Below are 67,030 nucleotides of genomic sequence, written 5' to 3'. Positions count from 1 at the left end.
GCTAACCGGGAGGGCCTGAGGAGCGACACTGCACCGCAAGTCCGGAGGACTGCGGGTGTCTGGTGGGATTCAGTTTCGGGTTCCCATTAGGTCTGACCGATTCAAGGCTTCCATAGACTAACAGCCTTTGGGTCAGGCTCCCGGGGAAAGAGCCATGTGGAGAAAACTGAAGTTTTCCCAGCTCAGGTTTATCCCATGACATGATCTAGAGCCCCCTTTTCCTCCCAAGGCAGGGAGAACAGGTGGGAGAGGGCAGAGAGTTTTCCCGACACCCAAGGCTTCTCATGGAGCAGCGAGCGTGTGGCCTGGCTACACCTCCTGCCTGGGCAATGGGATTCTTCCACGGCCACGGGTAGAAGGAGGAGGTGTGTACAGACACGGCTGGCCAGGTCTCTCCACCCATTTGCACAAAGACACTTAAGCATCTAATTCCAGTCTGGATATGCCTCCATGCTAGCAAAGGAAGCGCTTTTTGATGGGTATATGATTTTTAGAGACACTAAGCAACACAGCTCCTTCTGAAATCAAGAAAGGCCATAAAAGAGCCAGCTTCTTTGGGGCGGGGGGTGCGGGGCAGTCCTTGAAAGAAAAGTAATGCTATTCAAGTAATTTAACAAACCTTCCTCTCCTCATCCTCCCAACAGCCTATTTCAGGATTTCTTCCCAAGAAGCCTCCCTTTTCCCTGAAGATCCTTTTTTGAGCACAGATGAATAAACTTCGGGCTTTGTTCTGAGGAAGAATCTTTTATCAGCTTCTTGCCCCGATAGCGACAATTTTCATTTCATCTGAAAATGGGGACGGGGAGCTGGATTTGATCAAACAAGAATCAGTCCAAACCCAAGCTCTAAACTCAGCTTGAACTTGTTGAGAAGGTCCAATAAGTTCACAGAAGTTCCTACATTTAATCCATTGCTACTGCTTCTGTATTTCCAGGATCCCACTGGGAAGAAAAAAGTGACTTTCATCAAACTCCAAGCTCAAATTTACAGATACAGGCATTTGCTCAAAGTGCTTTGCTAAGAAACACCAGTATTCTTGAAATGACAGATTCAATGGGCAAGTAAAGGTGACAGCAGTCCCTCTCTACCCCATTATTTTCACCCACTCTTGTAACAGTAAGCAGCTGCCTAACTTTGCAACTCTTCCAGTCAAGTCACTGATGGTTCTTAAGCTATTTCCCCCCACCCGATTTTAAAGATGGGGAAAAAACAAGCACAGAAAGGGAAGCGTCTTGTTATATACAAAGACCAACAGCAGAGCCAGAAGCAGGCCCTCTAAGGCTGGTGTTCTAGTCATTGCACCCCAGCAGCAGACAAAAGTTTGCAACACGTCACCCATCACCGTGGGAAGCATCTGCAAAAGCTGGTAAACCCCCTCAGTCCAACCTGGGAGAATTTTAGCAAGCCATGTCCATGCATAAGACCCAGCTGAGGCACACGGGCTCTACAGAATCAATCCAAACAGCTTCCCCGTCCTTTGGAAATAGGTAGAGCTCAAAAAAGGACCTCAAGCCCAGCTGGGATAAGCAACATCACACAACCACAGCTCAGAAGAATTTTCCAAACTTTCGTATGCTTCTGCTCTGAAGCAGAGCCAGTTCAGCCCACTCACAGCACGGCCCATGATCTGCTGCAGGAATTACTCATGCTGGCCCTGGATGCTCCCTGCCAGGGGAAACATGGGCAGCTTTGCCCTGCTCCGATAGAGGAGCTACCCACAGCCCATCCTGGGGAGCTGAGGTATCCCACCACCCCAGCCCAATCCCTGGGCCTGCGCATGGAGGGGCAGGATTCCTTCCCCCACCCCTGCCCTGAAAAGACAACACCCACCATGTGGTTTCCTGAAACGATAGCGATATTTGTCAAAGACAGCAGTAAGAAACCCAAATGTGGTAAGTGGCCTCTTCTGAGTTGAGAGCTGCTGATGCTCGTGCTCCAGGGTAAGGCTGTCACCCTGCGGGGCCAGCAGCAACACCTTACTCTTTGCAAAATATCAAAGGCACACGCAATGCAGCTCTGGCTCGGAGCAGAGATGGTTTCATCTGGCAAGCTGTTAGCCACAGGGGGAAGTGTGCAAAAAACATGCAGGAGACAGACCTTGTCCTGGCCTAGCTTTAATGCTGACATCTGCTTTACAAGAAAGATGGTGCCCACCTTGCTGTGCAGTGCTTCCTCTGACAGCCTGAAGGCCTGATCCTCTGAAGACAACATTTAAAAGTCAGGCAGATACCTGAGGTGGGGAATGGGCTCATGACCCAAGGCAAAATATGCCAAATGGGGATACAGGGGTCAGCAAATGGATAATTCTGGTTTTGCTGCAATTACACATTGCATTTGCCTCTTCTTGGTCAAGGATGAATGAGGAGGACTCAAGATTTGAGAAAGTTTGGGGTCAGACATACGGCTCTGACTCTGATCGATCCATGCTAGAGACAAGGCAGAGACAACGTGCCTCTTCTCCCAGAGTCCTTCTAGATGGTTTTAAGGGTCCCCAATAGCCAGACCATCATCATCCCTTGACAAGGCGGGAGAGAAGCTGGGCCAGGCAAGTACTGGCTCTCTGCCGAACACGCCATTGGCTCTCCCTGACACCGCTGGGGGTATTTTGATTTACAGCATCCCTGATACCAAAGGACCGCATCAGCAGCTGTTACATCCAGTGTCTGGTGCGTCCAAAGCAGCTGCAAACAGTTTGCCCAAAGCAAGGATGGGAAGCCAGAATGACAGCTTGCAGATAAGACTGGGCAGAGAACTTGTTATCCTCTCCAGTGCCGGAGGGAAGGTGAGGACCATTCGCACTGTCTGTAAGAATCTGCACCAGGAAGCGTCCCCTAAACCTGCAGTGTTCCTCCGCCTGTTCTGTCAGCAAACCCCAATGTCTGCCGTTCCTCAGAAAATAAAGTTCACTTCTAACTGGTGGCACAAAAGCAGACTTAATCCAACTCCTCATCACCTTTGGACCCTAAAGCTTCAGGCAAACAGAGGGAACAGAATGGAGAAGAACATCCACTGAGTCACCGATGAGGCAGAACGAGCTGACCAGAGATCTGCAATAGTTCTTGGCAGCAGAGGCTCTGGACAGCCTGGAGGTGTGGGTTTACATGCTTGGTGGATTAGACATGGCACTGACTCAGAAACATAGCTATGAGCTGGTGGAATGGGAAGGAACAGTTTTTACATCAGCTGAATAGTGTTGAAATAAAAGGCCCAGCAAATACCAATCATCCCAGGCCTGCTTTAGGCAGCGAAGATGCTCTGACATTCCAGTTTGGCCAAACAGAGCTCCTGGGACCTCCCTGATGTTGCAAGCTCGTCCTTAAGGAGCAAAACTTGCAAAAGGAGACATCGGGTGGGGAAAGCCTGCCTGAGTGACAGGGGAGGAGAGCCAGGGACCCTTCGGGGTCCAATTCCAGCATGGACACTGCCATATAGTGTAACCTCGGAAGGGATACTAGCTCTGACTGCCTGCTCAGGAGCTGGCTATAAACACCTCATTTCTGTGTCTAGCTCAGCAGCCTGCAGATGAACTACAGCATTATCGTCTGGAAAGACAGTTAGTCTCGATTTGGAGCCTTGACATGTCTGGGAGCGTACTGCACCCTTGAGGAGCCCAATTACCTCCCCTAAGAAGAGATGCATCTTATTTCCTGTTCCAGCTGTGCTGACCTGCGCTTCCAGCACCTGGATCTTGTTATGACTCTGTAGATCAAAGAGCCCTCTACCACCAGACACCTTCTCCCCTTGTGGTTATTTATAGGTTTGACTAAACAGCTTCAAGCTTTGCTCTGAAAAACTCCACAGCTGGAATGCCTAACTCGCATATCGAGACGCATTTTGCATTCTGGAAACTCTTCTCCACCCTCTGCGCACGTTACATCTTTTTGAAAGGTGAATGTAAATTCCAGATGTGACCCCTCATCACTCTCCAGAGAGCTCACCCGCATCCCCACACCTCGCTACGAGCCCAGGCAGGGCAGTCTTTCTGCCAAGGCACCAGCCTCCGCTACCAAATAACAAAACCAGCAAGAAATTGGCAAGGGTTGCACTTCAAGAGGCTTTAATTAACACACATGTATATTGCCAACAATAACACCACCGCTGTTTTAGAGAGGAGGATAACAGCACTAACAAACAAACAATATTTCTCAAAATAGTAAATAAAATAATAAAAAACAATAGCAGCAACATGGCTTTCAGCAGTCTGCATTTGAGTTTTCATTTCTGCAAGGCATAAGCCAATGTCATTAGAAAAAAACCCTGCATTCTCAGCTGTGCAGTTTATTCCCTCCAGCAGCAGCTTCCTCCGCATATCAAGCGTTTGTCACTGTTAAACTGCATGACAAAACCCCTCAGATCTGATCAGTCAGGAATTTGGGGGGTTCATAGGAGCTTTTCAGCAGCAAATGGGTGGAGGGAGGATTTTGGTGACATCCTGACACCTAAGGGGCGTAAGAGTCTGAATTAATTCACTGTTGGCTATTTTGGTTTCTGAATTAAGTTGCTCAGAAGTAAGGACGTGTTGGTCACGACATGCCCTCTGGTGGCAGCGGGGCCGGGGTGGCTTGGGGCAGACCCAGGGACAGCAGCACCATGCAGGTGGCAGCTGCCTCCTTTCGGGGCCGGGTGCTGCAAGGAACCCGCAGCAGCTCCATCCTTTGCTCTGGGCCTGTCCAAGGCACGTCTCTCCGGCAAGCCAGAGGCACAAGCACATTTAAGAGCACAAAGGGACATTAGATCACTTGGCCTGGCTTCTTAACACGTGCTGCAGAATTTCACCCCTACGTTGAGCTCAGTAATTTTCATCTGACTAATCACCTCTCTCAAAGTTATGATTTGAAAACATCAGGGTCAGCCAGCCAGCCTTCTGCAGGCTCTTCTGCTACACTGAGCACCTCCCAGGCTCAAAAAATTACAAAGCCTTGGGCTTTCCCTACCCAAAGAGTCCAGAGTCGTCAGTTCCCATTATTCTTCTCAAATACGAATTTCAACAAGCTTTACAGCTTCCCCTCTGGGATTGTACACATCACAGTAACTATTCAGCTGTATCTCAACAAGGTTAATATTCTTCTTGTCTGGGGTCACACAACTATTTAGCGTCAACAGACCTGGGAATCCTAACTCCTACCGCTTGTTTCAAATAATCTGCATGCAATTCAGAGTAAACACACATGAACCTTTTTCCTTTCTCAATTTGACACCAATGTGAAAGTGGTTTTTGTTGTTGCTAAAAATGGGAAACAAGAGGAAATGTTCCAATCTTTGGGAAAACACAACATGCCCAGGAAGGCACACAGACTATCACCATCCTGCATTTTTTCATTTTGCTGCCAGATGACCGATTTCACAGCACTCCAGAGGAAACTGGCACATTAAACTGGCAAATTCTTCCAGTGGCAGTGTCATTTCCCCACTTCACACGGGCTCCGAAATAAAGATGCCGCGCTCCACCTATGGACACAAACTGCCAGCATGGGTCTGCTTCCAAATGCCATCCCTTTCAAACTGGAACCCTGGCAACATCTTTTAGCATGGCAGTGAAGCGCTCCTTTTTTGCTAGTCCCCTCTTGTCTCGGCTGGCTAGTCTCCTCTAGTGGCTGCTAGCAGCTACTTCAGAGCAGCCGGTACTTCAGAGACACGCCAGGAACTCTTAAATCACTGAGTAACTGAGCCTTTATGGAAGTTTTTTATTCCCACCGCCCCAGTCAGAGGGGAGCTATGCCTAAGGGAAGAATTACGTACCCACACCACAAAGAGGGATGTTGTACCCATAGTTTTAGGACTGTCTGCAAATCTGTGGACTAGTGGATTTCTGCCAGGCTCTGGATACTCTGCTCGCAATGAGTCCAACGTGGACTGCACTGCTCTGGGAAGAGCTTTCCAAGGGTACTGCACCACCAACAAGAATATTTTAATGTCAGATGCTGCTTTTTATCAGCTCTGAAAGCATCTCGCAAGGAATGCCAGTACTTACAGATGGGAAAATGAAGTGCAGAGGAGCAGAGACTTGCCTATGGTTACTCAGCAGGCTGGCTGCAGAGTCAAGACCAAAGCCCAGAATAATACAATGCATTGCCCCACTAACCACAGCACCCAGCCTGCCCTAGCATCCCCCACTGCAGGACTTCCCCCACCACCCCCTTCCCAAACCAAAGCCCCTGGAGTGCTAAGAGCTAGAGACTTCAACAGCTTTATTTTCTGAAATTTGTCTATGAAGTTCTGGGAAGGAGGAAGAAAGAATATTCCCAAGAGAGTAAAGAACAGGCAGCACAGGGCTGTGAAGTACTCTTATTTACACAATAGCTCCCACACATGAATAAATCCGGTAATGCAGTACACACAAGGAAAGAATCAGCAAAAGGCATCAAATGCAGAGGGACATGCACAAGCCAGGCCAAACAGCTCAGCCAGAGCAGGAAATAAATGCTTATGCTGGAATTTCAGCAGCCTCATTTGCAGCAACCCATCTCTGCGGAGGGAGCTCACAGCAGGAGGCAGCGGGTGCCAGGGGAGCACTGAAGAGTTGTGGCTGCTGGCCTGGAGGAGCAGACACCCCAAGGAAGGAGGCAGCACACACACACAAGTGGTGGACCCTGCCTGGGTGCAGATGCTTGTGTGACACTGACGGAAGGCACTGCACTGGCCTTGCCTCTGTCCTGGCAGGCAGATTCTTCAGCTGCAGAAGGAGCTTGTGCCTGGGGGAAACTCCTTGAAGCCCGCCTGGGCTGGGAGAGCTGGTGCACAGCCCAGCTACCGGTGTCCTTTTGGTCTTGACCACTGTGGGGACACGTGACACAAGCAGGCACAGGAAGGTTTACATTTGGTAGCCTTGTCTGACCTCATGGCTGAGCCTGCTTCTAGCAGGAGACTGGACTAGAGACCTCCTGAGGTCCCTTCCAGCCTGAATTGTCCTGTTGGGCATCTGATCGCTGATGGGAATACAAGCTACCTTAGGCAAGGCTCCCTCAGCAATGCTCGGGTGGGAGCTGGGCATTTCAGAGACTCGAAATAACTAGCTCGGAATTGCTGACGGATGTGTGGGGTCTGAAATCTTGCCTCTGCAGGGCTCCTCCTTTCCTACAAAAACTGGAGGAAGAAAGACTGTGCTCATGTTCTCACTACCTGCTCAGCCTCTCCAATTTCCGACTCCCAGAAAGATGCTCCAGGTCTGCTCAGGAAGACACTGGATGCCCTCCATCCATATGGACAGAAACAAGCATTGCACAGAAAAAAATTTAAGTCAACTGGGGCAGAGAGAAGCTCTGTGGCTGTACAGATCAGCGGTTAATTCCCCAGAGCAGGAGAAGGGTGCTGGATCTCAGTCTGTATTCTTCAGGATTGTCTGTTGTACATGGAGCAGTTACATATATAAACACTCCTGAAGGCAAGTGCTGTAAATAACAGGCTGAAAAGTGACATTACAAAGTACCAGAGAGAAGAGACAAAGACAACTGCCCTCATGCAATAAACCAACCAGGAGTTATGGATCAATTATCATGTGCTGCTTTTGTATCGCAGCCCTCACAATCTCAGTAAGATAATTCAGCTAAATAACACCCTCATCCTCCTCACTCCACAGATGGGGGGGTGAAAGAGAGACTTAGTAGCAGAGATAAGAGCAGACTGAGTCCTGACCTGCACGCATCTCAAACACGTGCATGCTACGCCCTCACTCTGCACTGGGCCCCTGTCCGATCTCTCTTCTGCCTGAAAGATTTCAGGATCTAGCGCCACACCATTTATTTTTCTTTTTTCCCTTGCTGAGTGTGATAGCTGGCATATTATACTATGAAGAGGAAATGCTGCCTTACTTAGTACTCTGATGCACACAACATTCATCAGCAAAAGCACCTGTCCACACTTGCTTCCCCATTTACTCATCCCCTACGTTGGCTACAAGATCAACTTGTAAATTGGTTAAATTAACTTGATGGCAAGCTGAGACCGAGGGGCACAACACTTCCCGTGGTACCACGCGTAGTACCAACCAGTCTGAAACTCCCCTGGCGCTCCTACAGACATTTCTGGCTCAACTCACGCCTGTCTTTGCAGCACCAGCACTACACCGATGTTTTCAGTCCAGACCTGCCAGCAATCACTCCCCTTCTCGTCTGAACAATTGGGGTCTGACACTTCTCGAGAGTCACCCAGCAAATTGCAACTGATCAACGTTAAGCGCTCACATTTCCCCTCTTCTAGATTCATCTGCGACGTCAGCTTATTCACTAGCATGTAGACCTCCACAAGTTCCTCAGCTGAAACTACAAGGCTTCAGCATCTCTCTCTTTTCATAACATGCTATGGGGCTGAGAGCCTGCCCCACCTCCACTGCAAAGCCCTGGCAGAGACAGACGTCCCTGCCGAGGGACAGCAAAGCGGCTGCCTCACGGATTGGCAGAATGCTGACACCCTGGGAATTCACATAGACAAACTGCAGCAAGATCCCCAGCCAGCACCGACCCCCTCATTTACAGCCATTTCAAGGTACTTTTAATATCTTTGGCACAATTATACTCCACCAGCCCTCTGCCAACAGCTTTGCTTGTCCCTGACCACATAAGGCATAAGATTGCCCTCTCTATCACATTTTCAGTCTCTGAAACGATGTTGCCTCCTACCTTTGATGATCAAGGAACTTGCTTCTGCAGGCGTGTTTGCTTTGAACAATCCAGCCTCCACCTTCCTCTGCCTCCTCGCTTTCCCTATCTGTTAACAGATTTTGCTGCTGTTGTTGTTGAAAAGCCAGCAGCGTGTGGAAGCTGGGTTGCCATCCAAACCAAATGCGACCAGGACCTTTAATTTCCAGCGTGGCAGCTGTTGTTTACATCACTTTTTTTTCCCCTCTCACATGCAGTAATTGGTTCTCACAATGTTCTTGCTCTCCCACACATGTACTTCAACAGGAAGCGAGGGGTGGGAGTTGTAGTGTGGGGGTTTCCTGTTCTGTCTTTCTGAAACACTTAACCGACAGCAAAGCTTTGATCAAAAGATCTAGGCGCACACGCTGGTACACCGAGGTTCAGCTCAGAGTACGTATTTCTTACAACAGGAAAACCCTAAGGGCTCCCATGGTTACAGGGTTGCTGGCACAGCGCCGGTACTTTGCAAGCCGTTTCCTGAGGGGAAGGCGGGCCGTTCTGCGAGCGCCAGCCTCTCCGCGGGGCTTCGCCGTCCCGGTTGCCCTGCGGGGGCAGGGTGAGGGCTCTGCCCCAGGGGCCCGGACAAGACGTGGAAAGCCGCAAGCTTCAGCACTCCTCGGGAGGGGAAGGAGCCGCTCCTCGGGGCCTCGGAACCGGGCGGGGCGGGGCGGGCCGCGCCTCAGCACCCCGCCCCGCTGCCTCACGGCTGCAGCCGGCGCTCGGAGCCCGCGTACCAGACCGGCACCCGCCTCCCGCCGGCGGGCAGGGGAGCGCCCGGGGGACCCCCGCCCTGCCGCGGGCACGCCGCTGGGGGCGGGCAGCGGTGCGGTGCGGGCAGCGGTGCGGTGCGGGCAGCGGCAGCCCCCGCCCCCCCACAAATCCCAGAATGCCCCGCGCGCGCCGCAACGCGCGCACACGCCCCCCGCCGCCGCACCTGGCGCATGCGCACAGCTCCCTATGGCTCCAAGATGGCCGACACAGCGTCCGGCGGCTCCGGCACGGTAACGGCGGCTCTTCCCCGGGACGCGGGGCCGTTGTGGGGGGCGTCTCCCGCGGGGGCCGGGCGGAACGGCGGCGGCCTAGTCCTCCCATGGCGCTGAGGCGCCTGCGGCCTGCCCGTGGGGCTTGGAGGCGGAGGCTGAAAGGAGGGAGGCGCTGATTGGCCGAATGGCCGGAGGGAGGCGGGGCTCGGCAGCGGGGCTTAATTGGCTCAAGTCCTTCCGCTCGGATTGGCCGGCGGAGGGGGCAGGGAGGCGGGGCTGCGCGCGGGGCGGGTTTTTTAAAGGGGCCGCGCCCCAAAGGGCGCGTTGGGTGGTGCCTGCAGCACCGTGTCTATATGTATGTATGTATGTATGTATGTATGTGTGTGTGTGTGTGTGTGTGTGTGTATGTGGGTGTAGATGTATATGTATAGATCTGTGTGTGTATGTGTGTGCAGATGTATGTGTATAGATCTGTGTGCGTGTGTATGTATGAGTGTGTAGATGTATATAGATCTGTGTGTGTGCGTAGATGTATAGGTATAGATCTGTGCATGTGTATGTGTGTGTAGATGTATATAGATCTGTGTATGTATATGTGTGTGTGTAGATGTATATAGATCTGTGTGCATGTAGATGTATGTGTATAGATCTGTGTGTGTGTGTATGTGTGTAGATGTATATGTATAGATCTGTGTGCGTGTGTATATATGTGTGTGTGTGTAGATGTATATAGATCTGTGTGTGTGTAGATGTACGTGTATAGATCTGTGTGTGTGGCTTCATGCCGGTGGCTTCATGTCGGGACGGGGGTCTGCGTCCGCAGAGGTCGGGCAACAAGCACGCAAGCACGCCGGCGGATAACTACTACCTGGCTCGGAGGAGGACCCTGCAGGTGGTGGTCAGCTCCTTGCTCACCGAAGCCGGCTTCGAGAGCGCTGAAAAGGCGGCGGTGGAGACGCTGACGGAGATGTTACAGAGCTGTGAGTGTCCGGCTTTGTGAGCGTCCAGCAAAGGCACAGCGATCCCCTGAAGTTTCTCGTTTCTCTGTTTTCAGAGAAAACCTGCCTTCCCTCTTTCTTTTCTTTTTTCCCATTTTTATTGTGTTAATGATGTTAGCAAAAGCGGAAGGCTAGGCGGTGGCTAGAGCACAGCCCTGCAGTCGCTTCCTTCTGTGAGCGCGAGCTGTTTATCCAAACTCAGAAGTACTTATTTATCTCACTCAGTGAGTACTCATTAGATACTCGTTAGGTATCCTAATAAGCTCCACATATTGAGATGCTGCCAGGCTAAACAGAGAAATAACAAAGTTCCAGACATCGGGTTAGTTAAGGCTGTAGAAGCTCTTGTGTTTGGCAGCTCTGCTCCTGCTCTTCTGGGGGATGTGCCTAGGATCTCAGCTTACATATTTTTCTGAAATCAAGAGGTGATTAGGTTTTGTATTTTTTCGTGCCTGTGATGCGGATTTGCCTTTTGCATTTGTGGAAAACATCTGACTCTCTGATCTTTAGTGTCTCCATACTTTGCACATGCTTTAATTTTAACTATGCAGGCTGTAAGAGACTGGATTCCAGGAGCTATTTTTCATTCCTTGCTAAATTTGCTAAAAATTCAGGTCTCTGAAGCCAGGGTTGGGCTGATACACGTGTGGTCACTATCTGAATTGAATATGTGGTGCTGGGTTTTTTTCCCTCCAGATATTTCTGAAATTGGAAGGAGCGCAAAGTCCTACTGTGAACATACAGCCAGAACCCAGCCTACGCTCTCCGATATCATGGTTACTCTAGTAGAAATGGGTGAGTAGTTGACCGGTCCCACTAGTTCCAGCTGCCTGCATTGCAGAGGATTTGGGTGTGTGCGTTGGTAGGAAAATCTGTCCCCGATGTTTCTGGTGTTTGTGTGACGCCCACTGTTCTGGGCCTCGTGCAGGCACTCGGATATCACTGCTGTGGATGCAGTATGAATATGCACAGAGTGCGTGGTTTTCTTTCTCATGTAATTTGGAGCCCTTGGAAAAAATCTGAAGAAGCCTAAGAGAAGGGATTTTTGACAGGAAAAACTCTTGGTGTGATTTCTGTTTCCTCTTTTCTGTTTCAGGGTTCAATGTTGAAACGCTTCCTGCGTATGCCAAGCGGTCCCAGCGGATGGTCATCACTGCCCGTATGTGGGAAATCCTTTCTCTTCTTATGCAGGAATTCTTATTCGGCATTCCTCTCTGCTGGCATCCAGAGAGCTCCTGCTTTTCTGGTGGATGATGCAGTCCAGTGCTCCTGGAAGCGCAGTTTCTGTTAAGGATTCCTGTAATGACTGTGTAAGAGGTGAAGGAGGGCACCCTCTGCCCAAGTTGCCTTTGCTTCAGCATCCTCGTTACACATGAGAATCCTCAAGATGGTTTTGTTCTCCTTGTGTAGGAGAGAGGCGTTGAGCAATCCTTGTTCCCTTTTGGGATGCCAAACACTCGGAAATTATTGCTCGTGGGATGTGCTCTGTCCCTTTTATAGGACCTGGAGACATGGGTCACAGCTCCGTGTAAGCTAGCACCTTATCCCTAACGCTTGGCAGAATGTAGCTGGCTGATTTGTGTGTGTTTTTTTAACTGTAGCGCCTGTGACAAACCAGCCCGTGACTCCCAAGGCCCTGACAGCTGGACAGAACAAGCCACATCCATCCCACATTCCTGGCCATTTCCCTGAGTTTCCAGATCCTCACACTTACATCAAGACACCAGTGAGTGAAAAAAGACGTCTGCGCCATTTGGGGTCTGTCTGAAGTCAGTGACACCAGGAGTGGTGTATAAATATTTTTACTGCACTGCTGGTACTGTTTATCCAAAACATTGTTTCTCCTGGCTTAATATGTCGCTTGTTGTTTGCGGGCTGCCCTTGCTGTAGATTTTGGGCTGATTGACATCAGTAGCTGCCTGAAAATCTGTGCATGTTGAAGGTCCATGCCTGCTGTAGCCTCTGCATCCTAGTAGTGTTTTGCACTTCAGCTGTCTGCATTGCATCCACTAACGGTGTTCTTTTTTTTCCTCCTTGCTCCACAGACATACCGGGAGCCTGTATCTGATTATCAAGTCCTACGGGAAAAGGCAGCATCTCAACGGCGCGATGTAGAAAGAGCTCTCACACGTTTCATGGCTAAGACGGGAGAAACGCAGAGCCTCTTCAAAGATGACGTTAGCACATTCCCATGTGAGTTACCAAGGTCACTTCGTGCTGTAAATGACGGCTGTCTAACTAAGTATGCACTCCGTTAGAGTTCTTGCTACTGCAGGAGGTGAGCACTGAAGGATCACATTGTGTTTGCCCTTCCGAGGCACTGGAAGGCTGGGAAATGAGGGATTTTCTATTTAAAATGGGGATGAAAAACAGAATCAAAGCCAAATGGTAGGCTTCCACCCTCACCAAAGGCTCCCTTTCTTCTGCTGGTAGGGAAGGCCTTGGCTGATAGGCGCTAAATTCAAAGCTCATCCCAATCCTCCCCTCTGTAACTTTTGAACAAGTAATTTCTTCTCTCTTATATTTTTGTGGTAGGCAGTGGAGGTTTTCCTGTTTCTCTGTCTGCAAAGAAGTGATGAGAATTCCTCCCTTCCCAAGGCTCACTGACAGCACAGATGTCAGCGTTACCTTAAGGGGGACTAAGGGATGCTTCAGCCTGTGAGATAATTGAACTTTTATGGAGGTCAGGAAGGATTTTTTGTGTTAGTATAATGCTGTGTCCTTGGCTGGAAACATAAAGGGGCCTCAGAAAATAGGAAATTAGAGACTGCCATCTTTTAGGGACAGCAGATTTCATTCCTGATCCCTGGGAGCAGCAGGAAAAGAGTGCGTGTGTTTAAAACCAGGACCAGTGAAAGTGTTTGGTCTCTAAGTAGCTGGTTAGCTTGTGCTTCGTAATCTCTGAGTTGAGGAGTCTTTTCCCAGCTGGCTGACTGTGTCCTTCTCCTTGACCCTAGTGATTGCTGCCAGGCCTTTCACCGTACCCTACCTGACAGCTCTTCTCCCCTCTGAGCTGGAAATGCAGCAAATGGAAGAAACAGATTCATCGGAGCAAGACGACCAGACAGACACCGAGAACCTCCCCCTGCACATGAGCACGGTACGCCGAGCCGGAGAGATCAAGGTCTCTCGGGCCCAACTTTCTTAAACTTACGAAACCTGGTTCTTCGCCTGTCTTCCTTGCAGCTGGGCAGAGTGGGTGGGAAATGGCAGAGTGGGTTACGTTTTACCCAGTGTAAATGACTAAACATTGACATGGTTCTCTAACTTTCTGCAGGGTGCAATGCAAAATGAGGTTGGATCACGAGCTTTCAGTACAGCCTTCATTTCAGTGTTAGGGGAGAGAGGATTGTCCTAGAATCCCGCTGTTCCCGAAGGGGATCTTCTTGTGTTAGAAATCAGGAGTCCTCCCCTCCAATGCCGCCCCTTGTGTGCTCCTGTTTATCTTGGCTGTTGATTGTCTGTTTTGCCCATAGGTTATGTGGTTTGAACTTCTAAGCCTTGTTTAGCCTAACTTTGGTTGTTTATGCTTTTTTTTTTTTTTTAATGTGGCAGGATGATTCAGGACCTGAAAAGGAGAATGCTTCAGTGTTACAGCAGAACACCTCCCTGTCAGGCAGTCGGAACGGGGAGGAAAATGTGATAGACAATCCCTACCTCCGCCCAGTGAAAAAGCCCAAGATCCGTAGAAAGAAGTGAGATGTGGCCAGCTGGCTGCTCAGAGGAAGAGAAACCGGGGGGTTCACCTCCGCTGCTGTGGGTGAGAGGCATGGAGCATGATAGGAGAGGCAATCCGTCTGAGTGGCAGCAGCAGCAGAACGGTCTCTCTCTGCCTAGCAAACTACACTCTCATCCTGGTTTGCGATGCTCCCTCTTTGCCCTCTGCTCTCCTGCTGACTTGGAACGGTCAATGGTCAATTGCCTTAAAAGCGTTGAAGGCCACCGGGTTACAGATGGGAATTGTCTCCTTTACTTTGGTTTGTTCTCATGTCGGCAGGATTTAGTCTCTGAAGAGACAGGGGACACAAAGGTTCTTGCTGCTCGGTGCTTCCCAGCAGGGTCTACAGAATACAAAGGCATAATTCGTTTGTGGCTCTCTGGCAGGCTAGAAAAGGAACTTCTGCAATCAACCTTGCCTGGCCTTATAATCTAAGGAGCATGTATTAACAGAGACAGAAGAATCCCAGAGAGGTTTCTTTCTTTGTATTCTTGTCAGGTAAAAGCAAACAGACTTTTCTTTTATAAATTAAAGGCATCTGATGTGTTGGTAAGAGAGTGAAGTGTAAATACAGAGCTAAGATGGCATTTTATTCTCACTTTTCTGACTGCAGCTGCACTTCTAACTTAAAAGCGCTAAGTGTGGTGTTTACCCTGTTCTGCTTTGAGATTACTTTTTAGCAGTATGAGTGGCAAGATTTAACAGCTGCTGCAGGCTATTTTTCAGTTCTGTTGTTAGTTTCAACACAGCACAACTCCTTTGAGAGTTCACGCCTTCACCAGCTGTTTTGAAAGATGCTGTGCTGAAAAACGTGGATTATGGAATAAAGCTGTATTGATTGCCATCCGCAAGGCCATGCTATTGATCGCACTTTTTTATTTTGTCCATTCTCAAATACGGGCTTTTATCAACAGAAGTTGCTCTTTTTTTCCCCCCTTTATTTCCCCAGAGCAGAAGACTTTATTTCAGCGGTGAAAATGACTGGTGATGGGAGTATTGTAACTGTTAGCTGGTTTTGGAGGGCTTTGCTTTAATCTGCATTCAGCCTTTACTTAGGCAAAATATGAGTTAAATGTCTTTGAGAAAAGACTCCTGTAGTTTGGTCCGGTCTCCCAAGCATCTCTTCTGGGTGAAAATGTGCTGGGAGAGGCAGCAAAGACTGCCTGCTGCAGACTGCCAGGCAGGCATGGCTTCCTAGAGTAGTGGCCAAATGCAAGAAATCTGTGGCAGTCACTGGGCGGATCAGAGTTATGTGTGTACACGTTCACCGCTGCTTAGTTAAGGCATCCTCCTCAGCCTCCCTCTTCCCCTGTCACCCAGGGAGGAGGCAGATAAAAAGGAGCAATTGTTTCAGTGAGAACGGAGGTGAATTTGAACAAATTCACAACAATTTGACATGACATCTCTAGCAAAAAAGTCTTGCATGTGCCATTGTCACTTCTGCTGGTGCCTTGGTTGTACAGAGTAACAAATGTACAGAGACATTGTGTATGTATGTATATATAAAAATTTATATCTTTTTTTTACTTGGATTAAGCATTTTTCGCAATGAGAAAATCCCTCGCTGGGTAGGGGAAAAATGTAGAATGAAAATAGTCATTTTTATGTTCATAATAAAAGAAATTTTATGTCCTACAAGCAAAACTGACTGAGTCCTTAAAGTTTCAGGAGTGGAAAAGCACCTGAATGGAGCCTGAGTGTGTGCTCAGTGGGGTCTACAAGCAGTCGGAAGTCTTGTCCTTCCCTCTGCATCTCTTCCTTTCTCTGCAGCAACACTCGATAACTGAGAACATTGGGAATTTTCCAACAAAAATTTTGGTTCATTAGAAATGTGTTCAGTGAGGACAAAGTGCTTTTTGAAACACCATCGGTTTTGCAAAAGCTTTAGTAGAAGGTTTCTGCAATTGCAGGTGGAACATGTGGTTGAGGACTGCAGAATCATAGGTACTGCTTTCTTTCTTTTACATCTCCTCTTACACGTGTATTTTTCCCCTGATTAGAAAACCAAGACAGGTGGAAGTGAAGTATGCAGTATCAGCCATGAATAGAAAGGTGAAGCCTTAAACAGCCATAAACCCCAGGTCTTGGGAGAGTACAATTTCCAGTGAGTCGTGCCCCCTCCTTCAAAAGATTGCACCAAAAGGGGCGACGGCGGATCGGCGAGTAACATCCCTCTTTGACAGCTGCAACTGCAAAGCAGACTCTTGCGGTCGGAAGGGAAGGGGCCAGCGTGCCTAGAAAAGACAGGTTGTGAGCAGCTGTCGTGCCTATGTGAGAGCACTCGAAGACCCAAAGTTGGAAACTGGAGGAATGCGTTTTGGGTTTGTCGCTGAAATCGGGCTACGGGTGAAATTTGCTACAGAAACAGCTAAACAGACCCAGAAAATTTGAAAGCCTGCATTGTGAGTAGTAGTTATACCGAGAATGAATGCTGCCTGCTCTTAGTTTTCCCCTGAGATTGAATCAAGCTTGCGATCAGACAGAGAAGTTGTAAACATTTATAGAAATCCCTAGGGTCTGAGTTGTACATTACAGAAATAACTGATGATGAATACCAGCACCTTTCTGTTTCAGCCTAAATTTATTTTTGTGGCCAGATTCTTAATTAGCAGCATGTTGCTTGCTTCTTGCTTGAGAAGATCTTCCTCGTGTCAGCAGGGAAAAAGCTCGTAATGCAAATGTTCGTCTTGCGGGCCATCTGCACCGTACCTGAGGGCAGCGCAGTACGGGTGGCTGTGCCGCATACACCCCCGTGTTTCTCAGCTCTCCTCAGGCTGTGGGTGAAGCCCCGGGCCCAGCCTGGAGCGTCTGCTGGAGATGAGGAGATGGTGGCCCTCTAGCTGCGTTCATTTGGCTCCTCTCTGGTGCCAGCAAGGGCTGGATTTTGGGGAGAAAAGTCCCCCCGCGGCCATGTCGGGGAGGATGAGGTGAAGTGTTACCATGGCGACCCCGAGAAAATGGCCGCCAGCCCTGCCTGGGCCAAGGGTCTGAGGGAAGCAGGACTGAGGGGTGCTGTGCGCGGGACTCAGCGGCACCCCAACACCCGCAGAGGCAGCAGACACCTGGCACGATACCAGGTAAGCACAACGAGCGGCAAGAAATGCCTCTTTTTGAAATGGTTTTATTTGGAAAGGCTGGGTAGCGCAGATGAATGTCTCCACGCGTGGGTGGGAAGCGGAGGTGAGGCCTGAGCTGCCCCGCTGGGAGGGGAGGGCATGTGGCGGCGGCCCTGGCTCCTCAGCTGTAGTATAAACTCAGGTAGGCCACTCGGTCCCGGTGCTTCCTGAATTCTCTGTCTATCGTCAGCTAAAAGACAACTATTATCCGTTAGATATTAGCAATGACAATTGCTTCAGAAAAGCGCGGGAATATGTGATGGCATCGAGAACCTCAACCTACATTTTAAATCAGAAAGGTTTTCTTTTCAGCAGAGCTACACGGGGAAGTCTCTGCTCTGGTACTCTCACTTTGTGGATGGAAGCTTCCACAGCAGATTTCTTAATAGAAGTTTGTTTTGAAGGACTGTAACTGTTTTTGCAAACCAGCATTTTCTGACAGAAAATCACTTTGTATCTTGTGCCCCAGGCTAGCAGAGCCACGTACCCAGCAGGCCAGTGAGGAAAGGATGACAAAACATAGTGCAAATGTGTTGAAGTAATCATACGATTTCCTTTGCCAGAAGCATTAAGCCAGCAATAACATCCCCTTAGCCCTGTCCTTACCTTCTGTACCTCCATTTTTAGCATCCTCTTTGCTGGCATTGGCACTAAAGACCAGTCTGGAGACCCAAACTTCATCGGCCAAGTGATTTTTTTGCGTAATGGCTTGTCTGCTTCGTAAGTTCCGGGTCTAAAGAAAACAAGCGCAAAAGATCTCATTTCTGGAGCTGGTGTATGGTGTTTGTAATACCGGAATTTACCAGCCCTACCTCGATCCATGGGAGAAATGCATGTTGTGGTATTCTAGTCATCATGCTAAGTTAAAGACTAAAGCGGGGGAGCTTTTTAAAGATGAAAAATCGTTACTGGGAACTCAGTTACCTATCTCCGATTTATGTCTTGGTATTTCTCTCTGCTAGTACTCCTGCTTATTGTTAAAAGCCTAAGAAAATGAGTTACATTACCCAGGGAAAAATTCTTTATCTGAAGGCTTATCTGGAAATCGTGGTGTCTTAATGGAAAATGGAGCATAGGCAGGCTGGCATTTTCTCTCTTCCTTCCAGAATGACTGGTACGTTGCTGGGCCAGGAGTCGCAGTCTGCAAAAGATAAAATTTCTATACAGAAGATTTTGTTCTGCAAACCATTCCTACATGCTCTGATCAGCAGCCAGCTGGGTGTTACAGACCTGCTGTTCGATCGCACGCTTTGGCTACTCTGATAGTGTAAAAAAATCAAAACAAGTCAATTATGCACTCCCTACTCCTTACCCAGTGTGTCCTGTGATGTCTCTCCTAATGTACTGTTATTCTAGAGAAGTTGGGCCAGAAAACAATAGCGTGTTTGTTCAGGTAGTCTAGCTGAGCTCCCTCCTTCATTTTGCCTCAATGTGTACGTTTACATGTGTGTGTGTGTGTGATATAAAGGAATGTGTATATACAAATGCATGTGTTGATGTTGCTAGAGCTCTCATATGATCAGTCATCGGTCTCCAGGCTCAACACCTCCCACTAGACTATGTGTAAGGAGATCTGTAGCTACTGTATATATTAAGTTGGAGGCAGCCCGAGCAAATGTGATCAAAACTGATAGTCTATGTTCAGAACAGCCTACAAATTCTTGCAAAGCTGCAGCTTTGACACTTTGAAGTGTGCTTTTCTTACCTGTGGCTCTGGTATGAAACGCTGGGCTGTTCTCGCTCCTATCACATAGCCTTTCTTGCTCAGCGGTTTGTTTTCCGAAGAGTATCTGAGGCTGCTTCTCTGCGATTCAAAAGCAGAAGTGTCTTACTGACATTTTTAAGACACCATTTGCATGAGGGGAAGGGCAGAAGTAGATGAGCAGCAGATGTTATTCCTATTAATTCCTCTAATTTCTCACTAATGTAGAGCACTAGGGCAGCTGGAGCTTTGAGGGCTGGTACGTTTGGAAGGGAAGGGGAATTTCGTTTTCTAGGTATATGTGGAGACCTTGTACAATGGGTTTGCAGGGCAGGTGAGGGGGACTCTGTGTCTGGCTGGCCATGGTCCCATTGCTCTTGTACTGTGTGTCTTCTGTGAAGGAAAAGCTCTGAGCACGAAAACTGGACACCTTACCTCTTGACTCAGGTAATAGCCTGGCCCAAGTGAAGGGTCTCCCCTGACGGCTGTCAGCTGGATTCCCAGCCTGTCTGGGGCATGGTGGAGAGGGAACATTTTCCGCTCTTGACATGACCCAAATGAGATCCGCTTCTGAACATCTGTGAGACCAGGAGAAAGAAATGCCACCAGTGTGACAAACCCATGCGGAAGTCACCACTTGCTGCTTTTTTTCCTTAAGTGTCTGCTGCTCCCTGCCTGAGGCCAACCATCCCTTTATCTCCCAGACGGGAATTTCCCCTGACCCTGCATATTTGTGCGGGGTCGGGCCTTTGGATGCCTGTTCCCTCCTGCCACAAAGGCTTCTTTTTCCCCAGCCTGAGCAAAGAGCAGCCTAGCAGCCCGGTTGTGGGGAAGGTTGCTGGGGAAGCCCGACGCCAGCGAGGAGCTGCGAAGGAAAGCCCATGTGCCCACAGCATCCCGGGTGCACGCACCTCGCACGGCTCACCTCTCAGCTCCCACTCGGCTGCCATGCTGCCCTGCCAGGCGTCAGGACGCGTGTGTACTCCAGTTGCTATAGCCACAGAGCAGGGGGTGCTGGAGGGAATGCTGGCGATGGCAGCGTCTGAAGGGTGGAAGGAAAAGAAGAGGATTAATATCGTCCCTGTGGATTGCGCTGTGCTGGCTCCTACTCCAAGGAGCTGCTGTTTACACAGTTTAATTCTTTAATTCCTGTTGAGGTGGTGTGAAGCTGAATTTCCAGTAGGTCACCCAGACTTGGTTGAATGGGAGCCTGGAAAACACCCTCAAAGTTGCCCGTGTAACAGACGGGCACTGAAGCCACTGACCTGCTTGTTTCAGAGAGGTTGTTTTGTTCTCGCTGCCCTTGCTCTGGAGGTTAGGCAGGTCACTGTGGAAGGCTGGACTGGGGAGAAAGGTAAAGGTCAATGCAATGGCACCGCGTGTTTTGGCGAGCCCTACCCTAACCCTTATCTGGACGCAGAGGCACGGGTATCGGTCTCCCGGTACAGGGAGATTGAAGCCGACAGCCGATAGAGGCATTTGTGCTGCTGGCAGCGTTACGCCAGCCAGCGTCCGCATTAGCAATGGAGAGACGTGTATCAGGTAGATGGGCCCTTGGCTGGGTTTATGTATATGAAAGATCCGGCTTTGGATTTCCATGTGAAGCGAGGCTGCAAAGATGCTGTTGAGCTAGCTGAAATGCATTCCGGGTTTATTTTTGGATGTGAGAAGCTATGTGATTTTGCCAGAAATCACCTGGGGAGAGCTATGCCTGTTTTGGGCTGCTGATCCTGACTGCAGGCAGACAACTTAGTATGGCCAGGGAGACATTGTGTTGCAGGATTTACCTGCTGCTAGGCTCTGTGTATGGAGATCCACGATGACCCTATGATGTTCTGAGAGGGGTCTGTATTTGCCTGTGTACTACAGCCACAAGCACCTCAAAGCTTACTGGTTTTCCAGCTCCCTCTCTGCTTCTCAAAGAGAGACTGCTTCTGAAAAAGTGATTCATGGCCAATGAAGGTAAGGGAAAAGAGTCTGCCAAGCGTCTGCAGGTTCTTGCAAAGCAGTGGCTCTGCTTCTTTGACACTCGCTTTTCGTATCTGTGGCTCTGGTAAGAAACACTGGGCTGTTGTTGTGAGGAGCTGCTGCTCACAGGCTGTAAGTCAGCAGGGGAGAGGGCAGCAGTGTAGAGGCTGTGCTGTCAGGACCCTTCTCTGTGACCTCTGGTGTGGCACAGCCTGATCTGCCCCGGGGTCAGCTCTCGGTCTTTTTCCCTGTGCCTGGCTGTCCAGGCATGGCAGTGAGAAACCCCTGGAAAATGCCATGCTGGAATTACGTCCAGCTTGTGCATTCAGGCCCTTCCCTGAGCACGCGTGTGAGTATCGTGAGAGAATCAGGGAGCCTCAAAATAGGAAGAGCGAGATGAGTTGAAACAGTGAGGATTGTTGCTTTTGCAGAATACTTTATTTAATCATTCTTATTTCATGCAGTTAGATCAGAGGGATCTGTTCGATTTAATAGCATTGGTATCTTCATGGCCAGTTGCAGCAGGAGCAGCTGGTATCAAAGACGAGGCCGGCCTGGCAGCTCTGCATGAACGTTTCACCATTAACGCAGTTGTAGAAGCTGCTCTTGCTGGTTGGATCTGCATAGACGCCGTTGGCCTTGCCAGCACAGAAACCGCTCCCCCCAGAGCCACCAGTATTGCTACCTGAGCCCCCGCTCCCACTACCACTTCCTTGGTTAGGAGCTTCAGTGACTGGAGGATTGGGCTGAGCCGGAGGCACACAGCCTGAAAGAAGAGCAGGAAAGGGCTTGGGTTTGTGTTGTCTCTCAGCCCTCCCCTCCCTCCACAGGCCCTTTAGTGGCGGGGTCAGCTATTAAAGTGTGCTGCCGCACAGGCTGGCCGAGTTCACAGCAGGCCTTTGAAACATCTGGACCCAGGTCCAAGTTACAATCCCCCTCCGTTGTCCCGGTGGCTGTAGAGTGAAGGGATCTTTCCTGGGCAATCTCTAGTTGTGGCTTCCACAGAAGGTCTTTACCCACCAAGGCTCCAGAGTCCCCGGGTCTCTGAAGCCCTGCATCAGCAGCGAGCTAGGGAGTCACCTTCAAGAAGCACACGCTCCTCGAGCTACTCACCGCCATTTTGCAGACCGAGACCGTTCTTCAGGGTGGTGATCAGGGGATATTTGCCTTCCTTGCAGAAAGTGCCCGTGAAGTCATCCATATCAAGGGCCCAAACCATAGCACCTCCGTAATTGTTCTTCTTCAGCCAGTCAACCTGTTCGTGCCAGGGCAGAAATCCCAATGAGTCCGGGGACCTGCTACCGCAGAAGGCCTCCTGCCTTACTATTGGCACAGCCACACATCCCACCATACCTTGATGTTGAAGCTCTTGATGTTGTCATAGCCAACCCATTCGTTGCCTTTGTAGGCGTAGGGCACGTCCTGGGGGGCATCCCAAGCCTGGGTGGCTCCAGAGTCCAGGAACGTGCAGATCTAGGAAAAAAGGGGAGAGAGGGAGAAGTTAGCAAGTGTCCTACAAAAAAGGGCAGCTGGCATCTTCCACGGGTGCGTGGGTTAAAACTTCCTTGCTGGGTAGTTTGAAGGGTGTTTGTGTTCTTGGTGGCCTGGCTGTGTAGGAGCACACGTACCTCGTAGTAAGCCAAGAATCCAGCCTGCCTCGTGTAAGGTCCAGCTGGCCCAGGTCCCGATGCTGGTGCCCCAACAGCAGTGTCAGATGGGTTTTGGAGGTTGAAGTTATGTCCGTAGGTTGGGAATCCAACAAGGAGCTTCTCAGCTGGGGCACCATTGCTCTTCCAATAGTTCATAGCATAGTCCTGTAAAAAAACCACAGCAGTCAAAGCCTGTGCCAGGATCTGTAGGCAGGAGGATGACTCCTTAAACTTCTGATCACGATAATCATCTGTGACACAGTCTCGGGAAATATACTTACGACATTGAAGTAGACGAGGTTCCCAGTGTCAGCTGGGCCTTTGTACAGAGGGCTGTTCTCCCCAGTGCGTCCATCCCAGGAGCCGTGGAAGTCGTACGTCATCACATGGAAGTAGTCCAAGTACCTGTGGAGAACATTGCTCGCGTCTGTCTCCTGGCCTGCTCAGTCACCCCGACCCGATTGTCCCTTTAGTGCTGGCCGTTTTCCCCACCACCTCCCTGGCCATGTCCCCACTGTCTGCAAGTCTGGGTTCTTCAAGGCTTTGTTTTGAGCTGGCCTTGTAAGTGTGGGAGCCAAGTCTCTCCTCCAGCGGAGGGAGGCAGAGGTCAAGGCAGAGTGGCAATTGCACCGGTATTCTGGGAACCGAGACACGCTCCCCGATGACTTTGAGCAGCCCGTTGCTACACTTTGCTTTCCCAAAGTGTCCCCTTTCCCACCGAAGAAGCACCGCTCTCCTAGCGTTCTTGCCTGACGCCAAAGAGTAGGGCCCCCATATGCGATGTGTTTGGTTTCTGGCAGATAATGGCAGAGTTTCCCTTGACCGCCTGAAGGAAGAGCACTTAGGTCGCAGAAACGCTACCTGCGGGTTTGGTACTCACGTTCCGAGCTCAGCAATCTGGTAGCCAGCCTGAATGTTGGAAAGTCCTGCAGCAACAGCTGCGGTGAGCATGAGACGGGGCTTGTTGACCTGCTTGGCTTCCTGCTCAAAGGCTGCCAGCATTTCCTGAGGGACGCCAAGAAACAGCTCTCACCGTGGACTCTCTGGGCTGAGGCTTCGCAGCCAGAGCCGTGCAGAGCAGGGGGCTTTGCCCAAAACCTTTGGTTGGAGCCTACCTTAACGAGGACAGTAAAGAGGGTCTTGTCCTGGGGTGGGCTGCCCCTGGACCCAGGGTATTCCCAGTCAATGTCCAGCCCATCAAATTGATACTGGCGCAGGAATTTGATGACGGACTTGATGAAGGTCTGGCGGTTCTCGGGCGTGGAAACCATTGTGGAGAACCTAGGAAGCGGAGCAGGACAGAGTTGGGGTTTGGTTGGTGCCTCTTCCCTGCTCTCTCTCGCTTTCCAGGGTGCCGTTAGGGGAAGGAGATGGTTTGAACTTACTTGGCTGTCCCGAAATTCCATCCTCCGATCGCCAGGAGGGTCTTCAGGTTTCCGTTCCTGCAAAGGGAGGAACAGGAGCATATTTCACTACAAGCAACGGTTTGGTCTTGCCAATTTCTACCATTATTACACAACAGACCAACATAAAGCACAGTGCTCTTGCTCTTCTTGAAAGCGCCTGGTGTAGCTGCCTGTGTGTGCCCTGATCTCTTGGTGTGAAACCCGAAGAGCAAGTCCAGAGCGCACCGAGTCGCTGTCACCATCCTCAGAGGACCGGTGCTGGCAGCCTGCCCTGCCCTGCCCTGCCCTGCCCTCCCTTTCCCTCCCCGTCACCGTCTGCCTCTTCTCCTTGGCGTCCCTCGACGGGGGATTGTGCTGCCGTTGTGCAGAGAACAGGTGCTGAATAACAGGGCAGGACCTGAGAGGGAGAACAAGTGATGCCCTTTGCTCTCGGTACGTACTGGTTCTTCAAGCCGTTGAAGGATTTGTAAAGGGTCTCGTCGTTCCATTCGTAAGTTGTGATCTCATTGTTGGACATCCCAGCAAAGGCGTAGATCAGATGGTCGCACAGGCACGGGTCGATGTTGTCTGGCATGAATTTCCCCAGGCCAGGCCTATACTGGGCCCAGTTGGTGAAGTAACATGACAGCACATAGGCGGTGCCTGCAGAGAAGTAGAGGAGAGGCGGTCGGGAGAGAAAAGAGCAGAGAGCCAGCCATTCAGGCACCTGCACTTTAGCTTGAGCATGCCATGCTTCGTCAAGTTTTTGTCTTCCGAGACACCATCGCTGTGTGCCTGCCTGCCTCTCCTTCCTCCCCCACGGCTAGTAAAAGAATTAGCTAGTAAGTCTGTTGCAGTTGCCTGTATGTGCCAACACTGAGAAGGCTTTGGTGGGGTTGTTGTGGGGCAGAAAGCACATACCTATCTGGGCGTTCAGCAGGAGGGCCAGACCTTTAAAGAAAAAAGTGTGGGGTTAGTCTTCATTCTGAGGGAAGCGGAGACTGAGACTAAGAAGTCGCGTTTCGTCAAAAGCGTAATCTGAACTCGCTTGAGATTGTTGTGTTGTCTTGGAAAAACACACAAGAATCTGGTTCCTCAAGCACAGGGCAGCTGAGCGTTGGTATAGAAGTTCACAAAGCACTTTTCAATTTCAATGAGCAACGAATTCTATCAATTTTTAAAGCATAACATATCCACACGAGCAGTACTGAAAAATACAACTATGCCTCCTGAAAGTAATTGCTGTATCTTTTCTCTTGACAGGAGAGTGAAACGTCTTTAACTCCAAAAACCCCTTGTGTAACCACCCGGTATAGCGAAACATCCACAAATACTCATCATAAAGGCGGAGGAAGAAGGTATGAAGCAGGACTTACCGGTAAGCAGAACGAGCTTGGCCATCTTTGTGCTGGAGGAACTGCTTGCAGCCTCTTTCTTGCTTATATACGCTGCTCTCGTTTCATGCAAGTCTTGTATCAACAAAGATGCACAAACGTTATGAAACTTGGTAGAGGTCAGGCTCACAAAAACTGATACCAGTACCATGGGCCTTAGCACTCCAGCCGGAGCCACCGCTGTTATCAGGCTGTGCCACGTCGCGGTGCCGCACGAATGGTGGAAGAACAAATGTAGATGGCTTTTCTTCTTCGGGATTTTGTTTGCAGCGACAGGCTTTGTGTCAACGCTGGCGATTACGCGGTGATAGACAGCGGAAGCGCTCACCTTGCGCTGTCATTGGGTCTGCCCGGCGGTGGTAGGCACTGCCAAACCAAAGGTGGATTGCAAGGGTTTTGCCTCCTTGGCCGGGGCAGCCAGCGAGGCAGGGCTGAGTCGGGCTTAGGCTCACAGCAATGGGCTTTGCGGAGGGCACAGGAGGCGGGCTCACTTGCCGTAGGCAAGCTGTCTGTCGGGATGCGGGGGGCTTTGTGATCTGGGCTGTCTCTTGCCCACACCAGGTGAGCGTGTTGTGACTGCAGGGAAGTGGAGAGAGTTTCCTGGTGTCCTGTGAGTAAAGGAAAACCAACTCGGCTTCTGCCGAGCCATTCTCCCACTTGCAAAGGTCATTTCCTTCAGGGAGCAGCATTATTTCTGGGAGGTCAAGCTCGACGAGAGGGAGCCCAGGGACAGAGCATCAGGCAGGTTGCATTTCCTCCCACGCTTATTCCCTCCTCTTTTCGATCAGCTCTTTCCCAAACTGAGAGACCTCTGTGTTGCCAAGCATTCATGTTGTGCCTTAGCTTTCTGTGACGCTCCATAGGGAGAAATTACCCACATCTCTTTTCTTCTAGACGAGCTTGTCTCATGTGGTTGGTTCCAGGATGCAGTGTCTTTCTTCTAAGCATATCTGAATGGATTTTTTTCCATTCAACACCTGCTGTTTTCCCCAAAGACCTTAGCCATCCTGGCCTAGCTGACCTGGGTGTAGGCAAGCCATTGCTTCAGAGAGGTTGTTTTGTTCTCGCTGCCCTTGCTCTGGAGGTTAGGCAGGTCACTGTGGAAGGCTGGACTGGGGAGAAAGGTAAAGGTCAATGCAATGGCGCCGCGTGTTTTGGCGAGCCCTACCCTAACCCTTATCTGGACGCAGAGGCACGGGTATCGGTCTCCCGGTACAGGGAGATTGGAGCCGACAGCCGATAGAGGCATTTGTGCTGCTGGCAGCGTTACGCCAGCCAGCGTCCGCATTAGCAATGGAGAGACGCGTATCAGGTAGATGGGCCCTTGGCTGGGTTTATGTATATGAAAGATCCGGCTTTGGATTTCCATGTGAAGCGAGGCTGCAAAGATGCTGTTGAGCTAGCTGAAATGCATTCCGGGTTTATTTTTGGATGTGAGAAGCTATGTGATTTTGCCAGAAATCACCTGGGGAGAGCTATGCCTGTTTTGGGCTGCTGATCCTGACTGCAGGCAGACAACTTAGTATGGCCAGGGAGACATTGTGTTGCCAGTATGTTTTTTCTTAGTGTGGAGTGGTGTTCTTGGAAATTCCTTGGGAATTTTCCTATTGGAATGTACCCCAGAGATGTCTGCATATACATAGATATGTATAGCCTATGCTGCCAGAGCTCATGTGAGTCACCAGGCCCCAGGCTTAGCACAGGACTTGCCTGCTGCTCGGCTCTGTGTATGGAGATCCGTGACAACCCTGCATTCTGAGAGGGGTCTGTATTTGCCTGTGTACTACAGCCACAAGCACCTCAAAGCTTACTGGTTTTCCAGCTCCCTCTCTGCTTCTCAAAGAGAGACTGCTTCTGAAAAAGTGATTCATGGCCAATGAAGGTAAGGGAAAAGAGTCTGCCAAGCGTCTGCAGGTTCTTGCAAAGCAGTGGCTCTGCTTCTTTGACACTCGCTTTTCGTACCTGTGGCTCTGGTAAGAAACACTGGGCTGCTGCTGCTGCTATCACAAAGCCTTTCTTGCCCTGCGATTTCTTTTCCAGGGAGTATGTGAGGCTGCTTCCCTGTCGTTTAAAAGCAGAAGCCTCTTACTGGCTTTTGAAGACACCCTTTGCATGAGGGGAAGGGCAGAAGTGCCTGAGCAGCAGAAGAGATCCCTCCCACTCGTTTCTCTTCTCTCAGCAGATGCTTTTTACATGAACCTTTGTTGGGAGGGGAGGAAGAACAGTTTTGCGATTCAGCCCTTAGGCTTCCGCAATGGGGCGTGAGGGTGCTTCGCTGCTCAGACAGTGGAGAGGACTTTTGGGGCTCTAGGACACATCAGGAGTCTGCCTGTGCATGGGCACGTGCTCAGCTGAACCGTTCCGGCAGCAGGGAGTGACGGATGCTTCACGGCCAGAGCCCCAGGGGTGTGGGAGCTGGGAATACTGGTCCCTTTGAAAGGCAGATTTCCCAGGAGGAGAATGCTTTTTCCTGGCCGAATGCACAGGCCTTGCACGAGGGCTCTGTGGGGAGCCTGTACCCTGTTTGTGCCACTGCGACCCTCCTTCCTCTATGTGCTCTCTCATGGCACAGCCTGGTCTGCCCCGTCCCTTCTTCTGCTTTTTTTCCCTCTCACCGACTGCCCCCCTGGCACAGCAAGAAAGCCCTGGAAAATGCCAGTTTATGGCTGTTCACACATAAAGAGGTTTGCTAACATCCCCGGGGATTGCACCTTTCTGGCTCCCGCTCCGAGGAGCTGCTGCTCACAGGCTGTAAGTCAGTAGGGGAGAGGGCAGCAGTGTAGAGGCTGTGCTGTCAGGACCCTTCTCTGTGACCTCTGGTGTGGCACAGCCTGATCTGCCCCGGGGTCAGCTCTCGGTCTTTTTCCCTGTGCCTGGCTGTCCAGGCATGGCAGTGAGAAACCCCTGGAAAATGCCATGCTGGAATTACGTCCAGCTTGTGCATTCAGGCCCTTCCCTGAGCACGCGTGTGAGTATCGTGAGAGAATCAGGGAGCCTCAAAATAGGAAGAGCGAGATGAGTTGAAACAGTGAGGATTGTTGCTTTTGCAGAATACTTTATTTAATCATTCTTATTTCATGCAGTTAGATCAGAGGGATCTGTTCGATTTAATAGCATTGGTATCTTCATGGCCAGTTGCAGCAGGAGCAGCTGGTATCAAAGACGAGGCCGGCCTGGCAGCTCTGCATGAACGTTTCACCATTAACGCAGTTGTAGAAGCTGCTCTTGCTGGTTGGATCTGCATAGACGCCGTTGGCCTTGCCAGCACAGAAACCGCTCCCCCCAGAGCCACCAGTATTGCTACCTGAGCCCCCGCTCCCACTACCACTTCCTTGGTTAGGAGCTTCAGTGACTGGAGGATTGGGCTAAACCGGAGGCACAGCCTGAAAGAAGAGCAGGAAAGGGCTTGGGTTTGTGTTGTCTCTCAGCCCTCCCCTCCCTCCACAGGCCCTTTAGTGGCGGGGTCAGCTATTAAAGTGTGCTGCCGCACAGGCTGGCCGGGTTCACAGCAGGCCTTTGAAACATCTGGACCCAGGTCCAAGTTACAATCCCCCTCCGTTGTCCCGGTGGCTGTAGAGTGAAGGGATCTTTCCTGGGCAATCTCTAGTTGTGGCTTCCACAGAAGGTCTTTACCCACCAAGGCTCCAGAGTCCCCGGGTCTCTGAAGCCCTGCATCAGCAGCGAGCTAGGGAGTCACCTTCAAGAAGCACACGCTCCTCGAGCTACTCACCGCCATTTTGCAGACCGAGACCGTTCTTCAGGGTGGTGATCAGGGGATATTTGCCTTCCTTGCAGAAAGTGCCCGTGAAGTCATCCATATCAAGGGCCCAAACCATAGCACCTCCGTAATTGTTCTTCTTCAGCCAGTCAACCTGTTCGTGCCAGGGCAGAAATCCCAATGAGTCCGGGGACCTGCTACCGCAGAAGGCCTCCTGCCTTACTATTGGCACAGCCACACATCCCACCATACCTTGATGTTGAAGCTCTTGATGTTGTCATAGCCAACCCATTCGTTGCCTTTGTAGGCGTAGGGCACGTCCTGGGGGGCATCCCAAGCCTGGGTGGCTCCAGAGTCCAGGAACGTGCAGATCTAGGAAAAAAGGGGAGAGAGGGAGAAGTTAGCAAGTGTCCTACAAAAAAGGGCAGCTGGCATCTTCCACGGGTGCGTGGGTTAAAACTTCCTTGCTGGGTAGTTTGAAGGGTGTTTGTGTTCTTGGTGGCCTGGCTGTGTAGGAGCACACGTACCTCGTAGTAAGCCAAGAGTCCAGCCTGCCTCGTGTAAGGTCCAGCTGGCCCAGGTCCTGATGTTGGTGCCCCAACAGCAGTGTCAGATGGGTTTTGGAGGTTGAAGTTATTTCCGTAGGTTGGGAATCCAACAAGGAGCTTCTCAGCTGGGGCACCATTGCTCTTCCAATAGTTCATAGCATAGTCCTGTAAAAAAACCACAGCAGTCAAAGCCTGTGCCAGGATCTGTAGGCAGGAGGATGACTCCTTAAACTTCTGATCACTGGTGTCACGATAATCATCTGTGACACAGTCTCGGGAAATATACTTACGACATTGAAGTAGACGAGGTTCCCAGTGTCAGCTGGGCCTTTGTACAGAGGGCTGTTCTCCCCAGTGTGTCCATCCCCAGAGCCATGGAAGTCGTACGTCATCACATGGAAGTAGTCCAAGTACCTGTGGAGAACATTGCTCGCGTCTGTCTCCTGGCCTGCTCAGTCACCCCGACCCGATTGTCCCTTTAGTGCTGGCCGTTTTCCCCACCACCTCCCTGGCCATGTCCCCACTGTCTGCAAGTCTGGGTTCTTCAAGGCTTTGTTTTGAGCTGGCCTTGTAAGTGTGGGAGCCAAGTCTCTCCTCCAGCGGAGGGAGGCAGAGGTCAAGGCAGAGTGGCAATTGCACCGGTATTCTGGGAACCGAGACACGCTCCCCGATGACTTTGAGCAGCCCGTTGCTACACTTTGCTTTCCCAAAGTGTCCCCTTTCCCACCGAAGAAGCACCGCTCTCCTAGCGTTCTTGCCTGACGCCAAAGAGTAGGGCCCCCATATGCGATGTGTTTGGTTTCTGGCAGATAATGGCAGAGTTTCCCTTGACCGCCTGAAGGAAGAGCACTTAGGTCGCAGAAACGCTACCTGCGGGTTTGGTACTCACGTTCCGAGCTCAGCAATCTGGTAGCCAGCCTGAATGTTGGAAAGTCCTGCAGCAACAGCTGCGGTGAGCATGAGACGGGGCTTGTTGACCTGCTTGGCTTCCTGCTCAAAGGCTGCCAGCATTTCCTGAGGGACGCCAAGAAACAGCTCTCACCGTGGACTCTCTGGGCTGAGGCTTCGCAGCCAGAGCCGTGCAGAGCAGGGGGCTTTGCCCAAAACCTTTGGTTGGAGCCTACCTTAACGAGGACAGTAAAGAGGGTCTTGTCCTGGGGTGGGCTGCCCCTGGACCCAGGGTATTCCCAGTCAATGTCCAGCCCATCAAATTGATACTGGCGCAGGAATTTGATGACGGACTTGATGAAGGTCTGGCGGTTCTCGGGCGTGGAAACCATTGTGGAGAACCTAGGAAGCGGAGCAGGACAGAGTTGGGGTTTGGTTGGTGCCTCTTCCCTGCTCTCTCTCGCTTTCCAGGGTGCCGTTAGGGGAAGGAGATGGTTTGAACTTACTTGGCTGTCCCGAAATTCCATCCTCCGATTGCCAGGAGGGTCTTCAGGTTTCCGTTCCTGCAAAGGGAGGAACAGGAGCATATTTCACTACAAGCAACGGTTTGGTCTTGCCAATTTCTACCATTATTACACAACAGACCAACATAAAGCACAGTGCTCTTGCTCTTCTTGAAAGCGCCTGGTGTAGCTGCCTGTGTGTGCCCTGATCTCTTGGTGTGAAACCCGAAGAGCAAGTCCAGAGCGCACCGAGTCGCTGTCACCATCCTCAGAGGACCGGTGCTGGCAGCCTGCCCTGCCCTGCCCTGCCCTGCCCTCCCTTTCCCTCCCCGTCACCGTCTGCCTCTTCTCCTTGGCGTCCCTCGACGGGGGATTGTGCTGCCGTTGTGCAGAGAACAGGTGCTGAATAACAGGGCAGGACCTGAGAGGGAGAACAAGTGATGCCCTTTGCTCTCGGTACGTACTGGTTCTTCAAGCCGTTGAAGGATTTGTAAAGGGTCTCGTCGTTCCATTCGTAAGTTGTGATCTCATTGTTGGACATCCCAGCAAAGGCGTAGATCAGATGGTCGCACAGGCACGGGTCGATGTTGTCTGGCATGAATTTCCCCAGGCCAGGCCTATACTGGGCCCAGTTGGTGAAGTAACATGACAGCACATAGGCGGTGCCTGCAGAGAAGTAGAGGAGAGGCGGTCGGGAGAGAAAAGAGCAGAGAGCCAGCCATTCAGGCACCTGCACTTTAGCTTGAGCATGCCATGCTTCGTCAAGTTTTTGTCTTCCGAGACACCATCGCTGTGTGCCTGCCTGCCTCTCCTTCCTCCCCCACGGCTAGTAAAAGAATTAGCTAGTAAGTCTGTTGCAGTTGCCTGTATGTGCCAACACTGAGAAGGCTTTGGTGGGGTTGTTGTGGGGCAGAAAGCACATACCTATCTGGGCGTTCAGCAGGAGGGCCAGACCTTTAAAGAAAAAAGTGTGGGGTTAGTCTTCATTCTGAGGGAAGCGGAGACTGAGACTAAGAAGTCGCGTTTCGTCAAAAGCGTAATCTGAACTCGCTTGAGATTGTTGTGTTGTCTTGGAAAAACACACAAGAATCTGGTTCCTCAAGCACAGGGCAGCTGAGCGTTGGTATAGAAGTTCACAAAGCACTTTTCAATTTCAATGAGCAACGAATTCTATCAATTTTTAAAGCATAACATATCCACACGAGCAGTACTGAAAAATACAACTATGCCTCCTGAAAGTAATTGCTGTATCTTTTCTCTTGACAGGAGAGTGAAACGTCTTTAACTCCAAAAACCCCTTGTGTAACCACCCGGTATAGCGAAACATCCACAAATACTCATCATAAAGGCGGAGGAAGAAGGTATGAAGCAGGACTTACCGGTAAGCAGAACGAGCTTGGCCATCTTTGTGCTGGAGGAACTGCTTGCAGCCTCTTTCTTGCTTATATACGCTGCTCTCGTTTCATGCAAGTCTTGTATCAACAAAGATGCACAAACGTTATGAAACTTGGTAGAGGTCAGGCTCACAAAAACTGATACCAGTACCATGGGCCTTAGCACTCCAGCCGGAGCCACCGCTGTTATCAGGCTGTGCCACGTCGCGGTGCCGCACGAATGGTGGAAGAACAAATGTAGATGGCTTTTCTTCTTCGGGATTTTGTTTGCAGCGACAGGCTTTGTGTCAACGCTGGCGATTACGCGGTGATAGACAGCGGAAGCGCTCACCTTGCGCTGTCATTGGGTCTGCCCGGCGGTGGTAGGCACTGCCAAACCAAAGGTGGATTGCAAGGGTTTTGCCTCCTTGGCCGGGGCAGCCAGCGAGGCAGGGCTGAGTCGGGCTTAGGCTCACAGCAATGGGCTTTGCGGAGGGCACAGGAGGCGGGCTCACTTGCCGTAGGCAAGCTGTCTGTCGGGATGCGGGGGGCTTTGTGATCTGGGCTGTCTCTTGCCCACACCAGGTGAGCGTGTTGTGACTGCAGGGAAGTGGAGAGAGTTTCCTGGTGTCCTGTGAGTAAAGGAAAACCAACTCGGCTTCTGCCGAGCCATTCTCCCACTTGCAAAGGTCATTTCCTTCAGGGAGCAGCATTATTTCTGGGAGGTCAAGCTCGACGAGAGGGAGCCCAGGGACAGAGCATCAGGCAGGTTGCATTTCCTCCCACGCTTATTCCCTCCTCTTTTCGATCAGCTCTTTCCCAAACTGAGAGACCTCTGTGTTGCCAAGCATTCATGTTGTGCCTTAGCTTTCTGTGACGCTCCATAGGGAGAAATTACCCACATCTCTTTTCTTCTAGACGAGCTTGTCTCATGTGGTTGGTTCCAGGATGCAGTGTCTTTCTTCTAAGCATATCTGAATGGATTTTTTTCCATTCAACACCTGCTGTTTTCCCCAAAGACCTTAGCCATCCTGGCCTAGCTGACCTGGGTGTAGGCAAGCCATTGCTTCAGAGAGGTTGTTTTGTTCTCGCTGCCCTTGCTCTGGAGGTTAGGCAGGTCACTGTGGAAGGCTGGACTGGGGAGAAAGGTAAAGGTCAATGCAATGGCGCCGCGTGTTTTGGCGAGCCCTACCCTAACCCTTATCTGGATGCAGAGGCACGGGTATCCGTCTCCTAGTACAGGGAGATTGGAGCCGCCAGCCGCTAGAGGAGGAGGAGGTAATGTCCTTTTCTGAAGAGGAAAAGGGTAATGCTTGGAGGGAAGGCATAGAGGTAAGCTCTTTGTGCCAGCTGGCTAAATTTTTCCTTCTGCACTTGGGAGAGTCATTTCATCGTCTGCTGAAATTCTCTTTAATGAGCTGGAAAAAAAACAGCTGTGCATGAAAGAAATCACAATGATTAACTTTTTAGTGTAAAGCCCTTTAAGGGTGTTAAATATGATCTGGCACCACGGTAAAACCTGATAAACTCATTCAAACCCATGCTCTACGCTTGGCTGGGCAGTGCTTTCTGATATGCTCCGAGAGGTCTGTATGAGCTAGAAGGGTTAACCTCCTCAGAAATCAGCATGCTCTGTCACTTAGCATACAGTACAGCCTCGTCTGATACTAGCAGCATTAGTTTTCAGCTCTTTCATTTTTATCAGCTAGCCTCATAAAAAATTCTCACTCCCAAAGAATCATCTAATTGCATGAATTAAACGAAGGAAGAAATTGAGTTAAAGGAAGAAGTTTCCCTGCACATGCAGCTTCTTGATTTGCAATTAAGTGCACCTTGAAAGCACTGCAGGAGGCAAAATGAAAGCAAAATAAAAATATTAGCAGGTAATTTAACTAAGGAGATCATCTTCCTCCTGCTTTACAAGAGTCTTGTGGCTGGGTACTATCAGCAATTAAAATACCCAACAGCAGGTGTCAATGTTGCTTGCTTTTCCCAACCGTGCAGATGCAGTGCTTTTCCAGCAGTTTTCTGATAACACTTCAAGAAGAAATGTGGCTGCAGGCCAGAAAGCTTCGGTGCTGCTCCTCTTTGTTTAATCACAAATAGAGATCTGAGATTAGCAGCACATTTTTTGCACTTTCAAATAGAAATGGAGTGCTTCATTCTTGCTGTAGAAAAATAACCAGGATAAAGGCTAAACTTTGTTCTGTTCATTTCTCCAGAGCTGTATAACCTACATAAGACATGACCATCTTAGAGTGAAAGAGGAGCTATTAAACACATCTGTCCAAAAACTAGCCTAACCTTGCAAACTGTCAGGATGCCTATTAAGACATCAGTCATTTTGTTGATATGCCCAGGAATCGCATCCCTATAGAAAAGCATCCCTGTGCCTTGGCAGGGTACTGATAAATCTATGCTTTTTGGCTGTCTCAAATGTTTAAGTCACCTGCTTATATCTCTAACAAAGAATTTAGGCTCACTTTCTGTTTCTTCCGCCTTTCCTTACCAGTGTAGTAAGTATTTATTGCAGGGGAAAATGGGCTTGGGTAGTCAGTTCACAGATAGAAACTTAATTTCCCTGGGTCGATGTTATATGTGTGCAGTCTTTGTAACATGCCCGGTTTTATTCAAGTGGCTTTGGGTGAAGCAGGCCTAAGTTGTGTGTGGCCTTGGCATATGTCCCTTATTAATCTGCTAGGAAAAGGAGATTTCGAACCATCTCTGATGTGTTTGTGGTTCCCAAACCTTTCCTTTCTGTTGGGCACTTTTTTGGTGTGGAGCAAACCCTTCTTTTCACACTGGCAAAACATGAGACAAAGCAGTCACAGGAGATTATTCACTCCGGTGATAAATGTTACATCCTGACAGCAGTTCAGCAGGTTCTCCTAACAACTGCCTGGTTTTGCTCAAAGCTCTATATACTTGATAAGCATTTTATCATGAAGATCAGAGCAATCTTACCTACTCCTTCCTGGCAAACGACATCTAAATGCAGCCATCTCCTTCCTGGACACAGTAAGCAGCTTCAGACTCCTACCCAACGCTTGATCCTTTTGGAGTTCAGCTCATGCGCCAGGGCCTGTGAAGCAGAAGGCACCTCTGCCAGCACATGTCAGTGGGCTATACCACGGCCCTGCCCAAACTGGGCTGTGTCAAATATCAAACCTTTGGGAGCAGCAAAAGGCAAGCAGAACAAAATCAACAATCCCTTTGTACATAAATGCCTGCAGCAAGAAGTAACCCTTTATTTTCACTTTGCTAAAAGTGAGAGAGCTTTTGTGCCATGATCAGGACAGCTTGACTCAATGGTGGTTTTATTTCTTAGCTTTTACCTTGCCATCTTGGGAAAGTTTTGCTGCCTGACTTGGCTTAAAATCTAAGGGAGGAGTATTAACGGATCACTGACTACTACTTTGAGTTGTGTTGCTTCCAATGCCCAGTCTGGGAGGTGTTAGGAGATAACCCGTTCTCCTCCTCTTGCTTTGGTTTCTGCTTTAAAGAGAAGAATGGTGGAGTTTTTTCCTTTCAAAAGCGGGCTGAAAGGTATCAGGAGTCTGGTCGTCCTGGACCTAAGGGAATGACTGGGAACATCTTTACCTCAGCTTTAATGTTCTGCATATCCTGAGGTTGGAGTTGAGCTGGAGGCAGGGGAAGGAATAGACTCTGCAAGCTGAAACTCGATTAGGCATGCATGGAGCATGTTTAAAGAGACCTGTCTGGGTCTCCTAGCAAGAGCGTTGGTGACATTGCTGGTCTCTCAATGGCTTAACAGCTTTTAATAGCTGAGCTCTATTTGGGTGCTGCTGACCTTGGAAAACTGTCCCACTCTCTTCAGGAGTCTAACAGAGAATTAAGAAAATATGGCCACAGTGTCAGTGGCCAAATCTGTGAAAATCTGGCTCCACATCCAGTTGGGTATGTATACGCTTGCTTAAGTTACTGCCACTATAATCTGATGCCTGTAAATGGAGTCCTGAAATAGGATAGGAGTAGGATCTCTCCTACCTTCCAGTCACGTAACCCTTAGACGTGTCCCTCACTGTGCAGCACACCGAGCTGATGGTGGCTGGTGTAATAGTATCTGTGCAAAGAGGAGACGGCTGGAACACCTATGGGGCTGGCATCTGCTCAGCTGCCTGACTGAGAGCTTTGAGAGTCATTTGGGAGCTGTCCTGGTCTGAATCCCTTTCTGTTCTTCTAAACAGTTCATTTGGTGTAGCTGAAAGACTCAAGTTGCTGCTGCCATGAGAACCCCGCTGTGGGAAGCCCAGGCTGAAGAGCCATCACCGCTACCTGCAGTGTAACGTGGTCTATCCAGGAGCACATGATGCGCAGGAAATGTCTGGCATCTGTTCTTGTTCAGATTCATGGCAAGAAATTAGTAGCTTTAAAGCTTCTCAGATTCCCTCCTCCAAAAGGTAATCACATCATGGAGGTCTTGGGCGGGGACTTCGTGAAGACAGACGTTCAGGGCACTTTGCCTATATAGAACAGCCAGGAGAGACTCATACCTCTTTGATTCTTACGACACCAGTTCATTTGCTTAAAGGTCTCTATTTTTAAGCCTGCTTTCCCCAGTACTAACTCCTTGTTACAAAGGCTGGATCTGTTCTGCTTCATGCCATCTTCCTCTGGCATTTGATTTCCCTTCTCTCCACAGCTCATTGAGTGGAACTAAAGAACTGCTGATTTTCAGATACCAACCATTCCCTGCCTCCCGGGGGAAATTCTTGCCTTCTGCATGTGCATTCCCAGAAATATCATCTCTGACTCACTCTGATTACGAAATGCTGCAGCCATTTCCCCAGCTACTTCTACAGAGTGTCATCGTTTATTCACCTTTTGTCCCCAGGTATATGTTATAAGGACTTAGAAGAGTTCTTTTCATGAGGAATTTGATGCAGTACTGCAATCGCCCATTGCATATTCTTTCCTTACAGCACATCTTTCATCTTTCCTTACTCTCTGTTGGCACTACACTGCTATAATTAGGCGCTGTAAACAAATCTCAAGCTTCTCTGATGTTGTGAAACACTCAAACCTGATTTCTGACCATCCTGTTCCTCAAATAAACCTTGACTCTGCACTGCAGGCATCTTACTAACATTCCCCGGCGATTAGGATTGGGGCAATGCGTTCACCAGCTCTCTGTGGTGGTGATGAACCCCAGTGAACGGGGTGCTCTTTGTGCCTAGGAACGGGCTGCAGATCCTTCCACCTATCCTTGTATCCAAGCGTTAGTCCCAAGAATTATTTCCTGGTCTGTCAGCAAGTGAGAACAGGCCTTCGAAAGGGGGCATGGGTGCATAGGATACAGCTTCACAAATTGCTCGCTTGCACATAAATAGCTGTGCCCAAATGCAGGTGTGTGCAGGTGGGCAAAACATACTGCAAAAAGGTTATACATGCATGAACGAACATGCACATGGGTGTTATTTTAGCTAAGAATGAAGAATGCTTTGTTTCAGCTGCTCTGGATTTTTCTTTCCATTCTCTATTTTTATGCACCTTATGTCACATGCAAATTTTTTATAGTCTGATCTTTTAAAAATTGGATTTATTAAAGCATATAATCTTCAAAAATCCACTTAAGATTGATAACGCATATTAGAGCCTAAACTATAATAATCTATTATTTAGAAAAATATCAGCACCAAGCATGCAGATCTTGAACTTCTTACAGTCGGGATTCAAAGTGGCAGGTTCAATCAGGCTGCTCCATGGAACAGGACCGTCTTTCCCCATCCATCTCGCCCCGACAATCCCCATTATCTGCGAGGGAAGAGCCAGACGCCCTGGATTGCGAGCTGAGACTAGCTGAGAGTACTGGGTGCTAATCCATCACTGAGGGCTGCAGCTGTCACCCAGCCGGGCACTGACGTACGGCCGTCGTCTTCCAGTTGCACCCAGTGTTCATGAGGTCTCGTCGTTCCCAGACAGCAGGGCTACTGGAACTTCCTTTTGGGCTTGTCCTTTTTCCTCTGAACCCTTCAGAGGAGGCACTGCCCCCACAACAGCATCCCAGCTCATCTAATTACTTACTAAGCTCTTTTTCTGGCTAGCCAACATCTGCCCATTTCCAATTAATCCCTGTTCACAAGCTCAATAACCTGAGCCATCTGCATAGGTAAGAGAGATAAGCTTCCCATTAAACATTTACAGGACATAACAAGAGGGCATTGAAGCGAGGGTTGCTGAGACAACCCAGGCGGGCGGGGAGGAGCTGACCCCGCGCTCCAGCTGCCACACTGGAATCGAACGAGAAAAATATACGGGCCTAAAAACGTATGTGGACCGTCACGCACCCCAAAAGGGTACGCGCTCCTCTTGCCTACGGCCGTGAACATTCTTGCTACATAAAGGCTTTTAAAATAATTCAATAGGTTTGGGCCCTAGAAGTTCTAGCAACCAAATAGCCTTTAAATAAAACATTCATTACTTCAGCAGCAGCTCTAGGTGCCCTTTAACCTCAAATGCTTAAAACAGCCCAGAAGTCAGCCTGACCCCCCCATTCAGCTTTCCTGAATGGCGTGAAACTTGTCCGTAATTCTGGGCAGAGACATTGGCTTTGTCCCCATACTTCATCAGTTCTGCCCTGGTTTTGAACAAACAGTTTTGTTTCAAAATCCTGCTAGGATGGGGTTTTATCTCACGGAGCACCTCCGTCCTTTTCCCCGTTCCCCGTTCTACCCCTGGGGCAGCACAGAGAACAAGATCCTTTGCCAGGATATCCCATTCCCTCACCAGCCACGAGTGCCAACAGCGGGGGGAAGTCTTGCCTAAAAACCGTCATGAAAACCAAGGAGTCTCAGGAATGAAGCCAGGTCATTGACAACTTTTGAAGCGTATCTCAAGATCGGGGGTGAGGGTTGGCAGATAATCGCTTTCAAGGGTGTAAAGGGCCGCACAGAGGGAGACGGTGACTCCTCTGCTCCCTCGGCCTTAAGGCCGAGCAGAAGCAACCGGGGCAGAGCGCTTCTGAGCTGTCAGTGAGCTTCTCCAAGGCGCGGGGGCCGGGGGGCCTCGGGGGACCAGGGGGACCTCGGTGGCACAGGCACCGGGCTGGCCCCGGCGCGGTAATTCCCCTGCGGAGCCACGGCGGGGCGCCACCGGCCCCGGCCCCGGCCCCGGCCCCGGCCCCGGCCCCGCCGCCCCCGGGCCCCGCCGGGCCTGCAATCGGATCCGCGCACTGCAAACTGATCCTGGCTGCCAGCTGGCCTGACGCAAAATCCAGGGCAGGCACATCCAGAGTAGGAACGCTGAGGGTGTACACACGTGGAGGGTGTACGTACATCGAGGGTTTACACGTGGAGGGTGTACACACATAGGGGGTGTACACACATGGAGGGTGTACACACATCAGGGGTGTACACACATGGAGGGTGTACACATGGAGGGGGTACACATCAAGGGCATGCACGTTGTGGTCTTAAGCCTGGGTGCGAACCGGCAGCACGGGTACCTCTGTGCTGGCTGGCAAGTTGCTGCTTGTGTAAAGTTAGTTTGGAGCTGGCTTGGGGGGGAGAGATGATCCTCCTCCACGTGGGGTCCAAGATGCTGGTGTACTGAACACACAGGCCTACACCAGTACCCTTGAAAAAGCACCTACTTCTGTTAAGCTAATGGCTACAGGAGGCTCCTGTCCCCAGTACTGGCCAGTCAAGACCATAGATCTGCATTAGTAACTTCTTCCCTCTGATGGTGTAGGCTCTCAGCCCAATTATCTCAACAGCTCGGAGCCTGAGCTTCAATTGCAAGGGGATGTGCTGATCTGCGAGCTGTGCTGTGCGAAGCTGGCTGCTTTGTGCAGGTGCTCTGCTGTTTGGAGTGGGGTGCTGAGAAGCAGAGATCTGGTGAGGTTTGTAGTGCTGTCAGCAGGCCGTGGGCGAGCCTGTGTGTCCTGGGGAGGGGACAGGAGGCTGGGTGCCTCGTCAGGGTAGGTTGCTTCCAGCTTGGTGTGCTCTTGACTTTTGCTTGCAATGTAGGAGTTGTACTTCAGTCCAGGAACTGAAACACCGAGTGCAGCCTGCTGTCTGCCCGGTCGTATCTAAAGACAGCCTGAATTTCACAAGCCCCAGTCTGTGCTGGCTGGTGTCACTCAGAGCAGATTCAGCAAATAATCCTGAATATTGCAGACATGAGAGAAAACCCGGGTAGGCTGAGGATTGTGGCTAACTTGAAAGCAGTAAAAGTGAAATCCATCAAAGAAACTACCAATTACTTACTTCACTCGGGGACACGCTGCGGGGAGGGAAGCACTGGGTTTCTAGTGTGTGAATACATTTCTGCTCAGCGCCCGCATGCTGGCTAGCCTGTTCAGTGGGGCGTGGGAGTGGGGAAGCTGGAGTAAGGGCATTGTCCTGAGTTTAATCTTGTATTCATACCTTTCAGTATGGGGACTCTCCTGGGGCTGATCTAGGGCAGAGGGAGCCTTGAAAGGCTGCCGGGGTTGTTTGGGGGCTGGAGGAGGGAGTGGAAGTAGAAGCGTCTGTATAATCATCTCTTGAAACAGCAATCATTTCTCCTCATTGATCAGACAGGGTGAGGGGGCGTGTGAAGGGGCTTCCCTTCAATTTGCTGACCCTTTATTTTACCCGCAGGGAAGCGAACACACCCTTGTCCTGTCCCTGGCTGGGACACGGGCACCTCTCTGCGCACACCCGAGATGCTCTCTGTGCCTCCCATCCTTTCCTCCCTAAGTTACAGGCGGGATGTGGTCACCCTTTCAAGCACCCAGGCACCCTAAACATGCTTCTCACCGGGAGCCCTTTGTTGTCACACCAATCTCTATAAAAACTTTAAAATCTGCCGGTGCCCACCACAATACCGCAAGCCCTGGCACTCCTGGCAGTGATGCAGCAGGCTCCGGAGGCTGTTACCCTGCTTTTGTTCCCAGGGGAAGCAGCATGCGGGCTTTCCTTCTTTGGAAGCGTGGCTCTGCTCCACGTCCCCGCTTGGTTCTGCCCTCGGTGCAGAGGGTTTAACTGTGCTGCGTGCCTGTCTCCTACGTCACATGTTTTTAAGAAGCTCTTGCCAGCTTCCCGCTGAGGAGCTGATCCTGCTGACGTCTGCAGAGCAGGCCACGTCAGGCACGGCCGGGAAGGGAAACGCAGTCCTTTTTTGGGTGCAGACTAAAGCAAAGTCTATTGGCCTGAGCAGAGAGGAGGGCTGAGATTCAGGAGCAGCTGGGCTCTGTCAGTAATTTAGCACTAAGAGCTTAAACAATACCCAGGATAAACACACTCCAGGACTGGCAGACCTCCCTCTTTTTCTCAGCTCAGCACAATATTTTCCTTTCTCTTTTAAAAATGTCACTGCTGATAATTAATTTGAGTGGAATGCTTATCCAGAGTTATATTTAGATTTTCTTCTCCGACAGCACTCCCCCATTCCAACTTCTCTGATGCAGCTGTATCGCTGTGTGTTTTGAAATGGAAACGATCATTTGCCTTCCACAAAACTTAGCAGTTTCACGTCCCGAGGCAGCACCTGAACTGGGGCACTTTCGGGGGTTCAAAAAGGCTGTGTTTGTGGAGAAAGAGAACTAGGGGAGCAAAGCAGAACCACTCCGTTCCTCCAGCTTCACTCTGGGGGCTTTCAAGTGCCTGGAAAAGGGGGGACAAAACAGCCCCGGATCAGAGCACACTTAAAGCAGCGTGTTATTCAGAGTAGGTTATATATATGCGCACATATTTGGAAATTTGGACAGCTTACAACAAGTCTTTAAGGTAGGCTTAAGTCAAATCCCCACCTGACTGCTCCTCAGCTTCTGGGAAAACCCCAAGCTAGACGCAAAATCCATAGCAGGCACCTTTCCGCAGCGCACATGTCCTACCTGCCTGGCAAGGCTTTGCTTTCTCTGCCTTCCCTGCAGCTCTGACATGGCTGTGCGCTGTAAAGTTCCTCCTTTCATGTGGGTGGTTGTGAGATAAGACGGCTCTGTTCTGCGCCTACGTGGCGTAGTTTAAAAAAAAAATCAGGCTACCAAGGTTACAGAGCTGTGAGGAGGAGATAGTTAATCTGAGAACAGCTTTCTACCCTTGCATAAACACTCCAAAATTAAGGACAATTACAGCGCTGCCATTGTGGGATACGCTGCTCGGCTGGAAAGTCCCTGTACCCCCCCAGCCCAGCCTGACCCCGGGGCTTCCCAGCGCTCCCTGGCTCAGGAGCGTGTTGCCATAAGCGAGGGTCACACCCCAGGTCTCTCATCTTATCAGAGCAGCGGTGGAAACCTGTTCAGCGGGGTCATAGAGCGAGACTCGAAGTGGGTCCATCAGGAATACTTCTGTTTTTCTCATGTTGGTCAAGACGTGGTCAGAATCTTTTCTGTCCCGTGTGTGATGCCTTTCTTTGCATAGTTAAAGCTGCATAAAGTGTAATTAGGCAGCCCCATATAATTAAGACAATTATGTAAGGTAAGCACCCCACAGAGTAATTGTGGCCAATTTTTAGCATACCCAGGGGCACTTATAGGGCCCAAGGTGGCCCTTCAAATGATTTACCTGCTCACATGTCTCTAAAGCACTCATCTTAGGTGTGTCTTAAGTGACATCTTTGAAGTGGACATTATTGTTCTGCTCCTGCTGAGACACAGCTGGCTGGAGAAGTGCTCTTTTTTTCTTCCTTCTCGCAAAAAAAAAGGAGTTTCATATCTTGTTTCTGTTCTGAAGCAGACTGAAACGGAGACTCTGGATGTGAGTGACCCAGATTCAGATGTGACCTGCCAGAAGAAGGGCTTGACTTCCAGAGCTGTCACTCCACAGGGGGAGCGTGGGTTGCTCTGGGCAGAGGCTCGCTTGCTTGGTATCCTCCTCTCTTGCTTTTTGATGAGAAATTCCAGCCTGGTTCTGAGAAATCTTCTCAACAAAATGGTGCTGACATGAAAAAAATTCCTTGAAGTGTTTTGTTTGTAGTGGAAGGATACATCAGATCTCCTGCAAATACCATGAGGTTCATCCTTTAGATCCTGTTCTTTTGAGACAAAAGGCAGCTCTCTGCTTTCTTCTACCCTTTTACTGGGTTCCTAAAAGCCATCTTGTCTCCTCCCTGCCTGAAGATTGACCTCTGCTCAAGCAGCAAAATGCCTGAAGCAAGCCAGATCCTAATCTGCATCTCAGCTCTAAATCTGGAGTCATTCCGTCCTCATCCAGAGAAATATGAGCCAGTTGCTGGCTACGATAACTGAACATCAGCACCAATCCTGATACAGAAGGCAGAGAGTCACCTGAGCACTAGGAAGGGCAGTGTTAAGATCCAGAGGCTGTGGGAAGTGGTAGGTTGGACAAAATCGTGTCATTGCCCATCCCCGCTAGCCAGGAAGGGCCCTTCTTGCCCTGTGCTGTCTGTGCTTGGAGGAGGGGGCATCATCAGCACAAAGGATCTTGTCTTGGAGTCAGCAGAGCTGCCCACAGGGCACCTGTGCTCTTTGGCTGGACCAGATCCTCCTCTAGCTTGCCAGCAGCACGTGGGTGTACATCTGGGATGTTTCCTAATGCGTATGTTCCAGTCTGCACAGAGCTCGAGCCTTCCCTTTCTGACAATAAAGCTGGGAGAGCTCTGTGAACCAGTGCTGGGATGCGGCAGGGGGTGAGGAAAGGCTGAGTATCAGCCTGCGGTGCTACAGCACCCCGCTCCCTCCGGCTCGCCAGGCCTGGCGTTCTGCTGTGCTGGTGTCCGTCCAAGGGAGCTCCAGGAAAGTCACTGCATGTAAGGACTTTGGTAGCTTCTAAGATGTTAAAAATCACAGTGGGTCTTCCACCCTCTCCCCACCCCAAAACACACATCAACATCCAAAACTGAAATTTGATCTTATTCTTTATTCTTTTTCTCTGCTTCTTTTAGCTGACTCCTTTGTTTCAGACCCTAACATGGATTTGCAGGGCCAGTTCATGTTTTCAGTTTTCTTCTTAGCAATAACCTTTTTTTAATTAAAAGCTCACCCTTTGCAGGAAGGAAAGAAAAGCTTCAAACCTGAGAAGACTTGTGATGAGATCTCAAGGGTTGGCAACTTGGAGCTGGAATTTCTAATGGTGGAACAGTTTGAGCACAATGTGGCCTTGCTAGAAGGAGGGAAAAGAGCCATTTATGGCAGACAAACGTGTACAGTTGCCAAGCAAGGGCCCTCCTGGGCTCTGGAGCAGGGAGGGTGAGGGCGCATGAGTTATTATTAGCTGCTTTGTATGGTCAAGAGGGCCTTCAGTTGCCTGGTCTCTGCAAAAGCTGCTTCACTCAGGAGTACTCTTGAGAATGAAGGAGTGGAAGGCAGGAATTTGAGACCCTTTTAAGGTCTGTTTACTCTTCCAGCCTCCGCAGATTTCAAGGGCATGTATATGAGGCAAATCTGAAATGGTTATCGTGGTGAGAGCTGCAGGCACAGGAGGGAGCGGAGATCCCTGGAGCCCCGTCAGCCAGGACTAATGGGTCACATGGGAATGTCTTCCTGCTCCACCGGGCCATTGCCATACCAAGTGTCCGTGTTCCGGGTTGAGAACAGCCCCTCTGCAGGGACCATAAGAAAACAGTCCTGGGTCTTGTGTTTTCATATGGCTGGTTGCTACAGGGAAACTGGAAGGCAATTTTCCCCTCCCTTCCCCTCTTGCACAGTGTTTTCCGTGGGCAGACCTTCACGGCAGCATTCATCCTCTTTCTAGCAGGGGGTTGCCTCACAGCTACATTCCCAGCTCCTCCACTCATTAGAGATGCACCTTTTCAGGTTCATAAGTCCCCAGGTGCTTTTATAATGGGAAGTGAGCCTCCATGCGCATCAGGAAACTGAGGCACATATCGAGAAAAAGCAAATTGCTTTTGCAAATACAGAGCAGGCGAGTGCCAGCAGCAGGATCAACCCCATCGTGTTTGTTGAGCTGCTTTTCAGGCCAGCGGGGAGGAACGCGATCCTAAGCACACACAGCAGAGCTGGATAGTAAGGGGTTTCAACCTGACTTCATGCCTTGAGATGGGTAGCAGGGATGTAGTTGGCTTTTGGACTCTGGGAGCTTCCAACAGGCTGCATCAGAGTGGAAAACCTTGATAGATGTCCACAGAGTCCCGTACTGGAGGTCGCAGGAGCATGGAGCTATAACTCTTGTTTTACACTGCCATAATGTCTCCAATGCTGAGATCCAGATTTCCTAAATGCTGGTGATCTCAGACACTGTTTTGGGCAGCTCTTAAACCATGAATATTAACTTTCAAATCTTGGGTTACCCAACAAGATTTTGCATCCAGACCTGAGTTGGTCAGGGTGAGCAGACAGCTAGAACTGTAGGCAGAAGATCTTCACTGCAGAGCTGCTGTGCCTCCGCGTGGCTCTGACACAGCCGATTGGGCTCATCGGGTACCGGAGCTGCTGGGGACGCTGTGAACAAAAGATGGATGACCTGGTGGTTAGGAATCTGAGTTTTGGGGGACATCTCAGTTCAATTCGTGGCTCCATCACAAACCGCTGGCCTGCCCCAGGCATGCCATTCCGCTTTCCCATGACTCAGTTTTCCTTCTGGGACAGAAGAAAAGGAAAAAGTAGCACCCTACTTTGTGGGCTAACTTTGCTATATAGCTATATTAAAGACACTTCAGTCTTGCAGGCCTTGGGACACCCCGTGCAGGTGGGGGTGAGTTGCAGAGTTGAGGGGCCCACGCTGCCCAGGCAGGATGGTGCTGGCTGTGACGGGAAGCAGCAGGATGCATCCTGCTCTAACAGAGGGGCTCCGATCCCTGCCTGGCACCTCTGTCCCCTTCCCCGGCCTGTGGCGATGCCTCGGCTGCTGGCAGATTGGGTCGCGCTTTCCCAGCTGGGAGGAAGGTTTCCTGGCAGCGCCCCGTGTGTAATTCACTCAGCGTGGCCGCAGCCAAGGCTCTGCACAGGAAGGGGAAAGTGGGTTATTGTTGTTATTGTTTTTCCCAACCTCCTTTTGTTTTCTAAGGAATGTGGCTGCAAAGCCCTGCTGCAAAGGCTGTCCTGAGAGTCGTGCTCTGACGACAGGTCTTCCTTGGGGCTGCTGCGCCCAACGGGGGAATTATGCCAGCAAGTGAGCTGCACGTTATTTCTTCTACAACCGAGTAGCTATTCCCCTTGTGACCCAGCTCACCCCACTCTCCATCCTCCCATGCACTGTGGCTGTCGCAGATCTTCAGCGTCTCCTTTGCACAGCCTTTTCCTCCATCACCTCGTGGGGAGCAGTGTCCATGCGCTGGATCTCCAGTCGTTGTTCTTGGCATGTCTTAGCCACCCTGTTTGTGTTTTTGGTGCCTGCTCAAATTCCAGAGGGGCTGAGAGATCCCAGACGGCTTCGCTGACCTCCCTGTGGGAGACAGGGACATAGCTGTCTGGGGTGGGAGTGGGACCGTCCCTGCCATTACTGGTGGGTGGGGTGGAGCAGGGCTGGGGTATAACTGGGCTCCCAAAAGCATTAATTATAGTGTGAGCTGGTGATGAGCGTGTGGAGGGCGATCACTCTAAGGAGCTCTGGGGAATGCTGGTCAGCAGGGATGGAGTGAAGCAGCCTGGCCAGGGTGGCTGCTCTCTCGGGACCATCTGTGCTGCTGTCTTCGCTCTAGCAGAGTCCTTGGGGCCAGATCTTTGGCCATCACATCCCTGGCGTACCTCAGGGCAGCCTCCTAGAGACTATTTCCAGGATATTGATGTTATGTTTAGCTTAAGCAGGTTTAAATGTGCCTGTTTCCTTCCAAACCTAGCTTCTACATGAGGCTCCTGGGTTTTCGTAAAGCGAGACCAAAGTCCTGAGCAGAAATTGAGCAATAGATGAAGGCCTTGGACGGGCACCAAGGTCTGACCTGAAAATGGCTCAGGAATCCAGCCCCCACCTTGTCTCCTCAAATGTACACAGATAAAATCATGACTCTCTTAATTCCTCTAAATACGAGTGGAAAAATGCCCCCAGAGACTCTGCTAAAGCCTTGGTTGTTGCTGAATTGCAGAAATATGAAGAGAGAGCTTATGTGCTGCTTCTGTGAGTAATAGATGTGGCTCTAACCTGAAATTTGGGACCCAAACCCAGATGAACTCTGTGTGCAATCCAAAGCCATACCTAAACCCAGATTTTGGAGTAAATGACCCCTACTTAACTAGCTAACCAACTCCCTCCCTGGTTGCACACACCCTGGCAGCGCAGGGCGAGTTCCAGCTCTGAAGCCAGATATCTGTTTGGCTCTGGCCTCCCTGACTTTCTTGAATAACAAAACTTTCTGTGGGACTTCTGCAACAGACAGAGTGAAGAAAACCACATCTGCTTCCTCTGCTGGAGCCTGCAAGCCAGCAAGCAAACGTGTGAATGCTGGTACTCTGTCTGTCTTTGATGCCCAACTGGCCTTTGGTGTCAGCTACAAAGGAGCTGTGTTCTGGCTGGGGAGAGCAGCTGGTCGCATGTGAAACTGCGGATAGCGGGGAGGTTTGCAAAGCACTGGAGGGTGGATGTGTGTGGTAGACCCTGCGCCTGCCTCCCCCTGCCCAGGTGCAGCACCCCACCAAAACCCAATTAGCCGGCTTTGCCAGGGAGGGCGAGGAAGCCTTGGGAACAGCCTAGAGCAGTCCTGCAGAGTCCAGCTGCTACCCAGGAGGTATCTCTCCAAGCAGGGATCAGCCTGCCTCTTGGGAAAGGGCACCACCCAGATCTAAGCTCTTGTAGGGTGTTGCCCCGCTTTATCTGGGCCGCCTTTGTGCACTAATTGATGTTTGCAGCGGTTGGGAGGTTCGCTGGGCTCTGGGAAGCACTGGGTTCTTTCATATTTGTGGGTGTAGCCTGAGAAGAACCCCAAGGACCTTCTCCCAGTGTCCCTTCTCTCCCACGCTGGAGCCTGGACCATCCGCACACTGCAGCTCTCGCTGGCTGAAGACAAAAGTCCCCCCATGGATTTGCAGTCTGGGCATATAGAGGCCACGGGGGGAGGGATGGATTGGGCAGAGCTTTGTCAGTATGGCAACTATAGATTATGCCTGACATAATCTGTGCTCTGGAGTTGAGCTGGGGACCAAGAAGAGGGCTGGTGGGGAGGGAGAGGAGGCGAAGCTGGGTCCATCTGCCCAGACCCATAGCCTGTGATGGTAATGAGATTCTGGAGTTAGTCTTAACCAGGTCAGCTTGCCATAAACGAGACTGACTGGTGCAACCGTGCTGGAGTAGGCCAAAATCTGGAAGTCCTAGAGCTACTTGTCTTCCCTTTTGTTCAGCAGCACCTGTTACACTAGGGCTTTGAAGTCCGTATGGGACTGGCTTGATCTCTTCGCTCTTGTGGGAAAACAGAACTTCCCAGAAAGATCCCATTTTCTGTTTGACACTGTATGTCCTCTAAAACCCTCAAGCAAAGGACACTGTGGTGGCAGCTCAGGTCTCAGATGCTGTAATAGAAATCACTTTAATCTGTAACTCTCTTCTGCTCCTCTCCTCCAAAGTGTGGGTAAATCAGCTGCTCTTCACAGGCTTTCAAAAAACGCCTTCAAGCCCAGCAGAGATCCCCACTCAGTGCTGAGATGTCAGGCGGCTGTGAACAGGGTCAGTAAATTCACTTACCAGCTGCTACAGCAACAGTGCTTTTGGTGCTCTTGCCCTTATTTTTTGCCAGTGATTGGGGTTGCTATGGTGCTGCAAGACGTTACCCTGCATTAATGCTTTAGAAGCAATAAACGCCGATTTCGGCAATGTGCGGCTTTGGCAGCTCGTCACAGCGTTGCTCCCTGGCTGAGCTGGAGTTTGCAGACGAGTCACATTCTCACCACCTAAAAAATCCTGTCTTGTGGTTTCAGCCAGAGGTTTGGTTTTGTTTTTTTTTTTTAAACTTCTCATTTCTGAGAAAAGAAGAATCCCTTTTTCGTAGCATGGCTGCATGTCAGCGAAGTGTGAAATCCCTATATATAACCCTCCAGCCTCCCGTAGAAGGAAAGGTGTGAGATAGACCCCAGGAGGGAGGTTTGCCCGGGAAGCGCTGGCTGGGGGGGGAACGCTGGCCCCTCGCCCCCCCAGGCCGCAGCACCCGGGCAGCGCAGCTCACAGGAGGTCCCTGTACTTTGCCTCTGCTTTGTGGCTTGGAACAAGACACAGCATCTCTCAGGCCTCCCTTTCCTGCTGTGCTGGTTGTCTGTCTGCCCCACGTTAGACTGTAACTCCTCAGCTCATGGGGTTCTTCACGTGCGTCTTTGTGGTGCTGAGGATTTGGCTCCGGTGTCCTGTGTTATTGGTGGGTTTGTCACCAGCGTGAGCGGTGGGTTTACCTGTTCCCAGCTGTGGGGAGGGAAATCATGACCTGACTGGAGCCGGTATTTATTTGGGGACTTTCTAGAGGGGAAAAGAGCAGAGCCCGGGTAGGCAGACCCACCCCGGGGTGCTGCGATAAGGGAGAATTACCGAGGGGCGATTGGCCTCTGCGCACATCTGTGCCTCACACGTGCTGTTCACCTGGCGCTGGAGGCGAGGACGGGGGGAAGGTGTCATCGCCAAGGGCTGCCGAAGGGCTGGAGCAGGACAAGGGGCTGTCCAGGGGCACGTCTCACTGCAGTGCCTTACTCCCGGAGTCCTACTGCTCCTCGCTCCGTTTCTGAGACAGAGACAGGGCTCTGGACTCTCTTTATCTCATAAACTAACAAGCCTGTTCCAGGCTTTGCAGCTGACAACTTTCTCTGGACCTGACTGTGCAAACACCTCCATCCCCACACTGCTCTGGGGCTGCTGCCTCGGTGAGCACAGTGCTGGGCCTTTCCTATTCTCCCCTTTCTACCCTCTCAAGCTTTGTTCGACAGGAACAGAGGTAGGTGGAGGCAGTGGCATCCTGCAAAGGGGATGTGGAAAAAAACAATAACCAAATGCAAAGAACAGGAAACCATCTCTGAAATCAGCGTGAGGTCATCTACACACCTTCCCCAACGAGGCAGCTTGATGAGGAACTGTAGGCTGAGGCTGCGTCTCCAGCCGATAATACTGAGCTTTGAACAAATGTCTTCTTACACAAGACGCTGGTCAACACGGGTTCAGCAAGAAGCTAGTAAGGCCAAGGAGAAAACCCCGGACTGCACTGAAGGCAGCTGGAGCCAGCGAGTGCTCAGCACCATTGGAAAACTAGGTCTAAAGTCCTAAGGAGTCTGAAGAAAAAGCAATTCTTTCTGCGTGCGGCTCCCTTGAGTACAGCAATGTTTGCTTCCTAAAATACTTCTGAGCAGATGTGACATTCGCAGTGGGTCAGATAGGTTGTTTTCCATGAGGAAATACGGCATGCTGTAAGGAAAGTGGATCAGAGGGAGATTGTTCTGTGAAAGACGGCTTCTAGGAACTACGTGGTCCCTCGCTGAAGCCCTGGGCTTGGGCTACAAAAGCTGCCATGTTCAAACGCTGTGGGGAAAAGCATCCAGCTCTCGGTCCACATACAAATCTGCTCAGAAGCAGAGGGGAATATCTAAAGGTTCCTGATAGTCCGCAGCTGAAACTGCCCGGACGTGCCCAAACTGCGTCCTGACACGTCCTGTCCACAAACGCCAAGGCGGTCGGAGCTGGCGTGGGGAGTCAGGCTACAGCGACAGGGACCGAACAAAGGGCCAAGCTGACAAAAGACATTCAGGCACCAAAGCGGGTGGCGAGGTGCTTAGCAAAGCCCCGCACCATGGAGTCATGCAGGACAATAAGCTTCCAGGAGCTTGGCCCGCCTAGAAGATGCTACGTGCTTGTTCTGAGCGTGGCCTAGACTGCCGGGGATCGATATGTGCTGTGGAACGTGGTCTGATCTAGCAGCTAACAGGCTAAAAAGGCTTTGTTTTCCGTCCATGGCCTCCTTCTCCCCCCCAGTTGCATTTCACACGGTTCAGTCACAGTCTTATTTCACAACTGTGTGTTTTGAAAGGACTTATTAGCTCTAAGTGTAGGCTGGGCTTAAAACTCTTGCTTTATTGTTTACCCTGCCTGCTAGGCCTGTTTCTGGGGTCAGACCCAGGTTACCAATTACAGCTGTGATTAAACGTACTAGCCCAGCTTACCCCTGGGCTTTTTTCCCCTTAAATTCCCAGTGATTGTGCTTAACTGGTGTTAGCAACCAGGTGGCTGCTGGCGCTGCCGTCACGATTGTCTGTGCCTTCTCCGGCAGAGCCAGATAATGAGATTTGAACCGGGCCAAATGTCTGTTCTTTTTACAGTTCTGAACTGTTCCCAGAGATTTTTTTCAAGTTTTTTTTTTTCTTAATGTAAAGAAAGCCAGCACTTGGCTTCCCAAATCCACATAGAGAACCTTAAAATCCTTCTCAAATACTAGGGTAATGGGGAGGGACCCACCCGGGAGAAGTGACAGCTGATTTAGTGATCTGTGGGACGTCTAATAAGGAGGATTTGAATGTTAATTCTGTGTAACTATTTCGCCGCTGATAACAGGGGGTGTGAATTCACACTGTGGCTGTTTGACTGGCAGCTGACTCCAATGGTATTCGAGGACAGCTTGATAATTGTTTTCTGTGTCTCATGCCTTACGAACTTCAGCCCAGCAGACTAAAAAAGGTGTCATCACCCCCAAAAAACGTAACTAGTCACAGGGTAGCGTGGGAACAGTTGCCTTTTAGGTATACATAAAACACCGCGAGCTGCTGATTCTTGAAAAGCTTAACTGTGTGAGCAGCTTGGTCTGCCCATGCTGAGTTTTAACCCTTGATTGAAAGCCAAATGTTCCCCTTTTATTGTAAAATTGCCAGCTCAACTGGTTATGAACCTCATTTGGATAAACAGGGCCAGAGTGTTTGAAAGCCTATCTGAACTTCTAATTCCTGTCAAACCAGTTACAAATCTAGCCTGGCCGATTGCTATGGAGAGGTTTGTTGTTTTTTTTTTTTTTTTTTTTTTTTTATAATTGAAATCTAAATGCTCTCAGCCATTTCCAGCTAAACACAGGGCGGAAACTAATCTAGCCAGAACAGCATTAAAACCAGCTCTAACTCCTCTTTTTCAAATGAATTTTATTTTCTAATTGTTTGTTTACTCTGTAACTCCTCAAAGCAATTTGAAAGCATGTATTAAGTCTTATACCCTGTCTTTAAGACTGCAGTCTTCTTGTAACAGGGCCAGAAATTATGGGCACATAACCCGCTTAGAGGTCCTTGAGCTCCACAGGAAATCTCTTATTGGAAGGGCTTAACGAAGACAATCTGATTTTGGAGCCCAGGGCCTGTGTCAGACCATATGAACACACACAGGACAAAGGCCCTAAGCTGTGCGAAGGGAGCCTTTAGAATCACGATGATTAAGAATAAATGGAGGATCTGAATTTGGAGAATGGTGCCACCGCTTACTTCATCCACTTGCGGAGCAGGGGGGACCAGGGGAACCTGCTTGCCCAGGTTAGGTCATCAGCGGCACTTAACGAACACTGTTAGCCCTAATGGCAAATAAACCTGCACTTGCTATTAGTGCTATTCTTGGCAGGCTGGAGGACAGGAGACCTCTTGTTACAATTATTGTCCAGTGACTCAGGACGGGATGATACCATCAAGTACTTTTTAATGGGATCCTTCTGTTGGATGGGGGGAACAAGCCCTTTTCCCCGCTCTCAGCTTGTCTGGTTAGATTGCAAGCTCTGCTCAGGCCTCCTGTGCTTTCCTACAGCAGAGAAGTTGAGGGTTTATTTTTGCTTTGGCTTTGACTGAGATATATCTAGAAAAGTATCTTCTGCCAGGATGGTTTTGCTTGCTTCCTAATTTCCCGCTGCTTATGCCTGCACCCACGCGCCGCGAGCGTGTCTGCGGGCTGACAGCGCAGGTGTGTTTGAAGTGCCGAAGCTGTGCGTGGACAGGCTCGCGCTCCGTGTTTATGCAGCCTCTTCCAGGGGCCTCTGGCTGCTGCTGCAGGAGAAATAACCTCCCCCGGCATGGTGCTGTGCTCTGGCTTTCGCATGCACCCATGTGCTTTCATGTGTGTTGCTGACTTAAAAAAAAAAAAAGTCCTTAGACTTTAATCCTCGGGTTTATTTCAAAGCTTACAAAGGCAAATCTGGTTTATAGCAAGAGATTTGCTTGATTCCTGCGGATGAATGGAGTGGCAGATGGAGCGGGGAGGGGAGGACTCGGGGACCCCTTGGCTCTGTCTTCTTGCTTGACCCTCCTTCTGTGCCTGCTGCCCAAAGCGCTTTCTTTTAAGCTGTGCAGAACACAAAATGGGGACGGTACAGACCTCTGCTTGGGCAGTATCTGCTATATCCACCTCTTCCATGATTTCAAGAGCTATTTTCTTACTCTTTGCTCTGGCTTGTCGGTTACACATTGCTACATAGCCATCGTCTCGTGCTTCAGAAGGCGTGAAATCCCATGTATAGTGTGCGCACGTAGGAATGACAGAGGTGCGAATAAAATGAGCTGCAGACTCTGGAAGCAAAAGGCCTCAAAAAATCCTATTACACCCATGAGCCATGGGAAATAATTGGAGTTTTGAGACCTGCCGTCTAAAGAGGTGCTGGAAAGCCTCCCCCGACCTGCCGCACACAATCCCCTCTTTGAGGGGCCAGGAGGGGGGTGCCCTCGCCACCCCTTGCCACGAGCAGCGCCCAAGCAGGACAGGACCCCGAGCGGCTCGATAAGAGCCGCGATAAGGTGGAGCCGCGCTGGCAGGCTGCATGCGGGCAGGCGCACGCTCCTCCTTATCGGGGAGCGCCGCGGCGAAAGCGCTGTGCCAGCGACGGGAGCGGCACTGTGGGAACCAGCGATGGCTCGGCCTCCGCGGGGCTGCTCCTCGGGCAGAGGCAAACCCAGATGATCTAATTCCCTGCCTCGGGTTTTCTCCAGCTGCACCCACTGCTTGTGGAGATGCCAAATGAGGCCCTGGCCATAGCAGGAGAAGGCGTTTTCGCCGGGGATCACATCAGAGCTGTGGCTTCAGATCCTCCCCCGGTGCACACCAAGGGAGGCATCTGGGGCTGCGAGACAATGGCTCGAAACAATCCTGGTTCTCTGCCAGGGAATATTCATTCAGAAATCCCATCCTGTTTTGATACTAACTCTCTCATGGTTGATCAAAGCAAAGGCAAGAAAAGAGCTTGGCCTCCTACTGCTGCTTTAGCTTCGGGCCAGTTTCAGCAGAAGCTGGGCAAGTGCCTTTATCCTGGGCAGCGTGGCTGGCAGCCGGGCCAGCTGGTGCAGCTCCCTGTTTTGTGGTGGCTTTAAGGTGCTGCTTGCATCTTACAAAGCATCAGGGCCGTGCACCGCTTGCGCCGGTTCTCCTCTCCCCTGCTGCTGGGCTGGACGGAGGCAACCGAGGACGCTTGGTTCTGCTCCGTGCTTGCCTTGGCTTGCTCTCCCTGCTCCGTGATCGAACACGTCCTCTGCACTGCAGCCACCTCCTCCTGGGTCCCGCTCTTCCTTCAGCCAAAAGCCAGGCTGGGGGGAGGCACCGAGCCCTGGGGCGTCTGCCCTTGCTCCTCACCGCAAACGCTCCTCGGGCGGCGAGATGAAAGCGGTTATTGTCGTGTGTCCCCCCCCCGTCCCCCCCCCCCCCCCCGTCTCCCTCACCTGTCCGGGACACTGCAGGTGGTGGGAAGTTCTTCCTGCACGCTTCAGGGATCTCTGGAAAGGATTTGGCCTTGTCCAGGGAACAAGGGTCTGTGATGTGTCTGGGGGAAGGAAATTTGGTGATGGAAACCGGCTGGGGAGAGGAGACCTCCTGTGTAGGGAGCCAGACCCCATCCCGTACCGAAGCCAGGAGGGCAGGAAGGGCCAGGCATCGGGGATGGGTGACTGATCCCTGCCATTCCAGGTCAGCAGAAACGCTGCTCCACCGCCGCCGAGAAGGCCCCGCCGCCGATCCAGCACCCAGCGCCCGTGCCGGGCCGATGCCCCGGCAGAGGCGCGCAGGACCCCGGGGCCAGCGGCTGTCGGGAGCCCCTTCCCCTCGCACCAGCTCCCGTCGGCGCCGTTCCTCCAGGCCGTTGCGGGTTCGGTGAGTGCCTTGCCCGGGGCTCGGCGGGGGCCAGCCTTCGCTTCACACCCCCGAGGCGTCCTGTTCGTTGGTGGAAGCGGCCATGATCCCACCCGCTGCGGGGGGGCTGGAACCCCGACCCTGGCGGTACCGGTGCTCCCCGGAGACCCGCCCCAGGAACCCGGGAGCAGCCGGGGGGCCCCGGCACCGGCTTCCCCGGGGCGGCGCAGGGCAGCCGGGCCGATCCGGGATCTGCGGCGGGTTTCCACACCCGGGGAGCCCTTGCCCTGCCCCGCTGCCCCCGCGACCGCCACCTCCCGTGGGGCCCCTCGAGCACCGGCAGCTGCCGGGGACCCCCGATCCCCCCCCCGACACCCGGAGCCCGCGGGGGCCGCGGCCCGGAGCAGGGGGGTGCGGAGGCTGGGGTGGGTCGCGCCCCGGCCCCCGCCGCCGCCTCCTCTTCCTCCTCCTCCTCCTCCTCCCAGCTCAGCCCCAAAAATAGCCCTCCGGTAACTCCCCCCCCCCCCCGCGCCCCCATTGTCACCGCGGCGGCGGCGACGTCACTCCTTCCACCGCGCTGAGGTCAGGCGCTATTAGCATACCGCGCCCGCTCGGCCAATGGGGGCCGCCGCGCCGATGACGCCTCCCCGGGCCGCGCTACTTAAGGGCGGCGCGGAGCCGGCGCCGCAGACGGAGCCGAGGCGGTGCCGTAGCCGTAGCCGTAGCCAGCGCTGTTCCCCGCCGCCGCCCGGGAGCCCAGGATGAGCCAGCGCCAGAGCCAGCGCCGCGGCGGCCCGCGGGCCGATATGGCGCCCGAGATCGCCGCCGCCGTGGGCTTCGTCTCCAGCCTGTTGCGGACGCGGGGCTGCGTCAGCGAGCAGCAGCTGCAGGTCTTCAGCGGGGCGCTGCGGGAGGCGCTCGCAGGTGAGGCGCGGCCCCGCGGGCTGGGGAAGAGATCAGCTTCTCGGGGAGGAAGGTCCCGGGTGAAAGCCCGCTCGTGTCCGTCCTCTTCCTCTCCCCCTCGGGGCCGGGCGGCCGCTGGTGTCCTTCCCGGATGCGCCCTGTGGTTGCTTCCGGGACCTGGTGTCCCTCTATGGGTGCCCACCCGTGTCCTCTTGGGTTGGGCACCCATCTGTGTCCTTCCCTGACACCCAGCTGTGTCCTCCTTGATGCCGGATTCCTATTGCCTGGGTGCCCACCCGTGTCCCTCTGGGGACAGGCAGGCATCTGTGCCTCCTGGGCACCCACCTGTGTCCCCGTGGCACAGGCAAACAGCTGCCTCAGCCCTGAAAGGCAGCAGATCCCCTGCCTAGTCTCTGTTGAGAGCTTTGTGCAGCCCATCTGCTTGAAGCCCTCCCTGCTGGGGCTTGATACAGATGATCCAGAGCTAGTCTGTGTGCCCTGTCCCCTGGCAAGAAGTGCTCAGCCCTGTGTTGGGGGGTTTGGTACTCCTCTCCTTGTGAGAAAGGCTGGGGCTCAGCCCTAACTGGGTGGTTCAAGGGTCTCCTCCCAGCCTAACGCAGCCTTGTCTTATCAGCTCTAAGAAAGGATGGTTTGTTTGCTGCTGTGCTGAGATAAAGGGTAGTGACATGCCCTGTACTTAGAGAATGACCTGGATGTTACTCCCTGACTGTGAAGTTTTGTTGTTGGTGATACGGTATCTGCCCTGACCACCCCGGCGGTCAGGACGAGAAGGTGTTGGGTGCCGTCACTGCAGCCCCTGTGGCACTGTCCTGCCTGGGGTTTCTGGGACCCAAAGAGCTGCGCTCCTGTGCCTTGGAGCAAGCAGCGGCTGAGTAGTCGAGTGCTCGGCTCTGGAGCCTCCGTCTGATGGAGGCAGCCGAAGGAGGACTCGGTTTCCTCTGCCTGCAGCGAGGTGTGGGACCCCCTCGGGACTGCAGCAGGACGCAGACCTCCTCACAGCTGCTGCATGCCTGCTCACCGCTCTTCCCTTCTCGCTTCCCTTGCAGAGCACTACAAACACCACTGGTTTCCTGAGAAACCATTCAAAGGCTCTGGGTATCGCTGCATCCGGATCAATCACAAAATGGACCCCATTATCAGCAAAGCAGCTAGCCAGATCGGACTCAGCCTACCGCAGCTCTACCAGCTCCTGCCCAGTGAGCTCACGCTCTGGGTGGACCCCTACGAGGTCTCGTACCGCATCGGTGAGGATGGCTCCATCTGTGTCTTATATGAAGCGACTGCAACGAAACCTGTGAGCTCCTATGGGATGCTTACCTGTAAGAACCAGATGATGTTAGGTCGCACCAGCCCTTCCAAAAACTACATCATGACTGTCTCCAGCTAAATACTCCTCTTGTCCGTACACTGCCAAGACACAGGCTACTGTATACCTCACCTGAGGATCTATTTTTAAGATGAAGAGCTATTTATATTTTTTAAAAAAATCCAAGAAAATCCAAAATTAAAATATTGGGCACCGCTTTGAACAGAAGCGGTGTTCTAGGTGCCTTTTTTAAAGCTGTTGCAAGCTTATGAGTTTTTATTATGAAGCTGATATCTACCTAATTAGTGTTGGATGGCAATTTTGGGCTGGCTTGCTCACTTGGGCAGCTTGGAATGCAGGAAGAGGGGGAAGAGCCAGGCTGGGAAGTGTGGCTTGGTGGTGGGCGATGTCTGTGTCACCTTCTCGCCATCCTGGTACCCAACAGTATTGCTGTATTGCCAAGTATCGCAATACTGTCGGAGAAGGGATGAAGGAGTTGCTGTCACTCCTCCACTACTTTCTTCGCTCCCCAGCTGATCTGATCTCTCTGGGGCCTGGATATAGCGTTTGGGGGAACCTTGCCTCAGGGCTGGGTGATGTTGGGGACCCTGGGACCTTGCACATCTCCTCTGGACCCACTCGCTCTGAGTGTTGCAGCTCTGCTCTGCCCCATGCCCAGCACAAAGCGAGGGGGAGCCTGGCCTTTCTCCAACCCCTCCATCTCTCCTGTCTGCTGCTGGACTGAAGGGGCCATGTAGGTATTGGTGCCCTGTGAATGGAGCAAGGCAGAGATGCGCTGGGGGTCAGGCTGGGCAGAGAAGGTCCCCAAGGTGAATATTGCAGCTACTGTGGTGGCACTGGAGTCCTGTTTGTTCCTGGTGCTCCCCAGTACCTGGCTATTGCCTGCTGCTTGCTGCACGCTGAGCAGGGTGCTCCGGACGCTGAAACCAGCACTGAAGAGCTGTGAATTACAAAGCTTCTCTGCTCTGTGTGGCTTAGACATCAGCCCACGACCTGCTTTTGTGGCCTCTCTGTGCTCCAAGGGTGGAGTCTGGCCTCTTCCTTGCAAAAGTTGCCTAATCCAGTGCTGACGACTTGCCGTGTCACTTCTCCGGAAGAGCTGAAGCAACTCGCCTTGTGCCATAGAGGTTGGTGTGTGGGAACCCTCTTTGCCCTATCTCTTAAAATCAGAAGTATTGGGGGTCTCTTCCCCCTGTGTGTGGGATGCTCAGATGCTTTGGTGTCCTAATGTTGCTTTTAAAGTCCCAGCACTTCTTCCCTCTCTTCCTCCTCTGGGGGATCAGCACCTGGCTGTCCCTGGGAGCTGTCTCCGCTGATAACCTTGGTAAGGGGCATCGCCTGGTTCTGATCTCTTGGTACATAACTGTTTTGCACAATTAATGCCTCATCCTGTGCTCTGTCTATTCAAGCAAAACTCCTCTTGGAGTCCCAGTGGTACTTGTATTCAGGGAGACTGTGCCCAAGCGTTGTTCAGGATTTGGCCCTTAAACTTCTCTGGCTAACTACAAATGGGGTGGGAGCTGAAAGTGCTGCCCCGAGAACTTTACCTGCCTGTCGGGAATGAGCCTTTAGCAGGATGTTGTATGTCCGTTGCCCTTTTACTCACCAGCTGGTGCTCCTCCAGGGATCCTGGGAGAAGCGATTGAAAAAGCAGGGCATTGACATGGCTGTTTGTAATGAACCTTCCCAGATTTGTCTCTCGGCACACTTTTTTTTACCTTCTTTTCTGACCTGGCAGCTGACTGGCGTAACCAGAGTTGTTCTTGCCCGGCCTTTGATGAATCAAGTTCTCAGACATTTGTGCAATATATTTCCAAATCTTGGGTGCTCTGGGAGAGGAAGGAAACCTCCCATCTACCACAGTTCTTAGCTTGTTTTTTTATATATTAAAAAAAAAAAATCAGCACAGCTCCCCAACTCTGACTACTAATGTGGAAAAGTAAGTTCAGACTTTTGTAAGCTTCCAATCATGAGTTCCAGAACTGGAAAACCAGCCTCAATTCTTAGGTCCTTTTAAAATGTCAAGTGGTGAGTTATTTGTCCTTGAACAGTAATAGCAGACTGCGGCTCTGAAGTTGCATCACTTCCCTCTGCATTTTCTCATGTCAGCAAAGCAGAAGCTGAAATGAAGCACTGGGGCTTTTCCCTTGGTGAACTTGTGCAATAGGTGACCTCACCGAGAGGGGAGTACTTGGGAACTTCCAAAAAGCAAATTCCCTTTTCGAGGAAAAGGGATCTCGGTGCTTTTTGGAGTCCTCGCTTCACCTGCTTACATGGAAAGCCCATGATGAGAACTGCATCCAGGATGAGCAGCGTTAGCTTTGCTGGGCTCCTTGGCTGGATGTGGAGTTTCCTGAAGGCTGGTACTTCCTCGGGTTGTAATTTGTCATGATCAAAGCAGTCCTAAGATCTACCCCGCTTTTACTTCGTTCCCCCCCTCTTACCAGAAAAGTTGTTCAGGAACAACAGCCCACACCAAAGGAATACACTATAATTGCTGTTAACGTGCCCCCCACCTCCAGAACCAAAATACCCAAGTCTCATTCTCTCTGTCCCTGCTGTGGAGGAGTCCGATGTTAAAGGTGTCTGGTTTTAGCTTCAAAACCAAGCAAACTTGGGTATAATCCATTTCTCTCTTGTAGCTGGTTACACGTAAAAGCTGTGAATTAGCGTGCTCTGTTGCCTTCTGCCTACAAGCCTGATACGCGACTGCAGAGCGGAATGGTGTGTTAAGACAGTGTATTTGAGGGGTTTCTTGTCTCTTTTTTTAACAAGCTGGACTGTTGAACGGGACCTGCTTTTTGTATTTGGGGAAAATGGTAGAAAGTGTGTAAGCTACACTTGGAGGGAGTGGATGGTTACTAATTGTATAGTAGTGTTTTTATATACGGAATGTACAGATCCTTTGACAGATGTATGCTTTTGTTACTTTAATAAAAATGTAGCAGTATAAATGAGCCTCACTTTCTTCCTGGGAACTGTTGGATGCTTGCAAAGAGGGTGAGGGTTGGGATTGCAGCCTAAATCCCACACTGCGAATGCTGTGGGCTTGGTTAAAGTCTGGATGACTGCTAATATCCAGCTGTGTCAAGGAGGAGGTTTAGAAAAAAGCTGCTTAGTCAACATGCTGACTCAAACCCTGCCCCTCTAAACCTGAGGAATTAAGGCTGGGAATGGGCCTGGTGACTCATGCGGGGCTGTGGGTGTCCTGCCCTCCTCCCCCATGGCTTCTGGCTTGGGCAGTGCAGGGTTTACTCGGTGCAGGGTTGTAGAAGTCCTGCGTCCTGCCAGGGCATGAAGGTGTTACGTCGTCGATTGCCAGATCTCTTACCCCACCCTAGGAATGGCATAAGCAAAGTCTTGGAGAGAAGTGATTAACGATGGGAGCCAGGCACGGGGCCGTTCCTGGTTCTGCTTCTGCCTCTGCTGGCCTTCCTGGGGTGACCGAGCCAGTGGAGGAGGAAGGGTGAGAGATCACGGGGCTGAAATGTTCAGGCATGTGGAGGATGCTCTGGGCCTCTCACGATAAAGGCAGGCCTCTCGTGATAAATGCAGACCTGTCATGATCAAGGTTGATTCACTGGATATCCTGTCGTGGCTCTGTCAAGAGACCGGTGACTGCCGCGGGGAGCCGTAACCCTGCTCCCTGGGCTGGGGGCGTCCAGCTCGTGTTTAACCCCCATCTGCACCCATCTTCAAGCTGACCTGATTCAAGGACCTCAGCTACACCGGCCCGTGCTAGTTTCAGGCCAAAACTCTATTTTTATGGAGTTAAGGAGGGCTTGGGTCGCAGCCTGCGGGGTCCTCGCGGCCCACCCCAACCTGCTCCCTCCTGGAGCGGAGATGCCAAGGGGGGGCACAGGCCCGGTCCCCCCGCTCTCCCCGATGGGGCCGAGCTGCTTCCTCCCCTCCTGCTTTTATCATAACGTGCCACCTCCCAGAGGAAAGCAATTTGTGGGCCGATTTTCATGCTCTGTCAAAGCCACTCCTTTTTGAACTCATCCCTTCATTAGTTTCCATAAACACACCCAAATTGCTGCTGCTTGTGAAACAGGGCTGTCGGGGAGGAATGGGTGTCCCATCCAGCTGCTGATTAGCTCGGGAGTCATCCCGGTTCAAAGGCTTGGTGAAGTCAGATGATGGCAGCCTTCCTCCCTCTGGCTTGTCCGGATCCGTGTGGTCCGTCTGGACCTGCGTGCTGTGCTCCGTGGCCCATTGTCAGGCTGGCATAGTCCGTGCTACGGCCAGCCTGGCGTGGTCCTGCGTGCTGTGGCCTGCGGCTGGCGTTTGGGCCAGCAGGCAGAGCCAAGATCGGCTAAAATTGGAGTTGCTCGTAGCCCAGATAAAAATACAGCTCTTACGCCATGGAGTGTCCAGTGAGGAGTCAACGCTACCTGCGCCGCAACCAGATCCCCGCCAGCCTTTTAATAGGTGACTCATCTGCTATTTTTATTTTGCTTGTCACTTTTCTTCTGGTAGGATCGGGCTACCCGGTGTGCAGGGTTAGCTTGGGGGTGCATCTTTATCTGCCCCCCCCAAGCCCTTTCTCGGCCTTTTGATGCTGAGCCGCAGCTCTCAGCACGTCTTCTCATTGCGAGAGCCCAGGGCACAGGATCAGCTCGGGCACAGGAGGGTGTGCGGAGGCACAGGCTGGGCAGCGAAGTGCCCGATTCAAGGAGCCTGGGTCAAATCTTGTCCTCTGTAATCAGAGATCGGAGCGTTGCGTAAACGAGCATTTGCCTTTGATGTGTCCTCGGTGAGAGCCCGGCCCTTTGCCCGGCAGAGCTGCCTGCACGCCTGCCTGCGTCCCCGCACCCCGCCAGAGAGGTGAGCTCTGCCGGCAGAGCGGGGTCCAGGACCGAAACCCAGAGTGTCCCGATGTGTGCGACACCCGCCGAGAAACGAGTTACCCCCCGCAAAAACCCCGCTGCCGGGAGGAAGGGCAGCATGGGTGATGCTGGCGCTCAGGGGAAAACGCTTTCCTCCCGTCCCAGCAGCCTGGAAGGGCATTTCATGCCTATTTAGGGTAAAAAGGTGCGTGGGCTTTCATGTCCTGTCCCCCTGCTATCCGTGCAAGGCTTCCCAGCCACAGGCGTGCTGCAGCAGTGCTGTCAGTCCTTCCTCGCAGGAGCTGGGCCGGTTTTGGGGGCTGCTCTCTTGGGGAAATGCAGTTGTGCAAAGCCCAAATCAGCCACGAGGAACGTCCCGACCCAGCGGCCACAACCAGCCCAGGGCAGGCCCCCCCGGTCCGCGAGGACGTTTTGGTTGACTCATGGCAAAACGTTTGTTTGACTTTTTTGTGTGTTTGTGTGCTCCTCTTTCCTGGGGTCCCTTTAGCAGAAATTGGGTGTTTCTCAGTTCTAAGTTATCAGAAAAGCAACATCAGCAGTTAGGATGCGAAACTGCTCGTTGGGGTTATTTCTGCCCTTCCCACAGCAGCCAGACCTCATCCCCTGCCAGTCCCACTATTACCGTCCCTGCCTCGAAGCGCTTTTGCCCCTGCCCGCCCCGAAGCTGGGAAGAGAGCTGGGCCCCTTCGAAACACGGCAAATGGGACGGGTTGCTCAGAAGAGAAAAAGGCGACAGGGGCTGGGGCGGCAGCCGGGGCTCTGGGCTCTCCCTTGTTTGCCTCTGCAGCTGGAGGAAGGACAGAAGCGAAACTGGGTGCCGCCGAGCCTCCTCCCCGCACCAGCAAGTTTCTGCAGGGCTCGGCCACCGCCAGGTGCTTCCTGCCCTCTTTATTTGCCGACGGGGCGATGGCAAGCGACCGGCTACTTCGGCTCAGCCGAGGCCAATCAGGCACTCGCAGGGGCGCAGCCGCGCACGCCTGTATCTGGGGAGACGCAGCCGGCAGCACCCAGCCCCAGCCCTGGGAAGAGGGGGAGGCGCGGGCCCCGGGGTGCTCTGTCGCCCGGATGATCTTCCCAGGATCTGCCGGAGCCGTAGAAACTCTGCAATCACATGGCCCGGCAACGGGAAGATGGTTTGCAGGGTTTGGAGGGGTTGGTGCTGCGCCAAGTTCATGGCGCTTTGGGCCGCAGCCCTCTGGCAGGCTCCAGCATCGCCACTGCTTGCACCAGCAATCTCCGGCATCGCCACTGTTCACACCGGCAAACTCCGGCATTGCCAGCGTTTGCTGCTGCGGTGGAGCCCCCACACAAGCTCTGCCTCCAGCTCCGCACGCCGCAGGGCTGAGCCAAGCCCTTCCCTGAGCCCCCGGGGCGTGGGCAGGCATCGGGTCCGGGGTCCGGGTTGGCTCGTGGGCTCCTGTTGGTTTCTGCCCCTTGGCCGAGGTGGCAGAGGGATTCCTGGCTGGGGACCGTGCTCCCTGCCTGCCCTTCCTCCTGGCAGACCTTCCTCTCCCTCCTCTTCCCTCCTCCAGCTCTCTGGCCTCCCTTCGCACCTGCCCAGCGGCCACAGCCAGACCCTGAGCTCTCCCTGGCCAGACATCGAGCCCTCCGCAGCCACGACCCATCCTGGCTCAGCTTGTGCATCCCCAAGCACCCCGACAGCCTTGCACACAGCCGGGCCCCCAAACCAGCGTGAAGGGGAATGCACCGCTCTGCCTTTCCAATCCTTGCTAAAAACTGAACCACCCGGTGGAAAAAAACAAACCACCTTCCTTCCTCCAAAAAGGTCATGGGCAGATGCGAGCGCGTGTGCCGCAGCCGGCGCTCGCCCACTCGCCGCCCCCCCGCGCGGCGCAGTAACCGTCTGGGCGCTCACGGCTTGCTGTGCTTGGAGGGGCTCCAGCAGCAGATGGGGCAGGCTGCGGCACTGCTCAATGCTAACTTGAAATGAAAAAAATTCCCCCCAAAGAACCGCAAAACCTGCCGGCAGGCTCAGCCCCAGCCCTGTCTCCGCTCCCTGCCTGCTCGCGTCCTCCCGTGCCAGCTTTCGGGCGGGAGCGCACACAGAGCGGGTCCGGCGCAGACCTCTGCTTCATTAAAAATTACAGCGGGGAGGGAGAGGGGAAGGGGGTCCCCAAAGGGGAGCGGGGGGCTGCTGCTGGTGCCCTGAGAGCAGGCACAGCCCTCGGCCCTGGAAGGGGTCATCCCCAGCTCGAATGGGACAAAAGTGGGGTCTGGGCAGGGACAGCCCGCACTGGCCCGGCAGTGGGTCCCCACGTCTCCCCGCTCCTGGGGCGTCACCGAGGGGCTCGGGGGTCCTGGGGGCCCACTCACCCCGTCCCCCCCCCACAAGTGCCTGGGCGAGCGGCTACGAGGCTGGGGCAGATGGGCAGGGGAGAGGAGCTGCTTTCAGCTGCTTTTTTATTTTCCAGCAAGCATCCCAAGGGGAGAGCCGTCCCCATCGCCGTCCCCATCCCCACCCCGGCCCCTCTGCAGCGGCTGCTCCCCGGCGCGGGGGCCAGCTCCGACGCTCTCATTTACGACCTGTTGGGGGATAAAAGGGGTTTGTTGGCGGCAGCGAGCAACTGGTGCGCGGGGACAACTGTTGCCATCTGTCTGGTGGGGCGGTGGGGGGGCCGTGGCGGGGCCAGGGCCAAGCCGGGGCCGGGGTTTTGTTTCTCCTTTCATGCACCACTAAACTTTGCACCTTTTGTTTCCCAGAGAAGGGCTGAGAGTCGGGAAGAAAAGAGGCCTCTGCGCCACACGGGTCGGGGCAGAGCTCGCTCGGCTTGCCGGCGGGCTTGCATACGATTCTTATTAAATATTATAATAGTAATTATTGTTATTTGAGGAGTCTGTTGGTGTTGGGCAACCCGGTGCTGAACCCCCTCCGTCCTCCCCCCGCCCTGCCGTCCCCACACCGCACCCCGCCAGCTCGCCGGGCAGAGCGAGGTGCCCCGACATGCTCCATGCTGGCGGGGTGCGTCCCTCCAGGACCTGAGGCTGCCTCGCCACCCAGCGACAGCATGCCCTGCCATCTCTGAGGGATGCTGTGCCCCTGTCCCCAAGGGGTGCTGTGCCCCTGACCCCAAGGGGTGCTGTGCCCCCGTCCCTGAGGGACACCATGCCCCTTGTCCCCAGGTGATGCCGTGCCCCGTCCCTGGGCAGAGTTGCCGTGCCCTGGCAGTAGCAGCAAGGCGAGGGCAGGGCCCGGGCAGCCGGGGCGGTGGGAGCAGCCGGAGGCTGCGGTTGCTGCTCCGGGGCAGTTTGTGCTTCCTGGTGGAGCCGTGTCTGTGTCTGGGACGGGAGCGCAGAGCCCTGGGCAGGTTCTAGCCGGGAGGGCGGGCGAGTCTCACCAGCTGCCTGGGTTTTGTTCAGGGCTGGGAGCCGCTTGCTTTGCTCATCATCTGCTTTCCGCTGAGCCGCATCTCCGGGCCCAGCCTGGAGCTGACAGCGGGGATGAGCCCTGCGTGCCCCGGGGAGCGCGTTTCCCAGCTCCGGGGAGCGCCACAGGAGGGAGAGGGGCTCGTGGGGCTCCCTGCTCCGCCGCATCTCTGCACCGGTGGCACTGACCCAGGAGTGTCTTGTGGGCCACGTCCAAGCTTTGCCCGTGGCTACTACTGCTACGGAGCAGTCCCTGCCAGCCTGACATAACAAGGCAGAAGGAGAAGGATTTACGGGTGATGCTGGGGTCTGCGCCCCAGGACCTGCCAGCTCGTGTCGGGATGTGTCAGGGCACCCCTCCGGGGTCGGTACCTGCCCCAGCCCCTCTGCAAAGGCCGCTCGTCCCTGCGGGCGTCCCTGTGCCTGGCACAGCGATGCCCGGCCCCACGGGGAAGGGGCAGCTCTGGGTGTTGCTGCTGCGGGGGTGCAACAACACCCGCGTGAATGCAACACCCGTGTGAATGCAACACCCGCTCCTTTGGGGAACCGCTGGGAAATGTCTTACTGGGAACCAGCTGCAGGCAACAATATCCCTAAGCCCTGCGCGTCCCCGGCGCTCCCAGCTGCCAGGCGAAGGGCGAGGCCCATTTTCCCTCTGACAATGCCCTTTTACCGGGGACTTCTATTATAGCACCGGATAAAACAGAAAAGGGGCAGGACGGGTCTGGAGCGGAGCAGCTGCCCTTGCTGATGCGTTCGCTGCTTTGTTGCGAGTTTCAGGTCTGGATCGGGCTGAGACGCCGGCCGCGGTGCTCCCGCAAAGCCCGAGGGCTCGTTGCCCTGCTCCCAGCCCCGCGGGGGGACTGCGGAGGGACCGGCTGGGATCTGCCCCGGCAAATTCCCCTCTGTTCGCTCAGCACAGGCTGTGGCACCGGTTCGGGGCTCGGCCCAGGGATGCAGAGGCTGCCGGGGGTCTCTGCCGAGCTCTGCCCGTGTGCAGGGTGCTGAGCTTTCCTCTTTCTTCCTTTTCCCCTTTGGAGTGACTTTGGTGATGGGGTTCAGCTCCAGCCCCAAGGC

At 52.2% G+C, this 67,030-nt stretch overlaps 5 protein-coding genes and 1 long non-coding RNA gene across 7 annotated transcripts; 3 read left to right on the top strand and 3 right to left on the bottom strand.

The window, feature by feature from the left end:
• Positions 1-8,617: 8,617 nt before the first annotated feature.
• Positions 8,618-15,935, top strand: TAF8 (TATA-box binding protein associated factor 8). The gene is made up of 8 exons (XM_087762255.1): positions 8,618-9,637; positions 10,443-10,599; positions 11,314-11,412; positions 11,714-11,776; positions 12,219-12,343; positions 12,663-12,810; positions 13,575-13,717; positions 14,173-15,935. The coding sequence occupies exons 1-8, from the start codon at positions 9,578-9,580 to the stop codon at positions 14,314-14,316; spliced, it is 939 nt and encodes a 312-aa protein (XP_087618381.1). The 5' UTR covers positions 8,618-9,577; the 3' UTR covers positions 14,317-15,935.
• Positions 15,936-17,078: 1,143 nt separating this feature from the next.
• LOC148055275 (uncharacterized) lies at positions 17,079-32,593 on the top strand. Its single transcript, XR_015705753.1, has 3 exons — positions 17,079-17,412; positions 25,419-25,533; positions 32,473-32,593. It is a non-coding gene; the product is annotated as an uncharacterized LOC148055275 (long non-coding RNA).
• CIMAP3 (ciliary microtubule associated protein 3) lies at positions 17,510-20,187 on the bottom strand. The gene is made up of 6 exons (XM_009465694.2): positions 20,079-20,187; positions 19,589-19,731; positions 19,157-19,255; positions 18,459-18,592; positions 18,058-18,184; positions 17,510-17,641 (listed from the first exon to the last, which is right to left on the bottom strand). Exons 1-6 carry the CDS (start codon positions 20,101-20,103, stop codon positions 17,573-17,575), a joined length of 597 nt encoding a protein of 198 aa, XP_009463969.1. The 5' UTR covers positions 20,104-20,187; the 3' UTR covers positions 17,510-17,572.
• Positions 21,564-26,574, bottom strand: LOC148055276 (acidic mammalian chitinase-like). Of its 2 annotated transcripts, XM_087762305.1 has the most exons (11): positions 25,532-26,574; positions 25,077-25,106; positions 24,617-24,818; positions 24,156-24,212; positions 23,886-24,051; positions 23,651-23,775; positions 23,052-23,175; positions 22,750-22,935; positions 22,475-22,594; positions 22,235-22,376; positions 21,564-21,887 (listed from the first exon to the last, which is right to left on the bottom strand). In XM_087762305.1, exons 1-11 carry the CDS (start codon positions 25,698-25,700, stop codon positions 21,628-21,630), a joined length of 1,581 nt encoding a protein of 526 aa, XP_087618431.1. In that variant the 5' UTR covers positions 25,701-26,574; the 3' UTR covers positions 21,564-21,627. The 2 variants fall into 2 exon arrangements, with proteins under 2 accessions (XP_087618431.1, XP_087618432.1); XM_087762306.1 differs by lacking the exons at positions 25,077-25,106; positions 25,532-26,574 and having other exon boundaries at positions 23,886-24,023; positions 24,617-24,786.
• Positions 28,633-41,559, bottom strand: LOC104013146 (acidic mammalian chitinase-like). Its single transcript, XM_087762308.1, has 15 exons — positions 40,808-41,559; positions 38,264-40,704; positions 36,876-37,063; positions 35,544-35,747; positions 32,586-33,715; positions 32,131-32,160; positions 31,671-31,872; positions 31,210-31,266; positions 30,940-31,105; positions 30,705-30,829; positions 30,106-30,229; positions 29,795-29,980; positions 29,520-29,639; positions 29,280-29,421; positions 28,633-28,932 (listed from the first exon to the last, which is right to left on the bottom strand). Exons 5-15 carry the CDS (start codon positions 32,752-32,754, stop codon positions 28,895-28,897), a joined length of 1,359 nt encoding a protein of 452 aa, XP_087618434.1. The 5' UTR covers positions 32,755-33,715; positions 35,544-35,747; positions 36,876-37,063; positions 38,264-40,704; positions 40,808-41,559; the 3' UTR covers positions 28,633-28,894.
• A 14,589-nt stretch (positions 41,560-56,148) lies between these two features.
• BTG2 (BTG anti-proliferation factor 2) lies at positions 56,149-60,673 on the top strand. Its single transcript, XM_009465608.2, has 2 exons — positions 56,149-56,392; positions 57,439-60,673. The coding sequence occupies exons 1-2, from the start codon at positions 56,230-56,232 to the stop codon at positions 57,777-57,779; spliced, it is 504 nt and encodes a 167-aa protein (XP_009463883.2). The 5' UTR covers positions 56,149-56,229; the 3' UTR covers positions 57,780-60,673.
• The last annotated feature ends 6,357 nt before the right edge of the window (positions 60,674-67,030 follow it).

This window comes from Nipponia nippon, unplaced genomic scaffold (genome assembly GCF_047370975.1).
Source record: "Nipponia nippon isolate SJK-2023a ecotype South Korea unplaced genomic scaffold, ASM4737097v1 scaffold_25, whole genome shotgun sequence".
In the NCBI taxonomy this organism is placed as follows: Eukaryota; Metazoa; Chordata; class Aves; order Pelecaniformes; family Threskiornithidae; genus Nipponia; species Nipponia nippon.
The sequence above is the reverse complement of the archived record's forward strand: the minus strand, read 5'-3'. Positions and strand labels throughout refer to the sequence as shown.

What these genes read in the sequence shown, in the direction of transcription:
- LOC104013146 (XM_087762308.1), bottom strand. Translation starts at nt 32,754, where the DNA reads ATGGTACTGGTATCAGTTTTTGTGAGCCTGACCTCTACCAAGTTTCAT. An exon ending in TTCAACGGCTTGAAGAACCA is followed by an intron (nt 31,267 to 31,670) that starts GTACGTACCGAG and finishes CTCCCTTTGCAG; the next exon opens with GAACGGAAACCTGAAGACCC. An exon ending in ACCTCGTCTACTTCAATGTC is followed by an intron (nt 29,981 to 30,105) that starts GTAAGTATATTT and finishes GTTTTTTTACAG; the next exon opens with GACTATGCTATGAACTATTG.
- CIMAP3 (XM_009465694.2), bottom strand. Translation starts at nt 20,103, where the DNA reads ATGGCAGCCGAGTGGGAGCTGAGAG. An exon ending in GATAAAGAATTTTTCCCTGG is followed by an intron (nt 18,185 to 18,458) that starts GTAATGTAACTC and finishes TGTTTTCTTTAG; the next exon opens with ACCCGGAACTTACGAAGCAG. An exon ending in TAAAAATGGAGGTACAGAAG is followed by an intron (nt 17,642 to 18,057) that starts GTAAGGACAGGG and finishes GTTGTCTTTTAG; the next exon opens with CTGACGATAGACAGAGAATT.
- TAF8 (XM_087762255.1), top strand. Translation starts at nt 9,578, where the DNA reads ATGCGCACAGCTCCCTATGGCTCCAAGATGGCCGACACAGCGTCCGGC. An exon ending in CGTCCGGCGGCTCCGGCACG is followed by an intron (nt 9,638 to 10,442) that starts GTAACGGCGGCT and finishes CTGCGTCCGCAG; the next exon opens with AGGTCGGGCAACAAGCACGC. An exon ending in TGACGTTAGCACATTCCCAT is followed by an intron (nt 12,811 to 13,574) that starts GTGAGTTACCAA and finishes CCTTGACCCTAG; the next exon opens with TGATTGCTGCCAGGCCTTTC.
- BTG2 (XM_009465608.2), top strand. Translation starts at nt 56,230, where the DNA reads ATGAGCCAGCGCCAGAGCCAGCGCCGCGGCGGCCCGCGGGCCGATATG. An exon ending in GCTGCGGGAGGCGCTCGCAG is followed by an intron (nt 56,393 to 57,438) that starts GTGAGGCGCGGC and finishes CTTCCCTTGCAG; the next exon opens with AGCACTACAAACACCACTGG.
- LOC148055276 (XM_087762305.1), bottom strand. Translation starts at nt 25,700, where the DNA reads ATGGTACTGGTATCAGTTTTTGTGAGCCTGACCTCTACCAAGTTTCAT. An exon ending in TCTTTACTGTCCTCGTTAAG is followed by an intron (nt 23,776 to 23,885) that starts GTAGGCTCCAAC and finishes GGCGTCCCTCAG; the next exon opens with GAAATGCTGGCAGCCTTTGA. An exon ending in ACCTCGTCTACTTCAATGTC is followed by an intron (nt 22,936 to 23,051) that starts GTAAGTATATTT and finishes GTTTTTTTACAG; the next exon opens with GACTATGCTATGAACTATTG.